Genomic DNA, 72,089 nt, shown 5'->3' with positions numbered 1-72,089 from the left:
TCATCAGATATATAAGAATGGAATTGAGCAAGTGTACTCCAATGAAGGTGAACAATATTAGAAGGATACTGGAAGAGGATGTAATGGCAAACCATGTTTATGGTGGCACGATGGCTCAGTGATTAGCACTGGTCCTTCATAGTGCCAGGGACCTTGGTTCGATTCCTGCCTTGGGTGACTGTCAGTGTGGAGTTTACACATTCTTCTCGTGGCTGTGTGAGTTTCCTCTGGGTGCTCAGGTTTCCTCCCACAGTCCAAAGGTGTGCAGATTAGGTGGATTGGCCATGCTAAGTTGCCCAGAGTGTCCAGGGATGTATAGGTTGCATGGGTTAGCCATGGGCAATGCAGGATTACAGGGATAGTGGGGCCTGGGTGGGATGCTGTTCGGAGGGGCAGTGTGACCTCAGTAGGCTGAATGGCTTGCTTCCACTCTGTAGGGATTCTATGATGATATCAAATGCTGCAGGCTGGACAGGAGGGAAAGGTTATCTTTGTGACAGTCACAACAGGATTATATTTGTGACTTTGATAGGGAAATAAACAGTAGATTACAAAACACTGGAACTGACTTTGTGTTGCATAAGATCAGAAGAAGGTAAGTCCAAATTGTTCAGTTTATTTTTGATAACTTGACATATAACAAATTTGTTCTTCTCAGAAATCTGCATATAGATGAAGTTCTTTGTATTATTTAATGTAAATACTGTTTGCTGACATCATTCTTTCTCTTTGATTTATTTATTTTTAGGATGTTGGTTTCCCCAGGATTAGCCATGCTATTTCTCCTGAGGTCTTCAAATGCTGAATTATGTCCAGAATTCTGCATGTGTGAATCTGCTTCTCAGGGTATGAAAATTAACTGCAGCTCCAGAGGTCTACAAGAATTACCATTTATTCCAGAAAATACAACAGAGCTTTATTTACACAACAACATACTAACTACAGTTGCTCCAGGAGCCTTTGACAAATTGCAGAATCTGAAGGCCATTAGCCTCCATAACAACATCTGGAACTGTGATTGCCATATTGCATACCTCAAACAGTGGCTGCAGAACCCACCAACAACAGTTCAATCTAATGTCACCTGTTCCACACCTATTTCTATTAGTAAGAAGCCTGTGGCAGAACTAAGAGGACACGAATATTCAAGGTGTCATTCCTATAATCAATATCAATGCCGTGATGTATACTTCAAAAGCATCGCTCTTTGTCTTCTCCTTCTGCTTCTCTTCCTTCTGATGTTGTATTCATTCAACAGTGTCAAATCAAAAATTTACATGTTTGCTCCAAATTTTGCACATAAAGAATCTGATCTTACTCCTTTAATAGAGCAAAGAATGGCAACAAGATGTGAACAGAATAAGAGGAATTGGGAGATGTCAGAACTTTGAGTCTGGTATTGAATGGTCAAATGATGAGTTAATAGACAAACCTTTTGTCTGAGACAGTATGGAAATTTTGCAAGATATTATGTAAACTGCATGCAAAGCATAACATTAAATTACACTGAGACAATTGTGACATATGTGCTGATATCTTAATCTGAAATCTGCATATTTTCTTTTAGACAAATATTGTGCTGTGATGGATAATGTCATAGAGTCATAGAGATGTACAGCATGGAAGCAGACCCTCCTATCCAACTCATCCATGCTGACCAGATATCCCAACCCAATCCAGTCCTACCTGCCCACACCCGGCCCATATCCCCCTAAAGCCTTCCTATTCATTTACCCATCTAGATGCCTTTTAAATGTTCAATTGTACGAGCTTGCACCACTTCCTCTGGCAGCTCATTCCACACACACACCACCCTTAAGTCTCTTTTATATCTTTCCCCTCTCACCCTAAACCCATGCTTTCTAGTTCTGGACTCCCTTACCCCAGGGAAATGCCCTTGTCTGTTTACCCTATCTATGGCCCTCATGATTTTATAAACCTCTATAAGGTCACCCCTCAACCTCTGACGTTCCAGGGAAAACAGCCCTAGCCTATTCAACGTCTTGCTATAGCTCAAATCATCCAACCCTGGCAACATCCTTGTTAATCTTTTCTGAACCCTTTCAAATTTCACAACATCTTTCTAATAGGAAGGAGACCAAAATTACAAGCAATATTCCAAAAGTGGCCTAACCAATGTCCTGTACAGCCGCAACATGACCTCCCAACTCCTATACTCAATACTCTGACCAATAAAGAAAAGCATACCAAACGCCTTCTTCACTATCCTATCAAACTGCGACTCTACTTTCAAGAAGCTATGAACCTGCACTCCAAGGCCTCTTTGGTCAGCAACACTCCCTAGGACCTTACCATTAAGTATATAAGTCCTGCTAAGATTTGCTTTCTCAAAATCATCAACTCGCATTTATCTAAATTAAACTCTACCTGCCACTCCTCAGCCCATTGGCTCATCTAATCAAAATACCGGTGTATTCCAAGGTAAGCTTCTTTGCTGTCCAACTTTGGTGTCATCTGCAGACTTACTTACTATACCTCTTATGCTCACATCCAAATCATTTATATAAATGATGAAAAGTAGAGGACCCAGCACCGATTCTTGTGGCACTCCACTAGTCACAGGTCTCCAGTCTGAAAAACAACCCTCCACCACCACCCTCTGTCTTCTCCATTTGAGCCAGTTTTGTATCCAAATGGCTAGTTCTCTCTGTATTCCATGAGATCTAACATTGCTAACCAGTCTCCCATGGGGCACCTTGTCGAACGCCTTACTAAAGTCCATATAGATCACATCTACCGCTTTGCCCTCATCAATCCTCTTTGTTACTTCTTCAACAAACTCAGTCAAGTTTGTGAGACATGATTTCCCATGCACAAAGCCATGTTGAGTATCCCTAATCAGTCCTTGCCTTTCCAAATACATGTACATTCTGTCTCTCAAGATTCCCTCCAACAACTTGCCCACCACCGACGTCAGGCTCACTGATCAATAATTCCCTGGCTTGTCCTTACCACCTTTCTTAAATAGTGGCACCACATTAGCCAACCTCCAGTCTTCCGGCACCTCACCTGTGACTATCGATGATATAAATATCTCAGCAAAAGGCCCAGTAATCACTTCCCTATGGTACACTTGATCAAGTCCTGAGGATTATCCACATCCAGCACTTCCTCCTCTGTAATATGGACATTTTTCAAGATGTCACCATCTATTTCCCTGCATTCTATACCTTCCATGTCCTTTTCCACAGAAAACACTCCCTGCTCCTGAGCTAGAATCTTCACGTACACATACCACTTTGGGACTTGATGGTCATGACAGATGTAATCATAATGCAGCCAAACCAATTGTTATTCAGCCTGCAAATCTTTCCAGTATGCCTTTGGTGTGAGGTAAGTGCAGGAGAGTCTCCTGGTCAGCCAACATCTTTCAAGTGGCATCTGTAGTCCAGTAGCCTCCTCATGAGCAAGATTTTGACATCTCCACGTCAACCATCCTCTGTGATTCAAGGGACTAGTAATAAGAAGAATAGCTTTTGTTCATTTTTTGGGACGTAAGCATGTAGGAGAAAGTGGGGGCTGCAGATGCTGGAGAATCAAAATCAAGAGGTGTGGCGCTGGAAAAGCACAGCAGTCAGGCAGCATCCGAGGAGCAGGAGAGTCCACATTTTGGGCATAAGACCTTCATCACGACTGTAGAGGGGAAGGGGGCTGAGAGATAAATGGGGTGGAGTTTGGTCTTGAGGGAATATAAGTGGAATGGCAATAGATGAATGCAGGTGGGGAGGGTGCAGCAGATAGGTGGGAAGGAAGATGGACAGGTAGGACAGGTCAAGGGGGCAGTGCTGAGTTGTACGGTTGGATCTGGGATGAGTTAGGGATAGGAGAGCTTTGGAAACTGGCAAAGTCAATGTTGATGCCATGTGGTTGGTGGGTCCCGAGGTGGAAGATGAGGTGTTCTTCATCCAATTGGTGGTTGGCTTTGATTTGGCAATGGGGAAGGTCCAGGATTTGCATGTTCTCAGCGAAGTGTGAGGGGGAGTTGAAGTGGTTGGCCACAGGACATTGGGGTTGTCAGGTGCGTGCGTGCCAGAAATGTTCCCTGAATCACTCTGCAAGTTAGCATACTGTCTCCCCGATATAGAGGAGACCACATCGAGAGCAATGGATGCAGTAAACAAGGTGGGTGGAATTGCAGGAAACAATCCTTTGGGGCTTTGGATGGCAGTGAGGGATGAGGTGTGAGTGCAGGTTTTACACCTCGTGTGGCAGCAGGAGCAAGGTGTACAGGGTGGGTTGGTGGGGGTTGTGGACCTAATGAGGGAGTCACGGATGGAACAGTCTCTGCAGAACATGGATAGGGGTGAAGAAGAGTTGGAGACTTTAGCCCAATTAATCAAGGATCACAAACACACAGATTGGATCGAAAACTGACAAGGATTTATTTAATAAACAGTGATATCGCAGAAGAGACTTAACCCCACTGAAACAGTCACTGACAGGCTGTTCAAAAGGAACCATAGCTTCTTCTCCAAACAGAGAATACAGTGGAGTTTTATACCCTTACAACAATGAAGGGTGAGTTATGAGACAATGGTGTGAGTTGTACAACAAAGAGAAATAAAGTTCATTCATTGAAAAGATTAAAGTGTCTGGTGTCTGACAATGAGTTTCTTAATTGACTCGGGAGATTCCGATCCTTTTCTGGAGTAGGTGTTAGTGGGTTTCATCCTTGTATCACTGTGTTCGTATTGTTGAAGGGGCAAGTGGAGTACTTTTGGTGCCTCCTATGAAGGCTTGACTCCGAGTGGGAGCAGCTGTGCTCTAAGGACATCAGAGGTGCTGGGCTACTGTGGAGTGGGAGGCTCATTATCAGTTAATCTGAAGATGTATATTCTAGTCTGGGCTGGATGAGTCATATCCTGAGGTATGTGTGATTTCTGGGGCGGTTGGTTTGGCCAATTTGAGGCAATGTGGGTAGGCTCAGTAGCTATGTGCAGCCATTTTGTGTTGTCTAGGAGAAAGTGAGGACCTCAGATGCTGAAGATCAGAGTCAAGAGTGTGGTGCTAGAAAAGCACAGTAGGTCAGGCAGCATCTGAGGAGCAGGAGAATCGATGTTTTGGACATACACCCTTCAACAGGAATTGGATGCTGCCTGGCCTGCTGTGCTTTTCCAGAACCACACTCTCAATTTTGTGTTGTCTATTTTGTGGCCACGTCATGGGGAGGCTGGTGTCCGTATTTTTTTCTCACAGGAGGGAAATATATTTTCAGTGGTGGCATCTGACTGTAGGTGGCGAAAATGGTGGAGAGTAATGCACCGTATCTGGAAATTGGTGGTGGAGTAGAAGGTGAGGACTGGTGGGATGTGGGGTGGTCTATCCTTATTAAGGTTGGAGGGGTGGGGTTCAAGGGCGGAGGTGCGGGAGTTGCGTTGGAGTGTATTGTTGATCATGTGAGAAGAAAAATTGCAGCCCTTGAAATAGAAGGACATGATTAGATTTGATTCCCTATAGTGTGGGGACAGGCCCTTCGGCCCAACAAGTCCACACTGACCCTCCAAAGAGTAACCCACCCAGACCCATTCCCCTATATTTACCCCTGGCTAATGCACCTAACACTACGGGCAATTTAGCATGGCCAATTCACCTAACCTGCACATCTTTGGACTGCAGGAGGAAACCACAGCACCCAGAGGAAACCCATGCAGACATGGGGAGAATATGCAAACTCTGCACAGACAGTTGCTCAAGGCGGGAATCGAACCCGGGTCCTGCTACTGTGAGGCAGCAGTGCTAACCACTGAGCCACCGTGCTGCCATCTGGGATGTCCTGGAGTGGAATTGTTGCTCCTGGGAGCAGATATGGCAGTGTTGAAGGAATTGGGAGTATGGGATCGTGTTTTACAGGAGTGGGAAGGCTAGCATTTATTGCCTTTTCCCAATTCCATAAGAAGGTGAGTTACTTTCTTGAACTGTTGCAGCCATTTTGCTGTGTATATACCCACACTAGTGTTACAGAGCTCACGGATTTTAACTCAGCAGCAGCAAAGGAATGACAATATAGTTCCAAGTCAGGGATGTGTGTGAATTGGAGGAGATCTTTCAGATAGTGGTATTCCCATACCTTTACTTTGCTTGTTCTTCTAAGTGGGAGAGATCATACGATTTGAAGCTGCTGTGAAAGGAAGCTTGGAGATTTGTTGCAGTGCATTCTTGTTAGACGCTACATACGGCTACCACTGTGCACCAGTGATGGACCCAGCAAGCTAATCAAGTGGTGGTAGAGTGTCAATCAAATGAATTTCTTTCTTGAGGCACAATGTTAAGCTTCCTTCGTGTTATTGAGTCATACAGCACAGAAACAGACCCTTCAGTCCAAACAGTTCATGCCAAACATAAACCCAAACTAAAGTAATCTCACCTGCCTGCTTCTGGCCTGTATCCCTCCAAAGTTTTCCTATTCATGTATTCATCCAAATGTCTTAAATGTTGTAACTGGACCCATATCCACCACTTCCTCAGCAAGTTCATTCTTCCTGAAACACCCCGTTTTAAAAATTTTCCCCTCATGTCTTTTTTAAAACTCTCTCCTCTCATCTTAAAATGTGCCCTCTAGTCTTGAAATCACTCATCCTAGGGAAAAGACACCTATCATTAACTCTATCTATACCCCTCATTAACTTGACTCATCCTGACACGTGAAGAGTATTCCATCACATTCTTGAATTTTACCTTGCATTTAGTGATTAGGATTTGGGAACCATGGATAAGCTATTCCCTGCAGAATTCCCAGCCTTTGTCCTGCTATTTAAATCATAGAATGGCTAGACAAGTTTACATTCCGGTTAATGGTTCACCCTGGGATGTTGATGTTAGGGGATCAACAATGGCAATGCCTCTAATCATCAAGGGGAGGCGGTAAGATTCTCTCTTATTAGAGATAGTCACTGCCTAATACTTGTGTGGTGAGAATGTTACTTGTCATTTATCAGCTTAAACCTGGTGGATTGTCCAGTCTTGCTGCATGTGGGCACAGACTGCTTCAGTATCTTCTATTGCAAACTCTATATGATTATCAGAAAATATCCCTGCTTTTGACTTCTTGTCTCTGTGATTAGAAATCTGGGTCAAGTCAAATATTTGTATGATTGACAGATAGAAAGCTAATTGTAATTGGTCAGGAATAACTTTAAACTAGATCAATAATGTTGAGATAAAGATATTTGTTTATGGGTATTGTATAGGCAAATTCACATAGACTAACCTATAATATGAATATTGCTTTAATGAGCAGTTCCAGTTGTCATGTTGTTTCCTTTTATCCCACTCACTGAAGTGTATATGGTTTCTTGTTACCCTACACATTAGAACTTGCAACAATTCCACAACTTGCTTTCTCAATACTATTTCACAGTTGAAAGGCTGAGAGTTGAGAAATTGGAGGAAAATATAGGAAAATGCAAACATCAAATCCATAATGATATTCAGAAAGAAAGAAGTATTTGATTTTTACTGCATCCAAAGTTAATTCAGATGATAGAAATAAAAAAAATCTAAGTAATTGTTGCTTCAATTTGACATTTAATTGTAACAGCAGATTTGCATTTCCACCAATGCATTTTTTGCAAGATTTGAGCTATTTTGCATGTTGTTTTAAAATCACAAGTAATGGTCTTTAAATAGATACAATGGCAAAAGTATTTAGATAATGAAAGAAAATAGACATGCAAAGGAAAGAGAAAATAATAAAACAAAATCCAGAAAGAGGTTTAATGATAATGAATTTACTTTATAAAAAAAAAGCTGGGCTGCATTTGATGTGCTCAACCATTGCATTAATTATTAAATGAAATTATTTTAGGAGTGGAGCACTGAAAGGTGATAGGAAATCTCTTTTTTAAAAATGCATCTGTGTAATATTTCAAGAGAAGACTTTTGTTCAAAGATATTCATATTACTGTAAACATCAATTCTATGCCACCAGTAGTTGCCCAGATGGACATAACAACAGAAAACTATACCTACTGCTGGAATTTTAGTGCAATCTGGAGTGACCCTTTTTCAGAACTGATTGGTTTACAGTATATGGTGAAGAAGAGGTTGGAAAGAGGGGAGGAGTAAACAATAAACAAAACAAAGGAGCAGTAGATACTGGAAATCAGAAACAAAAACAGAGGGTTCTGAAGAAGGGTCACTGGATCTGAAACATTAACTCTGCTTTCTCTCCACAGATGCTGCCAAACCAGCTGAGCTTTTCCAAAAATTTCTGCTTTTGTGAGGAGTAAACAATAGGTGGAGACAAGAGCCCAAGGAGAGAGAAAAACAGTTGGTTGGACAAAGAAGTATGTAAAGGTTAGCTTAGGAGAATGAATAGCTGGTAATGGGACTACTAGTAGCTGACAATGGATTTTGTGTGGGAACAGTCCCATCTGGTGACAAGGCTTGGTGTGTGGGTTTTGGGGTAAGGATGTGGGAGAAGGTGCTTAGGCCCTAAAATCATTGAACTCAATATTGATCAGCTAATACAGTAGGTCAGGTAGCATCCAAGGAGCAGGAGAATCGATGTTTCGGGCATGAGCCCTTCTTCATTCCTGATTCTCCTGCTCCTTGGATGCTGCCTGACCTACAGTGCTTTTCCAGCAATACATTTTCAGCTCTGATCTCCAGCATCTGCAGTCCTCACTTTCTCCCAGCTAATACAGTAGACTAGATTGAGTGAAATGCAGGTATTTCCCTGCTTCGGTGGTATGATACAAACATAATGCCAAAAAATGTAATTTGGAGCACTATTGCTTCTAAATATTCTACGGGTTGTTTGTACTTTAGATTAGATTTTACACCCTAGTGCCTCAGGTTATTCTCAGTAGTGATACTTAACACCGGAACAGTATAAAAACAAAGTGAAAATATCAGCCTAAATTCCATTCTTGTCTACTCTATCTCCCAGTGGAAGTAGGCTAGAATAAACCTACTGGCATGTCATGGGGCACCATAACCATTGCCTAACCATATTTTGCCGATGACTAGGAGGAAGTGAGGACTGCAAGATGCTGGAGAGTCAGAGTCGAAAAGTGTGGCGTTGGAAAAGCACAACAGGTCAGGCAGCATCTGAGGAAAAGGAGAGTCAATGTTTTGGGTGTAAGCCCTTCAACAAGAATGTGGGTGGCTATCTGACCTTGGATTAAACAAGGATTTGACGTGTTCAAGTAATGTTCTTTAATGAGGTCTTTTCCTGCTACTATGTTGCTAACGAATAGAGTCTCCTGCCACTGACAAGGTCAGCAGGTTAACCCTGGCTCAAGATGGGGGTTTGATAGGGGGCTACTCTCCTGGTTATGCTTAAAGAAGCCCTCTCCGGTCTCTTGATCAAAACACTTTCACCCCTGGCTGAGGTCTATCGGGGCCTCATTTGAAGCCAAAGTCAACTTGGCTTTGTGCTTTGAAAATTGTGTCTCACAAACTTGAGTTTTTTGAAGACGTCATCAAAAAGATAAATGAGGGCAGAATGGTAGGCATTGTCTACATTGACTTTAGTAAAGCCTTTTACAAGGTTCCGTATGGTAGACTGGTTAGTAACGTTAGATCACATGGGATTCAGGGAAGTTACAAATTGGATACAAAATTGGATTGATGGTAGGAGACAGAGTGTAGTGGTGAAGGGTTGTTTTTCATATTGGAGGCCTGTGAACAGCAATGTGTTGCTAAAGTGAATTGCTAAGGTATTTATTGAGTGTCAGAGAGATCAAAACTAGAGAGCATATTTTTAACGTGAGGGGGTAAGATTTAAAAGAGACTTGAGGGACAACCTTTTCACACTGATGGTGGTTCATATGTGGAATGAACTGCGAGAGATGCAGATACAGTTACAACATTTAGAAGACATTGGGACAGGTGCATGAACAGGAAAGCTTTAGAGAGATATGGGCCAAATGCAGGCAAATGGGACTAGTTTAGTTTGGCATGGACAAGTTGGACCAAACGGTCTGTTTCTATGCTGTATGATTCTGACTCACCAGCAACTGCACTCAATGGCCTTGTGCTTAAACTGAAGACCTGCTCACTAATTGGGGAGCAGCTGTTGGAGATGACATCCTGTCTCAGAGAGGTGGCAGCTACAACCTCTGGCAACTAATTTCTTGCACCACATTCAAAGTAAGTGGAGTTGGACTTGCTCATAACCTTTCAGCCACTGCATTGGGCCACTGTCATTCTAACATGATATGTCACAATTGGCAAATGATTTTCAAATTCTTCAATGTGGACTATTGGATTCTAACCAATTCATTGCTTTTTATTCCTTGATAGCTGGAGCTGACTATTTTGAAATCATCATGCATTGAATCCTTAAATCAAAACTACAATTCATAGATATCTGTGGTGGAGGATGTGGCACAATCATTAATTGTGATTATAAATCAAGCCTGAGGAAATTAAACAGCTAAATATATGTTCTTTCTAGAATTAGTCAATAACCTTCCACAGGTTTTGGAGAGTTATTATGGGATAGAATGCCTCAGCTTCATTTTAGCAAGTGACCGTGTGAGTGTTTTAGTCATTATGGAAGAGTCAGGTTTCAATGCCGTACTGTATTAGTTCTTTCAGTGTTGACAGAGATAGCACAGAGTCGACTCAAACGCACCTGTTCCCTTAGAACCTGGGTCCATGAAAAAATTACCATAGTGCTTCAGAAATAAAGAGACTAACAGGAACTTTGTTATTCCAGTGCTTATTCAACTGCTAAAAAAAGAACAACACTCACAGGCTGAAACCTATACTCACATTACACTAAAGAGCCTTATATTCATATTCAGTCAAGATAACTATCTGAATAAAGTCTCGATCACCTTATTCACTGTAGGTGGCCCAATGTAAATGATTGAACTTCTCATTGATTGAATATGGTCAGAGATTTACATCAGATTGTTCTGTACCAGCCTCACTTACCAACGAAGATTTACACCAAGATCTAGAGTTAGGGTTACTCCATGCAAGGGTCCAACAAAGTCAGTAAATAATTCATACTATTTGCCATTTGGTATACCATCAGTCTTCTGAAAATAAAAGGTGGATTTTATGTTTATGTGGGGCCATTCTTTGCCAAGACACCTCAACAGCTCCTCTGTTCACCATATAACCTTACAGCCTCTGTGAAGTAACAAGGACAATTAAAAGATAGCATTTTAGTCTTTTTCTTACACTTTTTATTCAAACCAATAACAGCCAAGCATGTTCTAATAGTCTTTTGCCCCTGACTAGTGTCTTAAATGAGATAGTATTGGCATGATGATCACCAGACTTATTGACTGCTGCTCCAATCATATGAAACTTCAGTCTGAAAACCACTAATAAATGTGCAGCTGAATATGAGCAGTACTGCTGTGTGGTGGTTTTGTAAGGGGGAACCAAAAAAAAAGAAAACATATCTATAACCAGGAGATTAGAATCTCCTCAATTCAGAGAACTGACTCTGAGCTGGCTAGCCACAGCTAGTGAAGAAAAGAAAAAAATATTCAGTATATAAAACCAGGAGATTAGAAACTCCTCAAGACAAAAAAGAAATAAATGTGCAGCTGACACCAAAACAGATTAGGATGCCTCTAAATGGGTGGGCGTGACCAACCTTCCCAACCTGTAGGTTCAACTAGAAGGGCTGACCACCCTTCTCTAGGTAACTGGCTTCCTGCCAACTGGCAGCATTTGACCACAAGACATTTTAATCCATGTGTTTGATAGATAGAAGCCAAAACTACCAAGTCACACACCTCCAAGACAAACTCCTACTCACCACAGAGAACTGTAAAATTCACCCCTCAGGGGCTGCATTTTCTTACTCCACATATGGCCAGATCTTCTGTTCAATGGAATGGAGATCATTACGCACTTGGCTTTTTGTGCCATTCCAGTTGTAAGTTTGGGGCTAGATTTTCTGAGGAATGACAATTTCACAGAGACTTTTACAAAAGCAGATAACTATGCAGTTCTGAAAGAAAATTCCACTTAGGGCTCACTCAGAAATGTGAAGCCATACTTACATACCAACAGTTCTTTCATAGAGTAGAACTGTCAAAGAGGAAAGGCAAATCATACTCCATTTTCACAGCAGTCAGCTCCTCTATCCTAAAATGTAAAAGTCTTGATGGCCACTTGGCAGCTGCCCTCAAACTGTAGGTTCATAATGTAAGAGCAATATTAGGGTGCTGGGAAAATAGGGTACCAGATGTGTAAGGGGTAGGGCACCAGGGCTAGAATGCCAGATGCATTGGACATGTCAGCTTAGTAGGGGTGTGAGGTAAGTAGGGCGCCAGAAGCATAGGTTGTCAGCTGGCACAAGCAGTAGGGTGCCAGAGGTGAGATGGCAGATGAGAAGGGGTGTGGTGCGCCAGGTAAGTAGAATGCCAAGACATAAGGTGGACAAACGGTGATACAGTGTTTCATATTGGTCAGCATAGGTGTGAGAAATCAGGTCCAGTAGGAGTTGGGGAGAGTAGCCTCAGGTCTGAGTGGTTGGTTACAATGTCAGAGGGTCAGGTCAGGTCCAATGGCAGAGGTTTACTCAGAGAAAGTGAGGACTGCAAATGCTGGAGATCAGAGCTTAAAAATGTGTTGCTGGAAAAGCGCAGCAGGTCAGGTAGCATCAAAGGAACAGGAGAATCGACGTTTCGGGCATAAGCCTTTCTTCAGGAAGGGTTTACTCGGGTCTGGTGGGGATGGGCTGATGGGACGGAGAGGTTGGGGTGAGGTGGTGTTGAGCTGCAACTCAAGTTTGGGGCTGTTGGGTCAGAGCTGGTGGAGAAGGATGTGGACGACTGCAAATTCCGGGAGTTTTCAGGTCAGAGTATGGGTGCTATAAGAGATCTGGGAGAGATGTAAGTTTTGATGTGTGACTTAAGTATGGGGTCAGACTATGAGGAGTGAGACTATGTATTCAACAGTTGAACTTTTCCTGAATAGCTAATTTACTTATTTTCATTGAAACCCTCCTAAGTTTCTAAATTAAATGGAGTCTTTCAGAAGGTTCTAGGCATAGGGGAATTGCCCAGAAGAAAATTCAATTTCTGAGGCAATTCCTTTGGAATATGTTATGATAGGTACTCCACAGGGTGCAAAGTGAACAATTTCATACTTTCCAACTTTATACTTTGTTTGCAAGATCTTTGGCCATTCACTTAATTTATCTATGTCCCTTTCTAGCCTCCTCATGTCCTCTTCACAACTTACCTTCCTACCTGTCTTTGTTTCATCTGCAAAGTTAGCAACCATTCCATCCATCTTTGAGTCTTTCATCCAAGTCATTTACATAAATTGTAAAAGGTTGAGCCTTCAGCATTGATCCCTGTGGTACATCAGTTGTTACATCTTGCAAATCAGAAATTTGAACCGATACCCTGCTTCTTGTAAGACAGCCAAACTTTCATTCATGCCAATATACTATCTCATACACTGGATTGCTTTTATTTTCTGCAATAACTTTTTAAAGATGAACCTTATTCAATGCCCTTTATTGAATATTGAACTGGAAATATCAGGACAATGCTTCCTCCAATTCCCCTTTATCCCCAGCAAATGTTACTATCCCACAAAAGTCCAATAAATTGGTTGTGTGATTTCTCTTTTACAAGTCTACCTTAAGCTTTTCTAAGTACAATGTTATGACTTTAATAATAGGTTCTAACATCTTCCCTATGTCAGATGTTAAGATAACTGACCTGTAGTTTCCTCCTTTGAATAAATGAGTTACATTCACAATTTTCCATTTGAATGGAAACATTCTGTCAACCAAGGAATTTTGGAAAATTAAAACTAATGAATGAAATATCTCATCAACCACTTTTAAACCCCTGGAATGAAGTCCATTAGGGACCCAGGCACTTGTCATCTCACAGCTCCATCAATTTACTCAGTATGTTACTCCTGATGATTGTAATTTTATTTTTACTCTGCCCTCACTTCCATTCTTTGATGCAAAGTTCCTGTTCAATTCATTTGTCATCTCCTTAGTTTCCATCCTTAATTCCCCAGGCTTGCTCTCAAAAGGACTAGCATTCTCTTTCTTAACTGTTTTTCTCCTTAAACATCTCTGAAAATTCTTATTATTTGTTTTATATTTCTTATTAGATTTCTCTTGTACTGTATTTTTCCCTCTTTCTTCATCTTTTAGTCATTTTTGCTGTTCTTTATTTTCTATCCAATTTTGACTTGCCACTCATCTTTGCGCAATAATGTGCTTTCCTTTTATATTTGATACTATATTTAACTTTTTCAGTTAACTGCAGTTATCCCCTTGAAATTTTTCTTACTCAATGGAATGTGTTCATTCAGTGCATTCTGGAATATCCCCTTAAATGTCTGCTACTGCTTCTGTATTTATCTACTGCTCAAGTTCATTGGCCAGTTCTCATAAGCCAAGTCTGCTTTCATGCTCTCATAATTGTCCTTACTTAAATTGAAAATATTAGTCTTGGAGCCTTCCTGTCTCCCTCAAACTGAATGCAAAATTCAATCATTTTATTGTTGTTGTGATGTAGAGGTGCCTTATCTATGAAATTATAAATTTATCTTGCCATGCTACACAATACCTAGTCTTGTACATCATGGATCATCGGAGGCTGAGGGATGACCTTATAGAGGTTTATAAAATCATGAGGGGCATGGATAGGATAAATAGACAAAGTATTTTCCCTGGGGTTGGGGAGTCCAGAACTAGAGGGCATAGGTTTAGGGTGAGAGGGGAAAGTTGCATCCTAAGAGGCAACTTTTTTCACTCAGAGAGTGGTATGTGTATGGAATGAGCTGCCAGAGGAAGTGGTGGAGGCTTGTACAATTGCAACATTTAAAAAGCATCTGCATGGGTATATGAATAGGAAGGTTTTGGAGGGATATGAGCCAGGTGCTGGCAGGTGGAACTAGATTGGGTTGGGATATCTGGTTGGGACGGACTGAAGGGTCCGTTTCCGTGCTGTACATCTCTATGACTCTATCTGGTCAGCTCCAGAAGGTACAGTTCTAAGAAACTATCCTGAAAACTTTCTATGGTCTACTCATCTAGGTTGATTTTTCCAGTCTAAATGTAAATTAAAGAGCCTCCTGATTATCACTATAACTTTCTCAAGAGCTCCTATTATTTCTGAAGAAGGATCACTGGACCCGAAATATTGCTAATTCTGATTCCTCTCCTCAAATGCTGCCAGACCTGTTGAGTTTTCCCCCTTTTTTCTGTTTTTATTTCTGATTTCTAGCATCTGCAGTTCTTTTGGTTTCCTATTATTTCTTCCCTTATACTCCATCCTATTTAGGGGTCAATTAGTTCAGTTGGCTGGATGGCTGTTTTGCAGTATAATGTGATACCAACAGCATAGGTTTAATTCCTGCACAGACTCATGTTACCGTGAAGGTCCCTCCTTCCCAACTGCTTGCATTTCCTGATATGTGGTGACCCTCAGGTTAAGCCATTGCCAGTCATCTTTCTCTCTCAAATGAGAGGGTGGAACTTTGGCAGTTTTACTTTTACTGTTAGGGGGCCTTTACTCCTTTCCCATGAATGACTTCTTGTCTGTATCATTTCTCATCTTCACCCAAACCACTTCTACGTCTTTGATACCCAAACTTAGGCCATCCTTTGCTATGCACTAATACATCATTAATAGCAGAGCTACCCCTTCACCTTTTCCTCACTTCCTTTTCTTCCCAAGTGTACCGTAATCACCATACAGGTGCCCATTCTTTAAGGACCACACTACTTTCCGCATTCTTTTCCAACTAAACCCCTATGCCAACAAATACAAACAGCAGTAAAGCAGCATAATAACCATTTAAACAAGTTGTGTGAGTGGGCAAATGGATGGGGGATGAAGTATAATGTGGATACATTTGAGGTTATGCACTGTCCACTTTGGTAGCAAAAATAAATAGATAATTATCTGAATGGTGAAAAATTGAAAGATAATTATCTGAATGGTGAAAAATTGAAAGATATACAGGATAAAACATTTATAAAACAAGAACTGAGCTGAGGAGAAATTGCTTCACTCAGAGATTGGTGATCCTGTGGAATTGTCTGCCACAGGAAGCGATTGAGGCCAAAACATTGATTTTTTCAAGAAGGAGTTAGATGTAGTTCTTCAGGCTAAAAGGATCAAATGATATGGGGTGAAAGAGGGAGCAGAGTCCTGAGAAGGATGGCCAGCCATGATCATACTGAATCATTGACTGGGCTCCAACAGCTGAATGGCTTAACTCTGTTCCAATTTTCTATGTTTCTAACATCCAGTATAAAGTCTTGCTATCTATATGTTGAACAACATATAACAATATCATATAAATCTGATAATCAGTGTATTTAAAGTAAAATTGCTACTATTTCACGTACTCATCTAAGCTTCAGCCAAGCTTTCTATATTCTCATCAGTAAAATGTCTTTTCTCCACCTTCCAAAACTGATACTCATTGTGATCAGTCGCTCTCCCACCATGAGCAGAATTCAAAATGTGTCATCAGAAGTAAAAAGTGACGTTGACACAAGGAGGTAGATGATTAGTAAGTAGCTGTTGGGTGTGTGTATATATATATATATATATATATATAATACTTTCTACTCTATCATTTATAACAAAAAGTCTGCTAAGTTAAAGCATGGCAGGGCTGCTTAGTCATGTGGAATACACTTCCTGTGACATGTGACTAATCATGAGTGCTTTCTGTGGTTCAGATGACCATGTGTACAGGAAGTATTTACAGCTGCAGAAACTTGAGCTCTGGGGTTTGAAACTCAAGTGATGCCTGGACACACTGTAGCTCATCCACAAGGCTGAGAACTACATGGTAGCACACATCGGGAGATCGTCACATCACCGGTTAAGGATGTTCAGTAAAAACAGGGAACAGTTTAGGGGGAACAGACAATAATCCATAACAAGAGTGCCCAGAGTCCATCTCCCTCCCAGTGTATTCACCAGGGAATGGACACTTTGATGCAGCTCATATGTCTTTGGTGCAAGATGTGAGTTGGTGAAAATGCTCACAGTATTGTAACTGCTTTAATGCTAACACTGGTTGAGGATGAAGTTTTCGCAAATCCTTTAGTTTTCACAGTGAAGAAAATGTCAGAACCATGTTTGAAAGAAAAAGTGAACATTTTATTGCATAGATAAATCAAATAAAAAAAACTAATTAATCATTGAGGAATGCAAAATACACCATCAGGTACTGACAGCAAACTTTGCAAATTAAACATTAACAAGAACAGAAAAACTCTCAGCCAAGCTCAGTTATCCTGGAAATAGATGGCTAAAAGTTTGTCTCTGGCCTTCCTGGGTGGATGGACCACTGTCCTGTCTTTGTTGCTTCTCCTCACCCTTCCTAGGATCGTGACCCTCATTTTCCTCATCAGAGATTTCCTTTGGCTCTAGCAACTCCTTGGTAACCAGCACACCTTCCCTGGAGTGAATCAGAATGGAAAGAGCATGCAGCACATCATTAAGATGTAGGTCACCCTGTCTTGGATGTACTGCACGGCACCAAATGATCTATTCAGGTATCAGAACTTTGCCTTCAGGTAGGTTATGATCTGTTCTACAATGGCCCTGATGAAAGTGAGGGCAACATTTGTGTCTCTTCTCTGCATCAGTCTCAGGGTTTCTCAGCAGTGTCATTATCCAGGTGTGGAGGGGCTATCCCTTGTCACCTAGCAACCGTGCTGGTATGGGCTGATTGCCTTTTTAAAAAAGCTGGTAACTATGAATGGTTTAAATATAAAGCTTGTGACAGGTCCCTGGACATCTAATACAGACCTACATTATCTACCTGTAGTGTCAGAAATGATTTGAACATTATAAGGGAGTGTTGGAGAGCTCTTGTGATGTTTGTGTTAGTGTCCCTGCCTCTGAACCAGGGGGCCTGGGTTCAAGCCCCATCTCTCCCATAAAAATGCTGAACATATTGATTAAGATAAGTATAAGACAGTAATAATGAAGACTGCTGGTTTATGATAGGGTGTTCTGGTTATTCTGTAGGTGTAAACAATTGCAAGCTGAACTTGCACGAAACAGTGAGAATCCCTGTATCAAGGGAGAAAGATAAACTGGCAGCTGTAGGGAAGTGAACATTAGTGACTCCAGATGCACTTATGAGCTGAGGATTGTGAAATGCCACAGAGGTCCCAAATAGCTCCCAAAAAGTCCGCTGGCAAAGAAATTAAGGACAGCTGTTACTTTTGGGCTAAGGGGATGGGATTGCCACCCTGTCCATGTGTTGGGGAAATTTGCCCAATAGGTTAGAGATCTCAAAACACAGCTCGAAGTGAAATTGACTGTTTATTGCAAGCAATATCGCTGGAGGAGAAATTGACTAGGCTGACACAGAACTGACAGTTTGCACAGGTAGGTCAGATTTCTCCTCCCAGAGCCGAGGATGAGACCAGTTTTATAGTAATGCTGCACAATGACACTGATTAAGAAATGGGAAACTACAATGTTTCTGGAAATAGAGTAATTTAGTTGCAAGGATGCTAATTGGAAAACAGTTTATCGGATGAATGTCCTGTTCCTTCACACAATGCAACATCCTGACAGTATCATGGTTCCATTCATTTTCACAGGTAGGTGTTAATGTCTCTTCTGAAGTGGTGAGGTGCTTCCATTGTCCTGTTCCTGGAGCATGTCCTTGCTGGTGCCTGTATTCTGTCCTGCTCTTTATGTGGCTTGGGTATTGCTGGGTTGTGAAACTGCCCTTGGGGCTTTGAGATATCTGTGGTGCTCTGTCATATCCATGGAAGCTTAAAGTGTATTGCCTTGTCTGCGTGCTGTATGATTCAGCTTGTGAGCTGCTTGGGAATACTGGGTGTTCTGATACAGTTTGGCCAATTTTGCTTTTGTGGACCTATCATGGGTTAGCAAATCTTTTCCCACTTGACAGCCGGTCTTCATCCACCAGCTGGCACACATATGACATGATGCCTCAGGACATCCTGCCTTGAATGGCTCTCACACCACTGTAGATAATTACACCTGAATCTCTAGAACCTGTTTCACATAAGAGTTCTCCTTTGACATTGAGGTTCTTATTCTGCTCCTCCTGCTGATGTGTGGCAGTGTATCACAGTTACTGTTATTGCTGTAGTACTGTTTGTTGTTTTTTGTGGCTATAAGAACTATTCGTTTGACCTCTACCATGCTTACTTCCAGAGGATCTGTGTGAATAGGAAGTGAAAGTACATTGTCTTGATAAAGGAGTGCTTTAGCCCTGACATCCTTTCGCATGAAGCTCCAGGTTATGTCCTCACAAATCTTTGTCCTAACTGGGCCAACACTCAAAGCAGATATGTTCCATGTGACTCGACATTGCTGTGGTTCCTAGAAGGACAGCTCCTTGTTGCCAGCATCACAGGAGCTTGAAGGCATCTATTAGTTACTGTTGGATTACCTTCTAACCTGACAATATCCCTTCCCACACACATTTGTCATCTTCACCTCATGTAAACTGGAACAAGAATTTGTCAATATGCCCTTGGCATAAAGAAACAACCAAGAAGTTTCCAGCCACACCTTCCCACACCACCCTAAACCTGCTAATGGCACCCTCTCCTAGGAATGTTTGTCTTTTGTGTGAGGACATAATTGATACAATATGATGGCTTTCAGGCCACAAAACTGTATACCTTGGTCACTTGGGAAGACAAAGTCTTTAGTGAACGTGCATTGCTCTGATGTTGAGCTGAGAGTTCAAAAAATATCATCAGGCTGCAATGCATTTGTACTCAGAATAAGATTCATAAGATTAGTCAGAATCAGATGAGTGTGAGGTAATCTTTGCCAGTTATACCCCTTTCTACTTTATTTAATAAAACCAATGAATCAAATTAAAGTAGAAATGGAATTGGCCCCTTTGACCCTAAGGGGGACAGCAGAAGTCAAAAGTTCAAAATGAATTTACAAAGTTTAAATTAAAATGTTATTTCTGGGGAGATAATATTATACCCCAGGGCCCTGGTGAGACCACAACTGGAGTATTGTGTGCAGTTCTGGTCTCCAAATTTGAGGAAAGACATTCTGGCTATTGAGGGAGTGCAGCGTAGGTTCAAGAGGTCAATTCCTGGAATGGCAGAACTACTTTACGCTGAAAGACTGGAGCGACTGGGTTTGTATACCCTTGAGTTTAGAAGACTGAGAGGGGATCTGATGAGACATATAAGATTATTAAAGGATTGGACACTCTGGAGGCAGGAAAAGTGTTTCCGCTGATGGGGGAGTGCCGAACCAGAGGACACAGCTTAAAAATACAGGGTAGACCATTTAGGACAGAGATGAGGAGAAACTTCTTCACCCAGAGAGTGGTGGCTGTGTGGAATGCTCTGCCTCAGAGGGCAGTGGAGGCCCAGTCTCTGGATTCATTTAAGAAAGAGTTGGATAGAGCTCTCAAGGGCAGTGGAATCAAGAGTTATGGAGATAAGGCAGGAACAGGATACTGATTAGGAATGATCAGCCATGATCATATTGAATGGTGGCGCAGGCTCGAAGGGCAGAATGGCCTACTCCTGCACCTATTGTCTATTGTCTATTGTCTACCCCACAATGTTCACTATCTGAGGAAGGCTGATGTATAATGACAGACAATAAGATATAGGAACAGAATTAGACCACTCATTCAATCAATCTTCTCCACTATTGCTGATATGTTTCTCACCCTTGTTCTCCTTCTTTCTCCCTGTAACCCTTGATCCCTTTACTTATTAAAATCGTATCTATCTCTGTCTTAAATACAATCAAAGAACTTAGCATCCACAGGTTTCTGTGGCGACGAGTTCCACTGATTCACCATCTGCTGGCTGAAAAAAATTCCTCCACCTCTCAGTTCCAGAGGTCCCTCCACTTGGATGCTGTGCCCTCAGGTCCAAGTCTCTGCTACTATGGAAACATCTTCTCCATGTCCACTCTATCCAGTCCTCTCAATACTTTGTGAATTTTAAGAACATTCTGCCCTTGTCCTTCAAAACTCCATTGAATACAGACCCAGAGTTTTCAACCTCTCCTCATACGACAAGCCCTTCATCCCCAGGATTATTCCAACACCAGTACATCCTTCATTAGATATGGGGCACAAAACAGTTCACAACATTCTGAATGTAGTCTGACCTGTGCCTTATACAGCCTCAGCATCCCTGTTCTTGTATTCTAGCCCTCTTGAAATGAATGTAAAAATTGCATTTGCCCTCCTAACTGCAAACGGAACCTCCATGTTAATCTTAAGAGTATCCTGAATTAGAACTCCTAAGTCACTTTGTACTTCAGATTTCCAAAGCTGTTCCCCATTTAGAAAATTGTCTATGCCTCTATTCTTCCTAGCAAAGTACAAAGCCTCACACTTTCCCACATTATAGTCCATCTGCCACTTCTTCACCCCATCTTCTAGCCTGTCCAAGTCCTTCTGCAGTCCTATCTTCTCAACACGACCTGTCCCTCCACCTATCATTGTGTCATCTGCAAACTTAACATTAATGCTCTCAGTTCCTTCATCCAGATTGCTAATGTATAAAGTGAATAGTTGTGGTCTCAACACTGACCTCTGCAGAACTTCACTACTCACTGGCTGCCATCTTGAAAGAGACACCTTTATCCCTACTCTCTGCCTTCTGCTAGTTAGCCAATTTCTATCCATGCCAATACCTTACAACATGGGCTCATCTCATTCAGCAGCCTCCTGTGTGGCATCTTGCCAAAGGCCTTCTGCATGCTTCTTTTCCAGGGACACCTGGACATGTTGGTCTAGGAGATGTTACTTCTTATGGTCTTCTGGTTTTATAGAATACAGATGTATGTCATTATAAAATCACTAGACCCCTGGACTACCCCGTTGGGTGACTTCACATTCCAGCTCTGAATCCTGTCCTCTTTTCAAAGAAAACTGTTATTTATTCCTCCCATTTTAGGTGCTGCTTTGTCGCCATCAAAAGCTTTATGTGCAGTTGATTTTCAGATTAATATAGTGAGCAGAAATTTATTGGGAAGGGGAACTTTATTCCAGCAAGATTTGTAATTAATGAGATGCACATGGAAAGAGGATATAATTGTGAAAAATTAGCCCTACAGTGAGAATTTATTTTTGGATTAACTCTTTGCAATATTTTCACCATTTCAGGAACTGGAATATCACAACCAAATCATTTGTTTAGTTTCTCTCCATTTTCTTGTTCTGCCTTATAATTTTTCTGGTCTCTATTTGTAATGCACCCACATTTGTCTTTGTTAATCTTGTCCTTTTCACATGCTGACAGGAATTTTTACATTCCATTTTAATGTTTGTTGCCAGTTTATTTGCATGTGCTATTTTCCTTTGCTTTCTCAGTTTCTTTTTTAATATATTTGTATTGAAAAATAGATTTTTTTAATATTACAACAGATACAAAACAATACAATTCAAAACAATACAAAGAAAGAACGCCAAAAAAATGTAAAAAACCCAAATCGCCCTCATGTACAAATGTGTAAATATGTATAAAAAGATATGAAGAAACCCAACTATCTATTAAACTAAATAAATAATAACTAACAACAAAATAATAAATAATAATAATACAGCTTAGCAAAACAAACATTAACTCTCCAATGTCGAGAGCATTAATTTTCACATATTCATACGTTCGCAGTTCCCCCTCTCTGGATATTGGACTCGTAAAGAACAATTGTTATGGCTATATAAAAGCCCTTATTAGTGAGGCAGACAAATCTGTGTCCAGGTATTCCAAAAAGGGCCGCGATGTCTTATGGAAATTCTTAGTTTTGTGGTGTACCATACTTGTAAGAAGATCCAAGGGGATATGCTCCATAACAATTTTACGCCAACCTGACAAGCCTGGGGATTTTCAGACACCCAGCGTAAGAAGATATTCTTTCTTGTGCAGAAAGTGAGGATGTTGAAAAGTTTTTTCGTATGCGCATCCACAGGGAACACACTGGGCAGGCCAAGATGAAGAGAGATCGGGTCCTTCTCCACCCATACACCCAAAACCCCCTCCACTGCACCTGCCACAGTGCTCCAGTATGTTTGAAGCCTACCACAGGACCAGAGACAATGGTTAAGAGTGCCCGTACCAACCTTACACGTGGGGCATGTTGAAGATACCCCTGGTTTAAATTTTGACAAACAATCCGGAGTCAAGTGGACCCTGTGGAGGATCTTCAACTGTAAAGCATGGAACCTATGCAAATTGATATCTTCCTTGTGTTTTCCCAAATATCTTCCCATGCCTCCCCTGCAAAGCAGATTGAATTAATCAGAGGGGCCACCCCCCAGTTGATGATATAACTCTTAGCATCGACCTACCTCCTATCTATGTTGGATTTGTAGGGATCAGTAAAAAATTTAGTCTTTTTTGAATAATAACTTGAAAAAAACAAAAGAGATCCCTGCTTGATAGAATGTATTTCCATGCTAACTGATCAAAAGACATCATTACACCTCCCTCAAATAAATCACCCATGAAAGACACACCCCTAGCTGCCCAGTGTTTGAATCCTGAATCCATCATCCCAGGTTGAAAACCCGGCATACTCACTACAGGTGTAAGAAAAGACGTTTTGCCAATATTGCCTTCCATCTGCCGAATTGTCCTCCATGCATAAACAGTATTGGTAACTATTGGGTTATGGCAATAATCCTTAACTGTCTTCATTTTGTCCAAAAACAGCAAGCTAGTACGGAGGCACTTCGCCTGAGAGGTTTCGATATCTAACCATATTGAAAGAGGGTTCTCACAAGCCCAGTCACTCAAGTAAGATAAAAGCAAGCTTAGTTGATAGTTTTTAATGTTTGGGACATCCACTCCTTTGAAGCAATTGCTTACGATGCCAAATAAAGGAGCTGAACCAGCCGTTCAGTCTCCTGAGTGTTTGCTTATTGTTAATCGGGGGAGCATCCATATAGGGTACAACAAACGGGGGAGAATATTCATCTTAATAAGTACTATCTGACCTAACCATGAGACCGGAAGCACCTCCCATCTTCGAAGATCTTGTTTGATTTTGTCTTGTAATTGAACACAATTAGTTTTAAACAACTGGTCAAGAATTGGAGTGATGAATATGCCCAAATATATAAAACCCCCCCTGTGACCACTTAATTGGGAATTGAGATTCTCCCTCAAGACCTAGCACCTTCATAAGACCACCCATAAACATAGGAGAAAGTGAGGTCTGCAGATGCTGGAGATCAGAGCTGGAAATGTGTTGCTGGAAAAGCGCAGCAGGTCAGGCAGCATCCAGGGAACAGGAGAATCGACGTTTCGGGCATAAGCCCTTCTTCAGGAATGAGGAAAGTTTGTCCAGCAGGCTAAGATAAAAGGTAGGGAGGAGGGACTTGAGGGAGGGGCGTCGGAAATGTGATAGGTGGAAAGAGGTCAAGGTGAGGGTGATAGGTCAGACTGGGGTGGGGGCGGAGAGGTCGGGAAGAAGATCTCAGGTTAGGAAGGCGGTGCTGAATTTGATGGATTTGACTGAGACAGGGTGGGGGGAGGGGAAATGAGGAAACTGGTTAAATCCGAGTTCATCCCTTGTGGTTGGAGGGTTCCTAGCCGGAAGATGAGGCGTTCTTCCTCCAACTGTCGTTTTGTTGTGGTCTGACGATGGAGGAGTCCAAAGACCTGCATATCCTTGGTGGAGTGGGAGGGGGTTTTGAAATGTTGAGCTACAGGGTGGTTGGGGAATGAAGGTGCCAGCCCTGCCGTGTTTTCACTATCCCTCCAGACCTACCCCTCTCTGAGGATGAAAGATCAGTCCTCAGCAGAGGCCTCACCTTCATTCCCCTATGCTCCCGGATTAATGAATTCAACACGCGGCGTGACATCGAACAATTCTTCCGCCGCCTTCGCCTCCGTGCCCACTTCTTTAACCAAGACTCCCGCCCACCCTCTGACGACCCCTTCTCCCGCCTCCAACACACCCCATCCACCTGGACACCCCGTGCTGGCCTCCTACCTGCCCTCGACCTCTTCATAGCCAACTGCCGCCGTGATATTAACCGCCACCTGAACTCCCCCACCCCACTCACCCACTCCAACCTCTCACCCTCGGAACGCGCAGCCCTCCACTCACTCCGTTGCAACCCCAACCTCACTATCAAACTAGCAGACAAGGGAGGCGCGGTAGTAGTTTGGCGCACCGACCTCTTCACCACTGAGGCCAAACGCCAGCTCGCAGATACCTCCTCCTATTGCCCCCTTGACCATGACCCCACCACCAAACCATCATCTCCCAGACCATCCATAACCTCATCACCTCGGGGGATCTCCCATCCACCGCCTTCAACCTCATAGTCCCACAACCCCGCACCTCCGCTTCTACCTCCTGCCCAAAATCCACAAACCTGACTGCCCCGGCCGACCCATTGTCTCCGCCTGCTCCTGCCCCACCGAACTCATCTCTGCGTACCTTGACACCGTCCTGTCCCCTTAGTCCAAGAACTCCCCACCTACGTTCGGGACACCACCCATGCCCTCCACCTGCTCCATGATTTTCGCTTCCCCAGTCCCCAACGCCTTATTTTCACCATGGACATCCAGTCCCTGTACACCTCCATCCCCCATCACGAAGGACTCAAAGCCCTCCGCTTCTTTCTTTCCCGCCATACCGACCAGTACCCTTCCACTGACACCCTCCTTCGACTGACTGAACTGGTCCTCACCCTGAACAACTTCTCTTTCCAATCCTCCCACTTCCTCCAAACGAAAGGAGTAGCCATGGGCACCCGCATGGGCCCCAGCTATGCCTGCCTCTTCGTAGGATATGTGGAACAATCCATCTTCCGCAACTACACTGGCCCCACCCCCCACCTTTTCCTCCGCTACATCGATGACTGGACCGGCGCCGCCTTGTGCTCCCACGAGGAGGTTGAACAGTTCATCCACTTCACCAACACCTTCCACCCCGACCTCAAATTCACCTGGACAGTCTCAGATTCCTCCCTCCCCTTCCTCGACCTTTCTATTTCTATCTCAGGCGACCGAATCAACACGGACATCGACTACAAACCGACCGACTCCCACAGCTACCTGGACTACACCTCCTCCCATCCTGCCCCCTGTAAAAACGCCATCCCATTCTCCCAATTCCTTCGACTCCACCGCATCTGCTCCCAGGAGGACCAGTTCCAAAAACGCACAACCCAGATGGCCTCCTTCTTCAAGGACCGCAATTTCCCCCCCGACGTGGTCGACGATGCCCTCCACCGCATCTCTTCCACTTCCCGCTCCTCTGCCCTTGAACCCCGCCCCTCCAACCGCCACCAGGACAGAACCCCACTGGTCTTCACCTACCACCCCACCAATCTCCATGTACAGCGCATCATCCGCCGTCATTTCCGCTACCTCCAAACGGACCCCACCACCAAGGATATATTTCCCTCCCCTCCCCTATCAGCATTCCGTAAAGACCACTCCCTCCGTGACTCCCTCGTCAGATCCACACCCCCCACCAACCCAACCTCCACTCCCGGCACCTTCCCCTGCAACCGCAGGAGGTGCAAGACTTGCGCCCACACCTCCCCCCCTCACCTCCCTCCAAGGCCCCAAAGGAAACTTCCATATCCGCCACAGATTCACCTGCACCTCCACACATATCATCTATTGCATCCTCTGCACCCGATGTGGCCTCCTCTATATTGGGGAGACAGGCCGGCTACTTGCGGAGCGTTTCAGAGAACACCTCTGGGACACCCGGACCAACCAACCTAACCACCCTGTAGCTCAACATTTCAATTCCCCCTCCCACTCCACCAAGGATATGCAGGTCTTTGGACTCCTTCATCGTCAGACCACAACAAAACGACGGTTGGAGGAAGAACGCCTCATCTTCCGGCTAGGAACCCTCCAACCACAAGGGATGAACTCGGATTTCACCAGTTTCCTCATTTCCCCTCCCCCCACCCTGTCTCAGTCAAATCCATCAAATTCAGCACCGCCTTCCTAACCTGAGATCTTCTTCCCGACTTCTCCGTCCCCACCCCAGTCTGACCTATCACCCTCACCTTGACCTCTTTCCACCTATCACATTTCCGACACCCCTCCCCCAAGTCCCTCCTCCCTACCTTTTATCTTAGCCTGCTGGACAAACTTTCCTCATTCCTGAAAAAGGGCTTATGCCTGAAACGTCGATTCTCCTGTTCCCTGGATGCTGCCTGACCTGCTGCGCTTTTCCAGCAACACATTTCCAGCACCCATAAACATAGCCTCTGATTTTGCAATATTAATCTTATACCCTGAAGAGGTGCCAAAAGAGCTGATGCATTTTATCAGGTGAGGCACCGAAACTGCTGGGTTTGACAAAAAAATGATGACATCGCCGACGTAGAATGAAATCTTATGTAATTTTGACCCTACTTCTGGAGCCAATATATTGGGATCCCTACAAGTGGCCCCCGCCAATCACCAATGTAAAAAGCAATGACGAAAGGGGACAGCCCTGTTGGTTGCCCCTAAAAATGCTAACATTGCTTGATCATTGGTGATGACCGCAGTGAGAGGGTCACTGTGGAGAACCTGGACACATCTTACAACTGCTTCGCCCATGCCAAACTGCTCCAGAGTGCAAAAAAGGTACGGCCACTCAACTCGGTCAAATGCCTTCCCTGCATTTATAGAAATCACCAATCCTTATAATGACTGTTGTTGACATGCTTGAATTACATTAATCAGCCTCCTAACATTATTGGAGGATCTGCAGCCCTTTATGAAGCCCGTCTGGTCCTCTTTAACAATAAAAGGTAACACAGTCTCCAGCCTTAAAGCAAGAGTTTTGGAGAGGATTTTAAAGTCCACATTTAAGAGTGAAATGGCCCTGTAAGAAGCACAGTCCTCCATGACCTTCCCTTTTTTAACCATAAGTGAAATATTGGCCTCTCTTAGAGATGACGGGAGACAATCAATACTGTACGAGTCATTGAACATTTTGAGCATCGGGCCTGACAATATGCTTATAAATTCCTTATCGAATTTTCTGGAAAGTCCATCTAGACCGGGTGCCTTTCCACTCTGAAGCTGCTTCACAGCCTCCTGCACATCTTGCTCTGATAAGGGGGCATTGAAAAAAGACTCTTGTTTGGGGGTCACATCCAGGAGCTCCAGATCCTTGAAAAAGAAGTCCATCTTGGCCTGCCCCTCCTCACAACCCTCAGATTGGTATAATTCAGAGTAAAATCTCTGGAATGCCACATTAACCTTTTTAGAATCACGTTAGGTTCCCAGACCCTTCCCTAATCGACATAATGGCTTGAGGGGCACTCGTTTTCCTGGCGAAATATGCTAGGTACTTGCCCGGCTTGTCATCATGCTCATATAATCTTTGTTTTGCGAAAGTAACTCCTTCTTTGCTGTCTGCATGAGCACTGTATTCAATGCAGACCGCAGTGCTGTAATCCTCTGTAGCGTGGCCAACGAGCGCCTGTCAAAGTAAGCCTTCTTGGCTGCCTTCAACCATGCTTCGAGGAGACACTATTGTTCACCCTTTTGCCACTTCCTACTGGCTAAGTAGGAAATAACTAACCCCCTGGCATAGGCTTTAGCAGGATGGACAGGCTACTAACAGAGCCTGAATTAATGTCTCGGAATGCCCTAAATTCCTTAGAGAAGTACTGCACAAACTTATTATCCATAAGGATAAAGGGAATCCATTCACCAGTGCCTTGGGCCCACTGCAGCGTCATTAAGCTTAACCAACAGGTACACTGGAGCGTGATCGGTGATGGTAATATTACCAATCATACAAGATGCCATCAAGTACAGGGTTGCCATGGGGGTCAGAAATAAATCAATTCTGGTGTGACATCTGTGTGGATTGGAAAAAATTTAAAATCTCTGCCTCCAGACATCCACCAACCCTAACTCCACTAACTGTTTAGTTTGTAAGAGGGTATCAGGGGTCTTTGGGCAACCTGCTTACTGTAGGATCCATGAGACAATTAAAATCTCCCTCAGTCATCTCTTGATGCCGTCATAGGATTTTCTTTTCCAGATCACCGCCGCTGAGAAGTCCTGTAAGAACATGATCTTCGAGCCCTCATAAACTAGGGCCTTTGGATCCTTCCTCTGGATTCTGGAAGTTTCCACAATTTTCTCCTTATCTCTATAGTGATGAAACTGCATCAAGATAGGATGAGGATGCTGGTCCAGACCTGACCTCCGTGCTCTGACCCGGTGAGCCCTCTCAATCTTCAAGCTTCTCATTCCAGCCTCAAAGTTAAGGAATTTTGGCGTCTAGTCCTCAATAAATTCCACCGGCCACTCACCTCCTTTACCCTCTGACAGAACAACGATCGAATATTTTTTCTCCTGCCCCTATTCTCAAGGTCATCTACCTGGTCAGGCAAATTATGGACCTGTGTCTCCAGGACCTGGATCCTATCCTTGGAGGAACCGTTATCAGCTTCCACCACTGCGACTCTGTGTTCTACCTCATCCGTCCCTTTCTCCAGGTCTCCCAGCTGCTGTTCATGCTTCTGCAGCATGATAGAGATCGGGGCCAGCTTCTCCTCTAACTGCTTCCCCAACATCTCATGAGATTTCCTGAGCTCCTTCACCAAGACCTGGTAAGCAATCGAGTCCGAGGGTTCTGCAGGCTGGGCCATGGGCCTGGCTCGGATGTAACTCTTCCCTTCTTTGGCATCCCTGAACAACGAAAACCAAGGTAAGTTGCTCTCCAACAGTTTCCTGGAACTCAATGACCTTTCCAGAGTCCCAGGATATCACAGTGGTCCGGGTAGGACAGGTCAGGACTTCATTCCGCTTGCAATGCGGTGCGGATCTCTGCAACGCGATCTTCCTAGATCACCGCCATCTTGGATTCCCCCCTTTCTCAGGCTCTTGATCCTACACTGTTACTTCTAGTGCCTAGATGGTCAATCTGTTTAATTTTCTTTTTTTCACGCTTTTTAGCAGTTTGATATAACTTATTGGTCTGCTGAACTGTTTAAGAATCAAACACATTGTTATGCATCAAATAATGACAGATTTCCATCAGTTAGTGAGAAGCTGAAATACATACACATATATTAGGGAACCTGATGGGTTTTTCCAACAATTGTCAATAATTTCTTGCTCATCAATTAGACTGGCTTTTATCTCTACATTTATTAGTTAAATTTCAATTCCACCAGCCTCCATAATGGGATTTGAACTCATCTCCCTGAGTATTACTCTGGCCCTTTGGATTCCAGGTCCAGTGACATTACCCCTATCACTGAGACATTGGGAAGTGTTGATGTCCACTAGGACCTGGGTATCCTTGCACTTGAGTCACTGAAAACTAACATGGAAGTTCAGCAGACAAGTAGGAAGGCAAATGGTATTTTGGCTTTTATTAGAAGAGGAGCAAAGATGTCTTGCTGCAATTTTATAGATTCTCACTAGGACTACACATGGAATATTGGTCCAGTTTTGATCCTGATTACCTGAGGACGGATATACTTTTAATACAGTCAGTGAAATGAAGGTTTACCAGACTAATTTCTGAGATAATGTTATTGTCCTATGAGGAGAGATTGGACCTATATTGTCTAGAGTTTAGAATAATTTAAGTTGATTTCATTAAAATAGACAGCATTCTTAGAAAGCTTGACAGGGTAGATGAAGGAAGATGTATCTCTGGAGGATGATGTGGTTTGGGGGAAGGGTAGCAGCATAGAGAGGTGCATAATAGGGTGTTATTCTAGAACTGGGGACTCAGGATTGAGTTAGAGAGACATGTCTTCACTTTAAGGATGCTGAATCTGCATTCTCTTCATCAGAAGACTATAGATATTCAGTCTTTGAGTATCTTCAGGACAAAGTTGGATAGCTTTACAGGTATTAAAGATATCAGGGGTTGAGGGTTAGTGTGAGAAATTAATGTTGAGGTCGAAGTTAGTGGGCTGAATTTTAATTCCAGAGTCAGGACCCCAGCAGCAAGAAAATTTCCAGGTCCCAACCTATCAAATATCAAATGGTACAGTATTTGAAATAGAAGGTTTACGGGAAGGCCTGCTGGCTTGTTTTATCCAATTAGGCAGATTCATTGAGGAGATGGAATCTAGGCATGACAGGTTTGGTGTAAGGGGCACTTGTCAGCTATGACTGGATTCTGGCATTGTGAGAGATGGTCAAGGATGGAATTAATTGGAACAGCAGAATGGCATGCACTTGTAGAATAGCAGTCCTATGATTTGCCAAATCCTCCCTGTAGGGGTTGTCAGAGGTGACAGCAGCCTGAAGAATGTTCCTGGAGAGTGGCAGGAAGGGCTCAGATAGACTGACAAAGCAGATATTTTTAGAGGTGGGTCAGGAAGTAAGTCACTACAGTGCCATCAGCAGGATGTGAGTGCATCGCGAGAAGTATTTCAACAACAATTTGATGTCTGGCAAGGTGATGGGCCTCCAGTTCTGAAGTCAATGACATATAGGAAAACAGGAGCAGGAATAGGCCATTCAGTCCCTCAAGCCTGCTCCACCATTCTAGGTCATAGCTGATCATCAACCTCAAAATCATATTCTCATGCTAACATCATATCTCTAGGTATTGCTGTAGTTGATTATTTCATGAAATAATCTCAAAACAGGTCAACACTCATTTATTGAGCCAATGCTGAGTGAGTCCATCCCAGAAAGGATTCTGAGGTAACACTACATCTCAACCAGGATTCATCAGATATTTATACATTGTAGGCTGAAAGATAGTACATTACGCAAATTCCAAAATGATCTGTTTTAGACAAACACCTTGTTTTTCACACATTCTAAAACACATCTCTAACCCCTCATCTTCCCAGCTGCCATTCTATCCTCTCTGAAATCAGTGCTTCATTCTCATACTTCACTACACCCCAATTGCTTTGTTTTTCTCTGTGTAGTATGGAATCATCCTCACATTTAAGACCTCAGGGTGCATGTTGGTTCAGTCACATTGCATTTTCACAGAAACTGTCTATCTGCTACCAGTATCTGTGTGTATTTGTACAGTTTAAATAATTTTCATTTTATCTTGACTACTTTCTTGAATAAGAGCAAATAAAAATGAATCTTAAAAGATTATTATTTATAATGTTAACTAAAACTCCCTGTCTCAATCTAATCTCAGCTGGAACTTCATGTGCATTTACATGTTAACTCATGTCATACCCAACTTTCTCCCTCACAATATCATGCGTAACTAGAAATATATATTCTCTATCTTGAGCTTACTCACTAACTGAACTTCCGTAGCAGTCTGGGCTCCAGGATTCCAAAAAACTTTACCACCTTCTAAATGAAGAGGTGCCTTCTCATCTCAGTGCTATATAACATATATTTTGTCCTGAGTCCTTGTCACTGGTTCTAGACTGCACAGCCGAGAAACACCCTTTCTGCAGGATGTTGAGGAGGGGTTGTCTACGAGTCAGTATGGGGAGATGTCAGAAGCAGGAAGGGAACAGCAACTTTATTGGGAGTGTTCTGTAGACACCCCCAATTGCAACAGAGTCATGGAGGAGCAGATTGGAAAGATGCAGAAGTAACAGAGTTGTTGTCATGGATGATTTCAACTTCCCTAATATTGATTAGAACCTCCTTAGTGGAAATATTTAGAAGGAGTAGATTTTGTCACGTGTGTCCAAGGAAGGATTCCTGACTCAATATGTAGATAGGCCAACTAGAAAGGAGGCCATATTGGATTTGGTGCTTGGCAACGAACCAGGTCAGGTGTCAAATCTCTCAGTGAGAGCGCATTTCAGTAATAGTGATCACAACTTCCTGACCTTTATTATAATCATGGAGGGATAGGAACAGATGGCATGAGAAATTATTTCATTGGGGGAGGGGAAATTACAATGCTATTATGCAGGAATTGTGGAGCATAAATTGGGAACAGATATTCTCAGGGAAATGCACAACAGAAATGTGGAGGTTGTTTAGGGAGTACTTGCTGTGAGTGCTGGATAGGATTGTTCCACTGAGGCAAGGAAGGGATGGTAGGGTGATGGAACCTTGGATGACAAGAGGTGTGGAACATCTAGTCAAGAGGAAGAAGGAAGCTTACTTAATGTTGAGGAAGCAATGATCAGACAGGGATCTAGATGGTTACAAGCTAGCCAGGAAGAAACTGAAGAATGGACTTAAGAGACCTAGAACAGGGCATGAAAAAGCCTTGGTGCATAGGATTAAGGATAATCCCAACCCATTCTATGCTTGTGTGAGAAACAAGAGGATGGCCAGAATGAGGGTAGGGCCAATCAGGGATAGTGGAGGGAACTTGTGCCTGGAATCGGAGGATGTGGGGAGTCCTTAATGAATACTTTGCTTCAGTATTCACTATTGAGAGGGACCTTGTTGTTTGTGAGGACAGTGTAAAACAGGCTGATATGCTCAAACAGGTTAATGTCAAAAGACGATGAGCTGGAAATTTTGAAAAACATAATGATACGTCCCCTGGGCCAGATGGGATAGACTCAATGTTACTATGAGAAACTAGGGAAGAGCTTGCTGAGCCTTTGGTGAAGATCTTTGTGTCCTCACTGTCCACTGGTGTAGTACCAAATGATTGGAGGGTGGCTAATGTTATTGCCTTGTTCAAGAGAGGAATAGGGATAGCCCTAGGAATTACAGTCCAGTCAGTCTTACATTGATGGTGGGCAAATTATTGGAGAGGACTCTGAGAGACATGATTTATGATTATTTAGAAAAGCATTTGATAAGGTTCCTTTTGGTGGGCTCATTCATAAAGTAAGGAGGAATGGGATACAGGGAAATTTGGCTGTCTGGATACAGAATTGTCTGGCACATAGAAGATAGAGGTTGGTAGTAAATGGAAAGTATTCAGCCTGGAGCTTGGTAACCAGTGGCGTTCCACAGGGATCGGTTCTGGGACCTTTGCCCTTTGTGATTTTTATAAATAAATTGGGTGAGGAAGTGGAAGTGTCGGTTAATAAGTTTGCCAATTGCATGAAGGTTGGTGGAGTTGTGGATAGTGTGGAGGACTGTTGTAGGTTGAAATGGAACATTGACAGGATGCAGAACTGGACCGAGAAGTGGCAGGTGGAGTTCAACCTGGAAAAGTGTGATGTGATTTATTTTGGACGGCCAAATTTGAATGCAGATTACAAGATTAAAGGCAGGATTCTTGGCAGTGTGGAGGAAGAGGGATCTTGGGGTCCACGTTCATAGATCACTCAAGATTGCACACAAGCTTGTTAAGAAGCCATATGATGTGTTGGTTTTCATGAGTATGGAGACTGAGTTTAAGAGCCGTGAAGTTATGCTGCAGCTCTATAAAGGCCTGGTTAGACCAGACTTGGAATATTCTGTTCAGTTCTAGTTGCCTCATTAAAGGAAGGACATGGAAGCTTTAGAGAGAGTGCAGAGGAGATTTACCAGGATGCTACCTGGACTGGAGAGCATGTCTTATGAAGAAAGGTTGAGGAGCTAGGGCTTTTCTCATTGGAGTGAAGAAGAATGATAGGTGGCATGATAGAAGTGTACAAGATGATGAGGCATAGATAGGTAAATAGCCAGAGACTTTTTCCAAGAGCAGAAATGGCTATCACGAGGGGCATAATTTTAAAGTGATTAGAGGAAGGTTTAGGGAAATGTCAGAGGTAGCTTCTTTACACAGAGAATGGTGGGTGCGTGGAGAGACAGTTACATTACAGACATCTTGGATAGGCACATGGATGATGGTAAAATGAAGGGTACATAGGTTAATTTGATCTTGGAGTAAGATAAAAGGTCGGCACAACATCAAGGGCCCAAGGGCCTGTACTGTGCTGTAGTGTTCTATGTTCTATATTCTATGCTGTTGGACTGATATGTTATTTGGGCATTGTCTAGAAATCTAAAACCGCTATGCAATGATCTCTTTGTGGTTCGTTATCTCTCTCAGTTGATTATCAACCACTTTTAAGATGTTTGCCTAAACTATGAAGAAGTTATTATCATTAAGGGACATGGGAACATGTCAAGAAACCATCAAGACAGCCCCAACTTTCCTGATGACATGTCTTTAACTGTGCCGCTGCCTTGGGATGAAATTCAACTCAATGGTTCAGGTCCAACCTTTCAATCGGACAATCTAATTTCTTTGTAATGAAATGCAAACGGATGTAGCAACTGCTCAGCAGGTCTGGCAGCAACTCTGAAAGGAGCAATGTTTAAGTTTTATATGAATTTGTTTTATTACCGGTTTTAATTTTTTCAAAAATTAAGCTTCCTGTGCATTTCAACAATCAATTTCACAATTTATGCATCAGTTTTATTTGTCAATTTAATTCTTAGAAGTAATGGTATGCACAGTCCTGAATACCAGAAATATATATTGATTAGAGCGGGCTATGTTTTCTGCATGGATGGATACAGATATCCGAAGCAGATTCAAGCAATTTGGTCAAACACGAGCAACAGCAATAACAACAAGCAGTTTGGCGGATGCCATGAAACTTTGGAGTTCTCTCTCTAGAAGAGCTGTGGAGGCTCAGTCATTGTGTCTGTTCAAGACAGACATCAATAGATTTCTAGATATTAAAGACACCAAGAGACCTGGGGAAAATGACTTTGAGGTTGAATATGTACCATGATTGAGTTGAATGGTGGAGCAGGCTTGAGGGGGCAAGCAGCCTACTCCTGCTCCTCAGTGCTGAAGAAGGGCAACAAGGTGACTCAGTGGTTAGCATTGCTGCTTCACAATTCCAGACTCGGGCAACTGTCTGTGTGGAGTTTACACATTCTCCCCATGTATGTGTGGCTTTCCTCCAGGTTTCTCCCACAATCCAAAAATGTGCACGTCTGGTGAACGGCCATGCTAAATTGTGTTAGGTGCATTAGTCAGGGTAAAGATAGGGTAAGGGATTGGGTCTGAAGTGGGTTACTCTTCGGAGGGTCTTCTTGGGCCGAAGGGCCTGTTTCCCTACTGTAGAAATTCTAATCTAATCTTAGGGTTACATCCGTAACGTCGACTTCTCTACTTCCTGAAGCTGTCGAGCTTGCTGTGTTCTTCCAGCCTCCTGCTTGTCTACCTATTTCCTATGTTCTTCGCTCTGAAGAAGACGGTGAATTCGCTCGCAGTTTGGACATGATCGAAGACCGAGGTGCCCCGCAACAGGTAGGTTAGACACGTGCGCCTCGGCGCTGGGTCCTGCCGGCGCGTTTGGGGCAGCCACGTGCAAGTGCCCTATCGGTTGCATGGGGTTTGCGCTCAGGCAGTGCGGCGGGCAGGAGGCGGAGGCGGGGAAGGGTCCTTGCGGTGGATCTCTCCGGAACGTTTTCCGTCGGTTCCGGGCTTTCCACATCCACGTCATGTTCGTCGGCGTGCGGGCTCTGGCCGATTACGCTGGTCGTCGCTGTCCTCCGGAGCCCGCCGCTCGCTCACGCGCCGGAAAGTCTTCGTGCGTCGGCGAGCCGGGCAACTGAGAAGATGTCGGGGCCTGTGGATCCGGACGAGCCTTACGATTTCCTCTTCAAGATCGTTCTGATTGGAGACGCCGGCGTCGGCAAGACCTGCGTCGTGCAGCGGTTCAAGTCGGGCATTTTCGTGGAGAAGCAAGGCAACACGATCGGGGTGGACTTTACAATGAAAACCTTAGAAATTCAAGGCAAGCGGGTGAAAGTAAGTTCGGAGCCCGGCATCTGCTCCCGGCCGTCGGTCTGTTCTAGCCTCTCCTGCTGCAGCCTTTGATGCTGGTGCATCGCCAGTTGGTTATGATGCACTGGCAGCAGGTGCGAGCTCACTCACTCACTCACTCACTCTTCCCAAGACCCAGGGCTTGGCAGGGGATTTCCTATCATTGCCTTTCCTTTTTAATCCATTTGGACTTTGCCTACTGTTCAACACACACGCACAATCTTTTCACTTGTCCGACGAGTCTTGTCAACACCCAACTAAACAGAAGCTCTCACGTACTGCACCCAAACCCCAACATGTCAAGGATGAGTCAGTTTGGACTTTGAGGTTGTTGACAAAGTAAAAGTCTCCCTTAATAAAAGTAAAATGCAATGGATGTTGGAGATCTGATTCATTTTTTATTTAGAAAAGGATTCTGAAGAAACGTCAAACTTAACTCGAAAAGTTAAGTCTGTTTCTCGATGTTGCCAGAACTGCTGAGTGTTTTTTCCTGCACTTTTGAGTTTAAATTTCTTTGGCTTGTTTGTGCCACCTTTAAACTTGTGCCTCAAGAGAGGAATTGAAACGTTTTACGTTAGGCTATGAAGCACCCAAAGTGGCAGGAAAAGAAATGGTTTTATTTTGCAGCTAATCTTAAACAGGAAGTAGAAACTTGGCAGATTGCCATATTACAGAATATAGACCTTAAGGTTTTGCGGTTGTTCACATTTATTATTACATCACTCAGACGTTCATTGGTGAAGGCTCACCTGCTGTCCTTAAAAAAAACCTACAGCCCCTTAAGCAGAAGGAAAACTAACAAGTGAAATTTAGTCAGTTGCATACTGATATAATACTCATAGGTTAATGAATAAATGATTCACATTACAAAGAACAAACTGTCTCTCACGAGAGGAACATGTGTTTTGAAACAACTTATTTTACGCATGCAAACAGGTATTTATTGCAAATATGTCTTTTCAGATTGGCTTTGAAAATAAATTGTGATATAGATATGTGTTTTTTTTACACTCGTCAAAACTGTCAAGGAGGGGTGGAGGTGGTTAGGTAATCTGTTTTCACATCTCTTTGAGCAATGCTGTTCTTTTTAACCTTTTTTGTTTTTTAAAATCAGTGTTTTTTTTAGTCATTCAGTTATGCTGTTTTATCTTGAATTGGAAATAGTTGCAGTATAAAGTTCATCTTGGGCATCAAAACAAAGTGTATCATAAACTAATGTGAATTACGGCTTTGAAATCATTTCAGTTGATGTGCTGCAGTACACTGACAACTGTATGAACTCCCATTCTATGATATTTGAGCTATCTCTGACTTGACAGTTTCAGTTATTGATGTCTTCAGGTTTGCAACCTAATGACCAGCATTTGCATGATACAGCAACTTGTATTTATTTGATGCAAGAGGAAAAGTCAATGTGGTGATGAACTGAGAACCAGTATAGGTTAATGGGCAAATGGGTGATGCTATGAGATCGACTTTCACCAATGAAACAGGTGGCAGAATATTGGATGAGGTAATCTTTATGGAGGGTGGAAGACAGAAGACCAGTCAGGTGTGCATTGAAGTAGTCTTAACCATTCACTGGACAAAAAAAAGGCTAGCAAAAACCATATCCGGTGAAAGGAAAAGAAACTAGTTCAAATTCTCGAATCCTTAATTACACTTAGAATTATAATCCCTACATTGTGGAAGCAGGCCCTTCAGCCCAACAAGTCCATACCAATCCTCCGAAGAGTAACCCACCAACACCCGTTTCCCTATCCTATATTTACCCTTGACTAATGCACTTAGCCTACATATCCCTGAACACTGACAATTTAGATGGCCGGTTCACCTAACCTGCACATCTTTGGATTGTTGAAGGAAACCGGTGCACACCCACGCAGACACGAAGAACGTGCAAACTGCACACAGACAGTCGTCCGAGGCTGGAATCGAACCTGGGTCCCTGGCGTGGTGAGGCAGCAGTGCTAACCACTGAGCCACTGTGTCACCCTAAATTTGTGTTTCAACAACCTTTAACATGATCTAAAGAATGTAACTGGGTGTGTATTCTGCTTTGTGGTCAGACAAATCACTAAACCATTGTTGAACAATGTTCTTGTTTCCTTTTTTCTATTTTTATTTTTATTTTCTTGTTACAGTTGCAGATATGGGACACAGCTGGACAAGAACGTTTTAGGACAATTACACAGAGTTATTATCGAAGTGCTAATGGTGCGATTGTTGCTTATGACATTAGCAAAAGGGGATCTTTTGAATCTGTGCCTCGGTGGATAGAAGATGTGAAGAAGTATGCGGGTTCAAACATTGTGCAATTATTAATTGGTAGGTTTGCTTACAGGAAGTTTGAATTAAATGTGGATTGGTGTATAATGATGCTAATACCTGTTACCTTGGCCAGGCATAGATAGTATCATCAAAAGCGACAGCAATAATACAGAAGCATTTCTCCACAACTGTTTGTTGTGTTCAGAGTGTTTCTATTTTGTGAAAGTGTATAATTGTATCTCTTGCACCTTTTAACTGTTAGTTATTCTAAATGGTGCTTGGTGAGATGAGTATATGAGGAGACCATGTGTTCAGTTTCTTGCTTTAAGGATGGAAGTGGCCTGTTGCTGCCTCAGCCATGCAAGTACAGCCAATCTTGGTTATGCTAGTTTAGCTATTTGGTCCTTCACTCACTTTTCTACAGATGTGTTGGGCTTGAGCAACCACCTTTTGCCAAATGACAATAAATAAATGAATGAGTGAGTGATTTAAGGAGGTGAGAAAGAAAAGAATAATCCTAACTGTGAGATTGGGAAAACAATAAACCTCTCCTCCCTTCCTCCTTCTATTTCCTCTAGTGAACCTGTGCTTTCCTGCTATTGAAATTAGCCACTGCTAACTATTTGCATACATCTGAAACAATTAAAATCAGGTACATTATCTTTAAAAGTGATGGAAAGGAGGATATCCTAATGCCCACTGCTTAAATGTGTGAATCTGTGTTGAAGCTAGTTATTATGTTTCTTTATCCTTTTAAAAGGTTAAGCAAGAACTCACCTGCAATGCTGAGTGCCCTGAAGAAAAATGGGGATGTAGCATACATTTGTAAAGTGCATTTGGAATGGGCAGAATTTTTGTTAATTTCCATCTTTGCTACAGTAATAAGTTAAATGATGTGCTATTGAGATGTGTTATAAGGCAACATTTTGAAAGGAAGCAAAATGTTAGCAATACTTAACTAAGCAAAATAAAAACAGAACTGCAGAGGCTGGAAATCAGAAACAAAAATAGAAATTACTGAACAGCTCAGCATGTTTGGTGACATCTGAGGAGAGAAATCAGAGTTAATGTTTCAGGTTGAGTGACCCTTTCTCAGAATAGTTCTGTTGCCAGATCTACTCAGCTTTTTCACTTAACTAAGCAACCTGCCCGAGACTAACAATCTTTATTGAATTATCTTACATGTTCTGAGCACCCAATATTTACCTTTTCAATTGCTCACGTTTTGCAATCCCATGCACTCAGTCACCATTAGCTCTGAAATGAACCACAGTTTATTGCAGGCCCTTCTATAGCCTTGTCTTCCAATCTACCTCATTAAATTTCCTGTGGTGTTAGTACCAACATAGTTCCTTTGACATAGGAGAACCAGTGGATGTGATCTGTTTGGATTTCCAGAAAGCCTTTGACAAGATGCCACACAGGAGGCTGCTAAAAAAGATAAAATCCCAGAGATCCAAGATGGCGGGGATCTGAAAGGTCTGCCCTGCTGAGCTCTGCACCACAACTCAGGCAAAATAGTGCTTTTGCCATGCCCTCCCCACCTAAGTTATTTTGGAAAAATTCGAAAGGTAAACAGTTGTGGAATTGTTATAGATTTTTTTAAGCAAGTGAAGATGGCAAAAGGTAAAGGTTCAATTAAGTCGCAACACACTGGACATTTGCCGACGGCATCGGGCACGCCTGTGACCATGACTACAGCCACAGCTACAGCCTCCTCTGCAACTTCGTTGGAATCACTTACCCAACAGACCTTGGCTGCAGAGTTTGTGAAGTTCCGGGAAATGATCGAGGTGTCAATCAAGGAGAGTCTCACTAGGCTGGAACTGATCTTGACCATGCTGCACAAACTCGAGCAGAAGCTGGAAGGTGTCACAAAGCGAATGGAGGAGGTCTGACAGTGGACTGCAGCTTAGAGACAGTGATTGATCCCTTGATGGAATGGATCTAGGCTCTCGAGAAACAGGTCCAGGCCTTAACTGAGCAGGTCGACGACCTTGAAAAGAGAGGTCGGAGGATGAATATTCGGATCGTCGGATTGCTGGAGGGGGTGGAACTCGCGCAGCCAGCAAGTTTTTTTGAAGACTGGCTGCCGAGATTTCTTGGTTGGGAGGCCAGGTGAAGGTTGACAGAGCTCACTGGGTTGCGGTGTGCAGTCCCAGTTCAGACCAGCACCCCTGCTCAGTCCTAGTGCAATTTCCATGCTACAGGGACAAGCAGCAAATTATAGAAGCTTCCAGAATGCAGGGGAAGGATCAGCAGGCCTCGATTTACAAAGGATCCAGGATTATGTTCTTCAAGGACTTTTCTGGGGCATGATTCGTAAGAGGAAGTACTTTGACTAGATTAAGAGGAACCTTGATTTTCAGTATTCTGTAAGATATCCAGCAGTGCTTCATTTTACTCATCTGAAGAATCAAGTGAGCGTACAGAAAAAGCGAAAACCATTCTGAATACTTTAATATGGACTGGATAATCTAAAGGATATGGACAGTAATGTTTTCTCTCTTCGTTTTTCTTTATACTTCTTTCCTTTTCTTCAATTGTTGTTGGTTTTTTTCCAAAGTTAATTGGGGTTAATGTATAGTTGGGGAAGGGTAGAATGCTCACTTTTAACTTTGTTTTTTCTTCCCTTTTGCTTGAGTTTGGTGTGCAGCTCAAGCTGGAAGGAGTCATTGAGGTGTATGTGAGATGTATAAGCGCCCCTATGGGCAGGGAGTAGAGTACCCCATTAAGTGCCTTTCGTATTTTGTATTTGATTTAGTTTGTTGGTTTTTTTTGTAGACATAGTTTTTGAAAGTGCTGCTAGTTGGTTAGGTTCAGTTTGTGTAGTTTTTATGCTCCATGAGTCTTTTACCATTTATACTCAGCGATTTGTAAGTAGAATTCTTCCTTTTGGGAGTTCAAAGGTTGTTGTAGAGGGTCATGGCTAACTGTGTTCTCAGATGGTGTACCTGGAACATTAGGGGGAGTCACTCGCTGGTCAAGAGGAAAAAGGTACTTCCGAGTCTTAGAAAGGAGGGGGTTGATTTTTCCCTATTGCAGGAAACTCACCTTGATGATAAGGAACATCTGAAATTTCATTAGAGTGGGTTTGATTGGGTGTTTTTCTCGTTCTTCGATACTAAGAGTAGGGGAGTGGCCATACTTGTTTGGAAGAATCTCCCATTTAAGATACATCTCACATGAATATGAGCAGTCTGTAATTTTTAAAGCCTCAAAATACAGTGAAGGTTATGGTATTTTGAATGTTTGTTGTCCCCACGCACCCTCTTAAATTCCTGATAGATGCATTCTCCAAATTGATTGCCCTAGTGTTGTGGCCTATTATAATGGGGGGGATTTTAACTGTTTTATGGATCCTACAGTAGATAGAATGCCCAAAGGCCCCCCAAAACACACTCTGCAGTCTAAGCAACTAGTTGATTTGTGTGTGCAATTGAGGCTGGTGGATGTTTGGAGGTTCCTCCACCCTGTGGGTAGAGACTTTATGCTTTTTTTAAAATCTGCACAAATGTCAGTACTAGGATTGATCTTTTCCGAGCCCCAGTGATATTTTTGGTTTCGGTGATGTCCTGCACAATTGGGAATATTACCATTTCTGATCACGCAGCAGTATACTTAGAGGTCAAGATTAAGGGCAATGTGACAGGGTCACGGCACTGGCAAATAGATCCCTTTATTCTCAGGGACATTAACTTCACTGAGTATTTCTGTAATGAATTTAAAGCATTCTAGGCCATCAGTTCGGATACGGCTAGTAACCCGTCTATTCTCTGGGACACTGCTAAGGCTTATGCTAAGGGGATAATTATCTCCTACTCTGCCAGTCGGAAACAACAGAAGGGAGAGCAGCAGTGCCTATGGCATATTTTGATAGGCCATCGGTGGCTAAGTTGCAGTGGGTCACAGCTCTTCGGTCCACCTTGAATTCCAAGTTCACACATAGAGAGGAAGGAACTTTTTTTCGTGATAGAAAGGTTGTTTGAGCATGGTGATAGGCTGGACAAATATCTGACATGGCTGGAAATGTGTTGCTGGAAAAGCGCAGCAGGTCAGGCAGCATCCAGGGAACAGGAGAATCGACGTTTCGGGCATAAGCCCTTCTTCAGGAATGAGGAAAGTTTGTCCAGCAGGCTAAGATAAAAGGTAGGGAGGAGGGACTTGGGGGAGGGGCGTCGGAAATGTGATAGGTGGAAAGTGGTCAAGGTGAGGGTGATAGGTCAGACTGGGGTGGGGCGGAGAGGTCGGGAAGAAGATTGCAGGTTAGGAAGGCGGTGCTGAATTTGATGGATTTGACGGAGACAGGGTGGGGGGAGGGGAAATGAGGAAACTGGTGAAATCCGAGTTCATCCCTTGTGGTTGGAGGGTTCATAGGCGGAAGATGAGGCGTTCTTCCTCCAACCGTCGTTTTGTTGTGGTCTGACGATGGAGGAGTCCAAAGACCTGCATATCCTTGGTGGAGTGGGAGGGGGAGTTGAAGTGTTGAGCCACAGGGTGGTTGGGTTGGTTGGTCCGGGCGTCCCAGAGGTGTTCTCTGAAACGCTCCGCAAGTAGCCGGCCTGTCTCCCCAATATAGAGGAGGCCACATCGGGTGCAGAGGATGCAATAGATGATGTGTGTGGAGGTGCAGGTGAATCTGTGGCGGATATGGAAGTTTCCTTTGGGGCCTTGGAGGGAGGTGAGGGGGGATGCAGGTCTTTGGACTCCTCCATCGTCAGACCACAACAAAACGATGGTTGGAGGAAGAACGCCTCATCTTCCGCCTAGGAACCCTCCAACCACAAGGGATGAACTCGGATTTCACCAGTTTCCTCATTTCCCCTCCCCCCACCCTGTCTCAGTCAAATCCATCGAATTCAGCACCGCCTTCCTAACCTGCAATCTTCTTCCCGACCTCTCCGCCCCCACCCCAGTCTGACCTATCACCCTCACCTTGACCTCTTTCCACCTATCACATTTCCGACGCCCCTCCCCCAAGTCCCTCCTCCCTACCTTTTATCTTAGCCTGCTGGACAAACTTTCCTCATTCCTGAAGAAGGGCTTATGCCCGAAACGTCGATTCTCCTGTTCCCTGGATGCTGCCTGACCTGCTGCGCTTTTCCAGCAACACATTTCCAGCTCTGATCTCCAGCATCTGCAGACCTCACTTTCTCCTCAAATATCTGACATATCTGGCCAGGAAAAAGAATGCCTCCCAATCTATTACTTCCTTCAGGGAAGGGACTGGGATTCTTACCTGTGATTCTAAAAATATCAATGCTGCATTTTGGAGATTTTACTGCTAATTATACCGGTTGGAATGCTGTGAGGACAGATGGACTAAGCTGGAGTACATTTTTTAAGAACCTGGATCTTGCAGGCGAGACCTCCGAACAGGCGTCTCTCCTTAATGCCCCTTTAACAGTACAGGAGGTACAGAAGGCGGGGAAGCAGCTCCAGAGTGGAAAGACGCCTGGCCCTGATGGTCTTCCTAATGAATTCTACAAAGAATTATTAAATATATTGTCAGGACCGATGCTGGACATGTACAATTACTCGTACAGTCATGATTGCCTCCCACCGTCCTTAAGAGAGGCTAATATCTCTCTGCTCCTTCAGGAAAAGAAGACCCCCGAGGACTGTGCTGCTTATAGGCCCATCTCGCTTCTAAATTCTGATTTTAAAATTTTGTCCAAGACTCTTGCATTAAGGCTTGATATGGTGTTGCCTGGAAAGGGTGGCACGGTAGCTCAGTGGTTAGCACTGCTGCCTCACAGCGCCAGGTTTGATTCCAGCCTTGGGCGACTGTCAGTGTGAAGTCTGCACATTCTTCCTGTGTCTGCATGGGTTTCCTCCAGGTGCTCCAGTTTCCTCCCACAGTCCAAAGATGTGCAAGTTAAGTGAATTGGCCGTTCCAAATTGCCTATAGTGTTTGATGCATTAGTCAGAGGGAAATGGGTCTGGATGGGTTACTCTTAGGAGGGTCGGTGTGGACTTGTTGGGCCAAAGGGCCTGATTCCACACTGTAGGGAATCTAATCTAATCTATTGTCAAAGAGGACCAGACGGGTTTTATAAAGGGCCACAGATCCTCCAACAATGTTGGGAGGTTACTTAGTGTGGTCCAAGCGTGTCAGCTGAGATCGGTTCAGGGATTAGTGATCTCTTTAGATGCAGAGAAGGCATTTGATTGGTTGGAGTGGTTGTATCTTTTTGACATCTTGGAACGGTTTGATCTAGGTGTAAGCTTCGGCAGGTAGGTAGGGGTCCTTCATAGTGATCCTCTGGCTGCGGTTCTCACCAATGGTTTAAGATCCAGTAATTTTAGTATCTGTAGGGAGAGTCGGCAAGATTGTCCCATCTCACCTTTACTTTACATGTTGGTGGTTGAACCGCTGACAGACGCTATCTGTAGGAATCCTAACATAGTTGCCCCAGAAGTGAGATCAAAGGCACATAAGATCACATTACATGCGGATGACATTCTCATCTTTTTGTCGAACCTGGTAGTTTCTGTACCCCATTTGATACAATGTATTAATTTATTTAGCTCCTCTTGGCTATAAGATTAATCTTTCAAAATTGGAAGTTTTGCTGATGAGGGGCCTTGGGGGAATATCTGACATTGATGAGTCAAGGTTTCCCTTTAAGTGGTCATGGGAGCTTTATTTAGGTATTTTTGTTACTCCTGTCTTCAATCTGTTATTTAAGGCTAATTTTGTTCATTTGCTTGACAAGATTAAACAAGATCTTCAAAGAGGGAAGGTCCTTCCAATATACTGGTTAGGTTGAGTAGCCCTTTTTAAAATGAATGTCCTTCCTCATTTGTTGTACCCAATGTGAATGCTTCCTTTGATTTTTCTCAGGCAAACATTTCAGAGACTTAATGGCTGGTTTAGCTCTTCTATCTGGCACCACAGGTGGCCCCTTACTAAGCTCACCAAATTGCAATTGCCCCATGGGCTGGGAGGGGTGGACCTCCCAGATATTAAAAGATATCAGTTGAGCTCCCTTTTATCATTTGTGAATGACTAGACTTGTGAGGACCCAGCGTCAATATGGTTGGATATTGAGGCCTCCCAGGCAAAGCGTCCTCTTTCTTGTGTTCTTAGATAAAATGAGGACAGTTGTGGAATACTGTTGTAATCCAATAATCATTAATGTTGTCAAAGTGTGGAGGGCAATGTGGTAGAGTGAGGGTAATATATCTGAAATTTCTTTTCTTACCCCTATAGTTGGTATGCTGGGGTTCTGGCCAGAGATAATGGACCCTGAGTTTAAACTCTGGGCAGCTAGGGGCGTTTCCTATTGGCGTGACTTATTTAAGGGTGAAACGATGATGTCCTTTGTCCAAATAAGCCACACGTATGGATTATCTAGCCAAGACCTTCCTCGTGCTTTCCAGAATAAGGATTTTGTTCAAAAAGGAATTACGCTTTTGACCGACTCCTACAGATCCAATACAATTCATGCCAAGAGCACTCTCAGTACTCTTTATCATCTATTGGGAGTTGTTCCTTGGATGATATTGGGCGACCATGTGAGATCGTGGAGGGAGAGTTAGGAGTTGAGATTTCCTCTGAGACATGGGAGGATGTTTGTGAAAATGCGAGAAAGATCTTGATCTGTAATAAGACCCATGCCACGCAGTTGAAGATTCTTCATAGGGTCCATCTGGCCCAAGATCATGTCTCGAAATTTAAGGTGGGAGTATCCTCTGTGTGCCCTAAGTGTAAAATAAGTACTGGTACTCTCACTCCCTGTCTGTGGTCCTGCCACAGGCATCATATATACTGAAGTGCTGTGGCACGAGTAACAGAGAATCTTGGAGACTGACGTTAAGATGTCCCGATCTCTCTTCTGGGCCTGCTGAATTTATCAGCTATAGACACTCATGGGAGGAAAATTTTTAATATCCTTACTTTCTGCATGAGGAAAAACATTTTGATGCGTTGGGTGTCTGAAAACCCCCTAGGCTGTCGGGTTGGCATAAGGATTCTGGGTAATCCAAGATGGAAGACAGGAAAAATTTCTGGCTGTAACAGCTGCTCCTTTTTTCGAGGTGTTTTAGGTGCTGGAAGTGATTTCCTCAAATTCCAGGAGCAGTAATCACTGTTTTCTATACTGTTGCATTGTTTTGGAACTTTGGGGGAAAAAAATGTCAAAACAACAGCAGTTTTAAAAAGAAGAACAGACAAAAGGAAACACATGGTGAGGTCAGTGCAGGAGAGAGAGAGAGAGAGAGAGAGAGATAGAGGAAGAGAAAGAAAAAGAAACTGACACCAGAGTGAACCTGCACATTACTGCTTTTGCTGTTGAATTCATGTATCGCTGGACATCAGTGCGTCTGGGAAAATTAACAAACAGTGAAATTCACAACTGATCTTGGAGGAACTGTTTGGGCGAAGGGGCGAAGTTCACAGCACAGAATCAGATAAGTTAATTGTTTTAAGTGGCCTACAGAACGTCTGCAGTAGTGAATAAAGTGGTTTCTTTCTTGATTATATGTTTTTAAGATATGTCTCTTGATTAAACTTAAAATATAAGCTGTAACTATTAATCTAACCTGGGGCAGTGCTTTGTAGAGGAATAAGACGGTGTTATTTTCTGGGTCTGTAGATTGTGAAGGAGCAAAAATGGCCTTTAATAGAGTGATATGTGCTTCTTGTCAGATGTAGGAGTTTAAAGAGAGTTTAAGGGTTACTGAGGATTATATCTGCAATAAGTGCTGTTGGTTGCGAATCTTATCAGATAGAATGGATCAGTTGGAGAGACAGTTAGAAGCAATGAGGAACTTGCAACAGCAACAGTATGTGATGGATGGCAGTTATAGGAAAGGGGGCAAGTCTCCGATACAGTCACATAGATAGGTTAACTCCAGGAAGGGTAAGAAAGGTAGGCACCTAGTGCAGGTGTGTTCTGTGGCTATCCCCATTTCAAACAAGTATGCTGTTTTAGAAAATGTAGGGGGTGATGGATTCTCAGGGAATGTAGCATGAACAGCCAAGTTTCTGGTATTGAGGTTGGCTGTAATGCAACGAGGGCTATGTCAGGTTCCAAGAGATTAGTTGTGTTAGGGGAGTCTCTAGTCCGAGGTACAGACAGACATTTCTGTGGCCAGCAGTGAAAAATCAGAATGGTGTGTTGCTTCCCTGGTGCCAGGATCAAGGATGTCTCAGAGAGAGTGCAGAATGTCCTCGAGGGGGAGAGGGGCCAGCAAGAGGTCATTGTCCACATTGGAACCAACAACATAGGAAGGGAAAAGGTGGGAAGCGAGAGAAGTGATTGCTGGGCCTCTTGCTGACATATTTGTATTATCGATAGTTACAGGTGAGGTGCTGGAAGACTGGAGGTTGGCCAGCGTGGTGCCACTGTTTAAGAATGGTGGTAAGGACAAGCCAGGGAACTATAGACCAGTGGTGGGCAAGTTGTTGGAGGGAATCCTGAGGGACAGGATGTACATGTATTTGGATAGGCAAGGACTGATTAGGGATAGTCAACATGGCTTTGTGCGTGGGAAATCATGTCTCACAAAGTTTTTTGAAGTAACAAAGAGGATTGATGAGGGCAGAGGGTTAGATGTGATCTATATGGACTTCAGTAAGGCATTCGACAAGGTTCCCCATGGGAGACTGGTTAGCAAGGTTAGATCTCTCTGAATACAGGAAGAACTAGCCATTAGGATACAGAACTGGCTCAAAGGTAGAAGACAGAGGATGGTGGTGGAGGGTTGTTTTTCAGACTGGACGCCTGTGACCAGTAGAGTGCCACAAGGATCGGTGCTGGGTCCTCTACGTTTTGTCATTTACATAAGAGCATAAGTTAATAAGTTTGCAGATGACACCAAAATTGGAGGTGTAATGGATAGCAAAGAAGGTTACTCAGATTACAACAGGATCTTGACCAGATGGGCCAATGGGCTGAGAACTGGCAGATGGAGTTTAATTCAGATAAATGCGAGGTGCTGCATTTTGGGAAAGCAAATCTTAGCAGGACTTATACACTTAATGGTAAGGTCCTAGGGAGTGTTGCTGAACAAAGAGACCTTGGAGTGCAGGTTCATAACTCCTTGAAAGTGGAGTTGCAGGTAGATAGGATAGTGAAGAAGGCGTTTGGTATGCTTTCTTTCATTGGTCAGAGTATTGAGTACAGGAGTTGGCAGGTCATGTTGTGGCTGTACAGGACACTGGTTAGGCCACTGTTGGAATATTGCATGCAATTCTAGTTTCCTTCCTATTGGAAAGATGTTGTGAAACTTGAAAGGGTTCCGAAAAGATTTACAAGGATGTTGCCAGGGTTGGAGGATTTGAGCTATAGGGAGAGGCTGAACAGGCTGGGGCTGTTTTCCCTGGAGCGTCGGAGGCTGAGGGGTGACCTTACAGAGGTTTACAAAATTGAGGGGCGTGGATAGGGTAAATGGACAAAGTCTTTTCCCTGGGGTCAGGGAGTCCAGAACTAGAGGGCATAGGTTTAGGGTGAGGTGGGAAAGATATAAAAGAGACCTAAGGGGCAACCTTTTCACGCAGAGGGTGGTACGTGTATGGAATGAGCTGCCAGAGGAAGTGGTGGAGGCTAGTACAATTGCAACATTTAAGAGGCATCTGGATGGGTATTTGAATAGGAAGGGTTTGGAGGAATATGGGCCAGGTGCTGGCAGGTGGGACTAGATTGGGTTGGTATATCTGGTCAGCATGGACAGGTTGGACCGAAGGGTCTATTTCCATGCTGTACATCTCTATGACTCTAAGTTAATCATAGAACATTTCCCCCAGGCTTTCTCACAAATATGGTGCACCAAAAAACTGAACGTTTCTATAAGACATGGCAGCTCTTTTTGGATTGCTTAGATGCAGATTTGTCTGCCATTTTAATTAGGGTTTTTGTGTAGCCAGAACTATCTGATTTAGCAAGCTTGGTACTCCAAGGGGAAAAATTCAGAATAAATGTAATGTTTCGCTTCACTGATCGGTGATATTTATTTATTTTATTTACTTATTCTACTGGGATGTTTATCTTGAATGCTGATAATTGTGTTTTTTAAAAAAAAATTTTATATAGTAGTGTTGTTGGTTTATTGTTGTAATTTTATAAAAAATTAGTCATTTTTTTTCCTCAAAAATATTTTTTAAAACATCCCATGGTATTAGTGGAAAGGTACTTGTGTGGACATAGGATTGGCAAGCAGCAGGGATTGTGGTTAAAGGGGTCTTTTTCAGGATGGCAGCCAGTGATTAGTGGAGTTCGAAAGGGACCATAACCATTCATGCTCTACATCAGGACATCATTGCTAAGTTTGTAGATAACACTAAGATAGTATTGAATAGATGGGAGGCTGCAGTAGGACTTGGACATGTTAGGAGAATGAGCAGAGAAATGAAAGATGGAATACAGTGTGAAAAAGTGTGAGGCAATGCAATTTGGTAGGAAGAATACAGGCGTAGTCTAATGTCCAAACTTGGGAAAGGCTTTGGAAATCTGAAGCACAAAGGACTTGGGAGTTTTAGTTCAGGACTCTCAAGGTTAATGTGCAGTTAGGAAGGCAAATGCAATGTTATCTTAAAACATACAGAATACTGACAGGCCTGGATAGAGTGGATGTGGAGAAGGTGTTTCAGCTAGTAGGACCCGAGTGCATAGCCTCAGAGTGAATGGATGACCCTTTAGAATTGAGATGTGGAAGAATTTATTCAGTCAGAGGGCAGTTAACCTGTGGAATTTATTGCCATAGAAGGCTGTGGAGGCCAAGTGCATTTAAGAAAATTCCCTGATTAGCAAAGGGATCAAGGGTTACGGGGAGAAGGCAGGAGAATAGGGGTGAGGAGCATTTCAGCCAAGATCGAATGGTAGAGCAGATTTAGTGGGTGGAATAACTTAATTTTGCTCCTATATCTTATGGTCTTGATTGAATAGTGGTCTTTCAGTCATTCTGAAATATCCATTGATTTCTAATCAGTTTCTTATGTTTTCAGATGGAGAACACCTTGAACATAGAACAATGCAGCACAGTACAGGCCCTTCGGCCCTCTATGTTGTGCCGGCCTTTTATTCTACTGTAAGATTAGACTAACCTACATACCCTTTATTGTGCCATTTTCCATGTGCCTATCCAATAATCGCTTAACTGTTCCTAATGTATCTGACTCTACCACCACTGCTAGCAGTGCGTTCCACACACCCACCACTCTGTGTAAAGAACCTACCTCTGACATCTCCCCTAAACCTTTCTCCAATCACCTTAAAATTGTGCCTCCTCGTGAGCCATTTCCACCATGGAAAAAGTCTCTGGCTATCCAAACTATCTATGCCTGTCAACATCATGTACACAATTATCAAGTCACCTCTCATCCTTCTTCACTCCAATGAGAAAAACACTAGCCCCCTCAACCTTTCTTCATAAGACACGCCCTCCAGTCCAGGCAGCATCCTGGTAAATCTCATATGCACCCTCTCTAAAGCTTTCACATCATTCCTGTAATGAGGCGACCAGAACTGAACACAATATTCCAAGTGTGGTCTAACCAGGGCTCTATAGAGCTGCAGCATAACCTTGTAGCTCTTAAACTCAATTCCTTTGTTAATGAAAGCCATACACCAAACGCCTTCTTAACAACCTTATCAAACTGGATGGCAACTTTAAGGGATCAATGAACATGGACCCCAAGATCCTTTTGTTCCTCCACACTGCCAAGAATCCTGTATTCTGCACTCAGATTTGACTTTCCAACTTCTCCAGGTTGAACTCCATCTGCCACTTATCAGTCCAGTTCTGCATCCTGTCAATGTCCCGTTACAAACTACAACAGCCCTCCACACTGTTCACAACTCCACCAACCTTTGTGCCATTGACAAACTTACCAACCCACCCTTCCACTTCCTCGTCCAAGTCATTTATAAAAATCACAAAGAGCAGACGTTCCAGAACAGATCCCTGCCGAACACCACTTGTCACCAAGCTCCAGGCTGAATACTTTTCATCTACTGCCACTTTTGGTCTTCTATGGGCCAGCAATTCTGTATCAGACAGATAGAGTTCCCTGTATTCCATGCCTCCTTACTTTCTGAATGAGCCTACCATGGGGAACCTTATTAAATATCTTGCTAAAATCCATATACACCATATGCACTGTTCTACCTTCACCAATGTGTTTTGTCACTTCCTCAAAGAATTCAATAAGCTTTGTGAGGCATGACCTGCCCCTCTCAAAGCTATGCTGACTATCTCTAATCAAACTGGTTTTTGCAAGTAATCATAAATCCTGTCTCTCAGAATCCACCAATATTAGTTGCCCATCACTGACATAAGATTGACTGGTCTGTAATTCCCAGGTTTATCCCTATTCCCTTTCTTAAAAAAGGGTATAATATTTGCCACCTCAAATTATCTCTTCAGTGGATAGAGTGGACGCAAAGATCATTGCCAAAGGCACAGCAATCTCTTCCCTCGCTTCCTGTAGTATCCTGGATTGTATCCCACCTGGCCCAGGGGATCTATCTATCCTTATGTTTTTCAAAATTTTCAGCACATTCTCCGTCCTCACATCAACCTGTTCTAGCATCTCAGTCTGTTTCATGAAGTCCTAACAAATGAAAAGGTTCCTTTAGCTAGTGAATATTGAAGCAAAGTATTCATTAAGGACCACCCCTACTTCCTCCAACTCCAGGCGCAAGTTCCCTCCACTATCCCTGATCGGTCCTACCCTCACTCTGGCCACCCTCTTGTTCTTCACATTAGTATAAAATGCCTTAGGGATTTTGTTAATCCTACCGGCTAAAGCTTTTTCATGCCCTTTTCTGGGTCTCCTAAGTCCATTGTTCAGTTCCTTCCTGGCTACCTTGTAACCCTCTAAAGCCCTGTCTGGTCCTTGCCTCCTCAATCTTAAGTAAGCTTCCTTCTTCCTCTTGACTAGATGTTCCACATCCCTTGTCATCCAAGGTTCTTTCCACCTACCATCCCTTCCTTGCCTCAGTGGGACAAACCTGTCCAGCACTAACAGCAGGTCCTTCCAGAACAGCCTCCACATTTCTGTTGTACATTTCCTTAAGAACATGTGTTCCCAATTTAGGTGCCCCAGTTCCTGCCTAATAGCATTGTAATACCCTCTTCCCCAATTAAATACTTTCCCCACCCTCTTCTCAATGGTTAAAAATCACACAACAGGTTTAATTGGAAGCACACTAGCTTTTGGAGTGTCACTTCTTCATAAGGTGATTAAGGATCACCTGATGAAAGAGTGACGCTCCAAAAGCTAGTGTGCTTCCAATTAAACCTGTTGGACTATAACCTGGTGTTGTGAGATTTTTAACTTTGTACACCCCAGTCCAACACCGGCATCTCCAAATCACTCTTCTCCATGAGTATACTAAAGGTCTTGGTAAAATTCAATAGTAAACATTATGAACACAAATTGATAAAGATCAGAAATATCCTGATACATTGAGAGTTTTTCATGAGTATTTGCCTGAAATTATTAGTATTGCTGTGCCCAGTTTCATATTCCTGTCTCTAGAATCAGGTAAAAGTTAACATGGTCCTCTGCTCAGCATTCCTACAAACAAGATGATTAAATTCTTTGTTCATTAGACAGTACATTTTCTCTTGTAGAGCACAGAATGTATGCAGATTTCTTTTTTGGAATTAGTTGGTTTGCTTTCCATATGTATAGTTAGGAACAGTTGACTTACTAGTAAATTGGCTTTGAGTGATTATGCAGAATTAGTGATGGTCAACAAGCAATTTATTTTTCACTGGCCCAATTTTAAAGTCAACAGAGAAGAAATTATCAAATGGCTGCCAATTTATAGTTGCCTATTTTTCTCTGCTGCCCAAGACCAATTTCACCAGTGCTAACCACTGAGCCACCATTGCTGCCCTATGACCTCCCAACTCCAGTACTCAATACTCTGACCAATAAAATAAAGATTACCAAACACCGCCTTCACTATCCTATCTACCTGCGACTCTATTTTCAAGGAGCTATGAACCTGCACTCCAAGGTCTCTTTGTTCAGCAATACTCCCTAGGATCTTATGATTAAGTGCTAAGATTTGCTTTCCCAAAATGCAGCATCTCATTTATCTAAATTAAACTCCATCTGCCACTCCATTAGGTCATCTGATTAACATCTTGTTATAATCCTAGGTAACTTTCTTTGCTATCCACTACACCTCCAAATTTTGGTGTCATCTGCAAACTTACGAACGCGACCTCTTAAGATCACATCCACATCATTTATATAAATGACAAAAAGTAGTGAACCCAACACCGATCCTTGTGGCACACCACTGGTCACAGGCCTTCAATCTGAAAAATAACCCTCCTCCACCACCCTTTTTCTTGTACCTTTGAGCCAGTTCTGTATCCAAATGGCTAGTTCCTCCTGTATTCCATGAGATCTAACCTTGCTAACCAGTCTCCCATGGGGAATTCCTGAAATTCACCTTGAATGATTTTAATAGACAGAAAATCAAGTGATGTGCAGTTGTGATTTTTTTTAAAGAGATAGTACTCTATATAAGCCAGTAACGACACAGAATCAGTCCTATACAGTAGCGCCTCGACTTACGAACTTAATCCGTTCCGGGACCCGGTTCGCGAACCAAAAAGTTCGTGAACTGAATCAATTTTTCCCATTGTTCGGATAGCGTAAGAATGCTTGGACGTAGCAACGAACATTGTTCACAGCGTACGCGCCAAAGACGAACTGAATGAGATCACGTGGGGCCCGAGAGCTTTTGTGTTCAACAAGCGCGTAGCAAAGCAGAACAATGAAACCACGTGGTCGCACACAGGCTTTTTGCGTTCGTATCTTCGGTCGTACCTTGAATTTCGTACGTACGTTGAAGCAAAATTTTACGTACAATCCTGTTCGTAAACCGATTTGTTCGTGAATGGGGTCATTCGTATGTCGAGATGAGATTGTAATGAAACTAGTGGTGCTAGTTTAGATCACTTAATGGACTTCTCCTGTTTCTAAATGTTCTTGGGATAGAATAATTCTTGTGTGCCTGAGTAATGTTCCAATCCGTAATAGTTCACAGTTTAGGAGCAGGGCATCTTTTGTATTAGGGCTGCATTCCTGAAGGACTGCCCCTAGATTTTTGACTTGTTACTGTGTTTTGAATACACTCCAAGCCCAATGCATAAAAAGTACAAAAGGATACTTCCAAATCTCTCAACTCACTTTTCCCTTGCTGCAGTCATAGGGCAATCCAAGACAGTTGGTAGTAGGCTTTGTGATATGGTTTGCAGCTGCAAAACAAAGATTTATAATGATTTTAAGTTTAGCCATGATAGAAAATTAATTCCAATCATGTGTTTGAGTATCTGGATCTTTTAGCTGCTATTTTCCAGAATGATGACTGATTCATTGCATCTGACAGATGTCCAGTGTGGTCTTAGAGGCCTTCTTGTCTTTAAATCTGGACTACTTTATTAATTCCTTTGTAATAAAAAAAACTTCTAATTCTTTAAACACATACTTAAAATAACTTTTCCTTCATTTATTATGTTCGCACAACCTTGTGAAAAGAAATACTGTGAAATTCACAGAATCCCTACAGTGTAGAGCCAGGCCTGTCAGCCCAACAAGTCCACACTGACCCTCTGAAGAGTAACCCATCCAGACCCATTCCTCTACTTATTATCCTACATTTACCTCTGACTAATAGATCCCTGAGCACTATGGGCAATTTAGCATGGCCAGTTCACCTAACCTGCACATCTTTGGATTGTGGGAGGAAACCGGAGCACTAGGAGGAGACCCATGCAGACATGGGGAGAATGTGCAAACTCCACACAATCGCCCGAGGCTGAAATCAAACCTGGGTCCCTGGTGCTGTGAGGCAGCAGTGCTAACCACTGAGCCACCCTGCTGCCCCTAATAGTCTTCACAATCTCTTTTCTTTGATTTTTAGATTTGAATTTGTTTAAGGGGCTCCACATAATTACTGGAATGGCACAGCAGACTGAATGCTCTGAACTCAAATGAATAAGACCGAACCAGTTTACTATACTAAGAAATCAACTCCTTCATCCCAGAAATCAGCCTAGTGAATCTCTTTTGATCTGCGGCCACACCAATATTTCCTTAAATATAGCGACCTAAACTGTACACAGCTCCAAGTACAGTCTAATCAACATCCAGTACAGTTGTAACAAGATTTTCCTATTTTTAAACTTTAACTTCATAGCAACAAAGGCCAAAGTTGTTTTTGCCTTCGTAATTACTTGGGGCACTCACATGCTAAATCTTTGTTACACATACAAGAACACCCAGATCCTTCTGGACTGTACTTTTTATGGAGTCTCTCTCTGTTGAGGTATTACCTCAATGTGTGTCAGGGTTTATCTATTGACCTTCCCTTTAGTCTGTTTTCCCAGCCCATTATCACAGCTTTCTCCGTGCCTCTATAATCGCCTTCCTTTAAGTTGAGGGCACTGATTTGAGATTCAAGTTGCTCTCCCTCAAATTGGATTTGAAATTTTTCAATGTCATGATTGCTAACCCCCTAGAGGATCCTTAACTACAAGATCACTTATTAATCGTATCTCATATCACAACCCTTGATCTAAAATAACTTGATCCTGGGTAGGTTGTGCATCACACTGCTATACTAGCAATCCCTAAGAAACAAGATCTTACTGGAAAATGGGATTAGAATAGTTAGGTACTTGTTTTTGACCAAAGCAGATTTAATGGGCTGAAGGATCTTTTTCCAATGCTGTAGACCTCTAGTAAAATAAAGTCATTGTAGTCCCAGAGGGCCATTAAGCTGTTGTCTCAGTGGAGAGCAATGATTGGTGGTGAGTGCAACCTGAGAGTCAAGGTACCTCAGGTGGGGAATTGAATCTGCACTATTGGTATCACTCCCTATCAAAAACCAGCTGTCCAAATGAGCCCACAGTTTCTTACATTAGTTGAGATGGAAGAAATAAATTGCTTGAAGCTGTTTCTCTTGCAGTTGCAATCTTCAGAAATGCAAGGACAACTTTAAGTGAGATTTTACTAGACAATACAGCTTGCTTATTGGAGCCATTGTAGAGGCATTTAAGTCTTGTAATTTTTAAAAGTGTTATGTTGCAAGAGGTTAGTACTTTCAGCTGAATTAAAACAGAATTTATTCATTTAATATGCAAACTTTTAAGAATCATGCTTTGTAGCTGGAAGAATGTTTTCAAGGAAGAGATATAGTTCTTGGGATTAAAGGGATCAAAGGGTATGGGACCAAAGCAGGAAACGGTGCTGAGTAGGATGATCAGCCATGATCCTACTGAATGGTGGAGTAATCTCGAATGGCCTACTCCTGTTCCTAATTTCCATGTTTCTGTTGAGGCCTGATTGCTGCTTGAACTAGATGCCTGAAAGAGTCTATAGCCATAGCTTCCCTGCCCAACAAATCTTTTAGGAATGGAACACAGCTTTTTTTAAAAAATAAATTGTACAGTTCCCAATAGAGCTGAAGTGCCTTTCTGGGCCCAATAAGTCTTCCTTGGACTTCTCCAGCCCCGAGATTCCCCTCCCTAAATCTGATGTTCTTGCAAGATCTTGATATCAGAAATCCATTTCTTCATCTCATCAATCATGATGTGGGTAGACAGTATGCCCAAAAGACATGACCTTTAAAGTTGACTAAGCCTCCTCTGTAGTAATGCTTGTGGACAGACTGGCCATTCACAAGGTGATCTGATCTAATCTGGAAAATAAAGTCAACACAAATGTTTTCCTTTCAAGGCTGTTTAGAATTTGAAAGCTATTCTTCCAACAATCCCATTTTTCATGTGAGTGAAAATCCATATATTCCACTTCTCCTAAGTTTCTTCATTAACCAATATACATTGTTTGATCATACCAGTAAAAGAGGAAATTCAGTTTGATATATTGCAAGACTTTGTCTGCCCACATCAACACTGCTGTCCTAGTGGTCGACTTAAATTGCAGCTAAATATAGATTTAAGTCCAAATTTAGGAAAATGGTTATTGAAGTGAAGTTAAATCTAATGGTGTACTGATAAACCACTTGATGCAAAGATATTATACCATCAAAAACCATTCTAAAGAGTTAAATCAACGTGGTTCTTCAATTTAGAGAAAGTGTATGGAACAAAATTAGCTAACAGTTAAGGTTTATTGATTGAATTATTGGAAATAATAATTATTATTCATGAATAATTCAAGAATTATGTAAAATTTTCATGATTAAATAATTTAAATTCTTTGAGGATTTTTTTGAGATGTCCTTTCAGATTTGAAAAAATATTATTTACTAACATGAAGGAATCTAGATCTATAATAATGGATTGAAATTAGTAATCCAAGCCCAATATATGACTATATTTCTGAGTTCTTCTGTTGTTTTTATTTGCAGACAGCTATTTAATAAGGTAGACTGTAAGTAACTTGCACATTGGGTACTGCTGAGAAGGCATCCTTAACTGAATTATTGGACCTTACTTGGGTTTTACTGCCAGTGTTTGACCCATTTTGAATGAATCCCACCTTTCAGAAGAAATGTTTATCAGATGTATATCCGTTCAGTTTGACAAACAAAATCCCAAAGTAATTTTAAATAAGAGCTTGGGAATTCTTTATGATGTCCTGGAAGAAATAGTTATTCCTCAATTAACGTTATATAAAGGTTATTTGGTCATTGTCACATTGCTGTTTATAGGAACTTGCTGAATGGAATTGACTGTCACGTTCCCTGTATCGAAGAGAAACTCCACTCAACTACGCTGTTCTAGTCTCTGTGACATATCTTTTATCCCTGCATCCACTAAAAGTCCTAATGTCCTTCATACGTTGGAATGTTTAGAATTGTACAAAATAATTCAGCTGAAACCCAAACAATGTTAACAAAGATTTGGTACAGTTTCCTTACTTTTGTATTCTATCCCAATTTTATTTTAAAGCCAATGATCCTGCAAGAATTTTTCATTACTATAGCTACCCATCCTGCCATCTTCAAAAACTTGTTCACATACACTTCAGATCTCCCTGAACCCACTTTATTTATGTACCTAGATTATAGTACAATTATTTTGTCCACTAACATTTAGTCTTTTAATTATTATTGTAACTCTCTTTGTGAGATTGCATTAAGAATTAAGAATAGTTCAGTTTGTAAATATTTAGATCTAATTGATGCTGGTTTTACAGCCACATTTCAACCGTTTACATCAGCAAACAGAATTTAATTTTTAATCTTACACTGTTATGGTACGGAGAAATGTAGCTTGTCAGAATTGCATTTTTGTTATTGCACCCTGAGGTTGTGATTTTGCCCTGTGGAGTGTAACTGATGAGATTTGACATTTATTACAGTATAGCCTTGATAATTCAAACCCATTTTACTTAAAACTATACAGTGATTTAAATTAGGTAATACAAACAGCAAAAAATTACATGATCAAAATTGGATGTAAGCAATTTTGAATTTAAAGGAAGAGGCCAAATGCATCATTAGATTATCAACCTTTCTCATGTCTTGAATGATTTGTGATGGTTCAAAATAAGTCTTCTGGATACTCTCGAGCAGCAATTTTTTGGACTCATCCGTTTTAACTATTAGATATGAATAAAACAATTGTTTGACTGCCAGTGGACTGGCAAGGGAATGAACAAAATTGTACAGCATGTGAAATGGTTACTGAGTACCTTTATGTTCATGTAGTTCTGATGTAATTAACTTAGAGTGTGATATCCTCCTGAAACAGTCTTTAGGTCCCACACGTCCCTTTCTGATGTATCATTTCTCAAACAGCCGACATTTACTGCAGGTGTGGATGTGTAGATCACACTGGTGCCCATCTGCCCCCAAATACAACACATCACCTGTCCAGCTATCACTGTTTTAGTGAATTTAATTAATATGAAATAGTTTAAAAATGAATTTCTTAACTGTATTCTGCTGGAATAGGTATCTCATTCAAATTGCTTAACTAATCAAAAGAGCTGCAATAAATACTCACCAATCACCCACCTATTTTTCTCAAATGCCCTATTTTAGTTCTGCCAAGTAGAAAAAATTTGAAGGTGCTCTCTGCTGCCCAGCTAATGCAGGTTCACTCTTCTCTTTATGAAGCTGCTGTCGGTGTACTGTTTGAGAAGCTGCTGACCCCCATTATTTATGAAGGTGAAGCTGCTGACCCCATTATTTATGAAGGTGCTGTCCTTGTTTTCTCTTGCACGCTTTATGAAGCTGCTGTCCCCGGTGCCTGCTGTATCTGCTGGAGTTTAGAAAAGTATGTGATGACTTGATTATATTTTGAAGATGGGATTAGAAATAAATGTGACTGTTTTTAATAGGTGACCCTTTATTGTGAAACAAAGTCGATTTTGTTTCCCTGGGGTCATGAGTCTTTGGATGGATAAAATCTGGAGAACTCATGGTGGTTAGGGTTATGTCAAAACAAAGCTATCAAAATTGCTGAAGTTATTTTTCAACTCTCGGGCAAAGCATTTTGGATGACCATTTAAATGATTGTCAGCTTAACTGTTCTACAGACTATAGCCATCCTTGAAGAATACATAGAGGATATGATCCTTGCTACAGTAAAAATGGGATTTAAATCATCTGAGTTTGAATGGCCTTCCTGAGTTCAAATTTCCCTCATGTCCTGCCCCATTTCTCTGCTAACAAAAGTATATTTGTCATAAATGAGGCAGGATTTTTTGGACTAGGGGGGATAGGATAGTGTCGAGGTAGGTAGACTCATCTCCTCAGGAGATCACCCACCCACATCTTCCAACCTCATAGTCCGGGAACCCCGCACTGCCCGGTTCTACCACCTTCCCAAGATCCACAAGCCTGACCACCCTGGCTGACCCATTGTCTTAGCATGCTCCTGCCCCACTGAACTCATCTCTACCTACCTCGACACTGTCCTATCCCCCCTAGTCTAGGAACTCCCCACATACGTTCGAGACACCACCCACACCCTCCACCTCCTCCAAGACTTCTGTTTCCCCGGTCCCCAACGCCTCATCTTCACCATGGATATCCAATCCCTCTACACCTCCATCAGCCATGATCAGGGCCTCCAAGCCCTCCGTTTTTTCCTCTCCAGACGTCCCCAACAGTACCCTTCCACCAACACACTCATTCATTTGGCTGAACTGGTCCTCACCCTTAACAATTTCTCCTTTGAATCCTCCCACTTCCTCCAGACCAAAGGGGTAGCCATGGGCACACGTATGGGCCCCAGCTATACCTGTCTCTTTGTTAGCTACGTAGAGCAGTTGATCTTCCGTAATTACACCGGCACCACTCCCCACCTCTTCCTCCGCTACATTGATGACTGCATTGGCACCACCCCGTGCTCCCGGGAAGAGGCTGAGCAATTCATCAACTTCACCAACACATTCCACCCTGACCTTAAATTTATCTGGAGCATCTCTGACACCTCCCTCCCCTTCCTGGACCTCTCCATCTCCATTAATGACGACCGACTTGACACTGACATTTTTTACAAACCCACCGACTCCCACAGCTACCCGGATTACACCTCTTCCCACCCTATCTCTTGCAAAAATGCCATCCCGTATTCCCAATTCCTCCGCCTCCGCCGTATCTGCTCCCAGGAGGACCAGTTCCACCATAGAACGCACCAGATGGCTTCCTTCTTTAGAGACCGCAATTTCCCTTCCCACGTGGCTAAAGATGCCCTCAACACATCTCGTCCACATCCCAACCCTCCTACCGTAACAAGGGCAGAACGCCCCTGGTGCTCACCTTTCACCCTACCAACCTTCGCATAAACCAAATCATCCACCGACATTTCTGCCACCTCCAAAAAGACCCCACCACCAGGGATATATTTCCCTCCCCACCCCTTTCCGCCTTCCGCAAAGACCGTTCCATCTGTGACTACCTGGTCAGGTCCACGCCCCACTTACAACCCACCCTCCCATCCTGACACCTTCCCCTGCCACCGCAGGAACTGTAAAACCTGCGCCGACACCTCCTCCCTCACCTCTATCCAAGGCTCTAAAGGAGCCTTCCACATCCATCAAAGTTTTCCCTGCACATCCACTAATATCATTTATTGTATCCGTTGCTCCCGATTCAGTCTCCTCTACATTGGGGAGACTGGCCGCCTCCTAGCAGAGCGCTTTAGGGAACATCTCCGGGACACCAGCACCAATCAACCACACCGCCCCGTGGCCCAACATTTCAACTCCCCCTCCCACTCTGCCGAGGACATGGAGGTCCTGGACCTCCTTCACCGCCGCTCCCTCACCACCAGACGCCTGGAGGAAGAACGCCTCATCTTCTGCCTCGGAACACTTCAACCCCAGGGCATCAATGTGGACTTCAACAGTTTCCTCATTTCCCCTTCCCCCACCTCACCCTCGTTCCAAACTTCCAGCTCAGGACTGTCCCCATGACTTGTCCTACCTGCCTATCTCCTTTTCCACCTATCCACTCCACCCTCTCCTCCCTGACCTATCACCTTCATCCCCTCCCCCACTCGCCCATTGTACTCGATGCTACTTTCTCCCCACCCCCACCCTCCTCTAGCTTATCTCTCCACGCTTCAGGCTTTATTCCAAATCATCCACCGACATTTCTGCCACCTCCAAAAAGACCCCACCACCAGGGATATATTTCCCTCCCCACCCCTTTCCGCCTTCCGCAAAGACCGTTCCATCTGTGACTACCTGGTCAGGTCCACGCCCCACTTACATCCTGAGTCCAGTCCTGAGCTGGAAGTTTGGAACGAGGGTGAGGTGGGGGAAGGGGAAATGAGGAAACTGTTGAAGTCCACATTGATGCCCTGGGGTTGAAGTGTTCCGAGGCGGAAGATGAGGCGTTCTTCCTCCAGGCGTCTGGTGGTGAGGGAGCGGCGGTGAAGGAGGTCCAGGACCTCCATGTCCTCGGCAGAGTGGGAGGGGGAGTTGAAATGTTGGGCCACGGGGCGGTGTGGTTGATTGGTGCTGCCTTTATTCCTGACGAAGGGCTTTTGCCCAAAACGTCGATTTTGCTGTTCCTTGGATGCTGCCTGAATTGCTGTGCTCTTCCAGCACCACTAATCCAGAATACAGTTCTTCCTGTTCTTTCTTAATTTAGAACTGTGTTTTATCTAAATAGATGACCTTGTTGTCATTAAATATATTGGAATGAGATTTCTATTTTCTCTTAAAGTACCTTCTGGGATGAGTACCAGATAAAATTCCTGTTGATTTGTACCTCTCTCGACAATTATCCCTTCTCTGTTTTGATCTCAAGCCCAAACTCTTCGACCTTTATTTGTAGACGTTTGCATGGCCTGGTTGGAAATTTGGATGTTATTAGGGGTTCTCATCAGTGTACTGCGCATCTCACAATTTGAAATTATTTCTTATATGTCCTTTGAAATTCCCAAGCACCACACTGATGACTGACTATGAAGTCTGCATTTTGTTATGCTGATATGGTTCTGATGTTTTTCTGCAATGTCTTCTTGGATTGAGACTGGAATTACTGGTATGCCATTCACAATGGTAAAGTTTTCTGTGTTTGAAGAATCGTTTTATGACTGTAACTAGGTATTTGATAAGGTGAAATCAAAGAAGGTTAAAGGTCATGGTGTAGGGGGGACAGCATATTGGAATTGATGGAAGAATGGTTGGCTAACAGGGAACAGAGAGAAGGCATAAATAGGTCTTTTTTTGATTAACAGGATGTAATGAGTGGTGTGCCACAGAGATTGGTGCTGGGACATCGACTGTTCACAAATCATATAAATAACTGGATGATGGGAATGGAAGGTATGGTTGCCAACTTGGCGCAAAGATGGGCAGTTGTGAAGAAAACAAGGAGGCTATAAAAAGACATAGGTTAGGTGACTAGGTAAAGCAGTAACAAATGAGGTAGGTTAATATGAACGGATGTGAAATCGGCAATTTTGGAAGGAAGAATTTAAGTATATGCAAATGGAGAGCGATTGAGATGTAGGGGGATGTGTGTGTCTTTGTGCATGAGTCACCTCTTTGCAGGTTCAGCAAGTAATTAGAAAACTAATGCAATGTCATTTATTGAAAGAAATCAATTACTAAAATAGGGAAGTTATGGGCCAGTTATACAGGGCTCTGATGAGACCTCATTTAAGACCATAGACCATAAGACACAGGAGCAGAAATTAGGCCATTCAGCCCATAGACTCTGCTCCACCATTCAATCATGGCTGATAGGTTTTTCGACCCCATTTTCTCTCTTTCTCCCCGTAACCTTTGATCCCCTTGGCAATCAAGAATTTATCTATCTGTGTTTTAAATATAATCAAGGACCTGGCCTCCTCTGCCTTCTGTGGCAATGAATTTCACAGTTTCACCACTCTCTGGCTAAAGAAGTTTCTCCTTATCTCTGTTCTAAAAGGTCTTCTCTTCACTATAAGGCTGTCCCCTTGGGTCCTTGTCTCTCCTGTCAATGGAAACATCTTCCCAGTGTCCACTCTGTCCAGGCCGTACAGTACTCTGAAAGTTTCAGTCAGACTTTTTTTTTTCCCCCCCTGTCCTTCTAAACTCTGAGTATAGTCCCAGAGTCCTCAAACTTTCCTCATATGTTAAGCCTTTCATTCCTGGGATCGTTCTCTTGAACCTCCTCTGGACCTGCTCCATTGTATAATGTTTTTCTCCATTTTGTGTTTTAGGAATTGTATTGGAGGACTGTCAAGAGTATTGGTCATCTTACTTAAGAAAGGATGGATGGGTTGTTTTATGAAGAAAGGTTAGACAGGCTAGGCTTGTATCACCAAGAATTTAAATAAGTAGGAGGTAACTTGATGAATACTTATAAGATCCTGAGCAATCTTGACAGGATAGATGTGGAGAGGGTGTTTCCTTTACTGGCAAACCTAGAAGTAAGTTTCACTAATCAACAATCCGGGTCATCTGTATAAAACCGATGCAGTGAGCTTTTTTTTTCCTCTGAGGGTTGATAGTCTTTGGAATTCTTTCAGAACAGGTGATGGAAGCAAGAGTCAGGTCAGGTGTTTCTCACATGTTGATGAAAACTCGATGGGCCAAAGGACCTCTCTTTCTCAGTATGATTCTATAATTCAGAGTCCTTGAATATTTTTAAAGGTGAATTCTTGCTAAGCAAGGGTGACTGTGGATTTGAAGTTACTGTTAGATCAGCCATAATCTTACTGAATGGCGGAGCAGGCTGAATGGCCCACTTCCGTTCCTAATTCGTATGTTTGTATGTTCATACTACGCAATTAGAATGTTGTTCTGTTGATAAATTTGGATGCAGTCTTCATCGTGTATCTGTGCGAGACAGGCCTCTGAAGTTTGGTGCTGCTTACTATTGTGCTGCAGTATTCTAAGAGAATGATTCAATTTCATTGTAAAATTCATGTCTTACTGTGTTGGACTATCCACTATTGCTGTCGACAATGTATCTGTTGTTATTTGTAATTTACCCTGTACGTATACAATTTTATAAGAAAATCTCACCTCTTAATGGTTGAATTCTTTATCTCTTGAGATTGAGAACAATGTACTCTCTTCTGCTTAATAGAGAAAATTCTTGATTATGTAAGATACACAAAGTTTCCAGTATCTGTTTTCCTTTGTTCTGGACTGCTGCTTCTGACATTCTTTTAACTTTCCATTAGATTCCACCTGATATGTAAAAAGTAATTGTCTGCAACCAACAGAAAATGTTTTGCTAATGACATCTTTTTCGGGCAGTGTGTCTTCTGTCCAAATTGAAATTATTCGTATGTCCATGACACAAATGACTGTGATTCACAATGTATAATTCAGGTCTTTGATATCCCGCAGGAATGTTTTGGCATCTTTTCCACTACACTTTATGGATCGCTTGTTTTTAAAGACTATACCTTTTAGGTTTTTATAAAGGTTTAGATTTTTACTTTGGCATATTTTTGAGAGTGACTAATTTTCTTACATTGGAAACATTCTGTTTTATTTGTGGGACACTGACCTCAACGTGAGGCTTTTTCTTTTGCTACAATGGTTAGGATTTTATAGTACCTTGCTCTTCCAAATGGTACCTTCCAATGTATGATGTTTTTCACCATTTTGTGTTTTAGGAATTGTATTGATGCTGGATTTAGATTGTACAGTGGATTTTATCCACTGCTGTGGATTGTTGTTTTACTTTAGAACTTTTGTCTCAAGTTTTTTTTCCCCAGAGTGAGGTCGTCTTTTGACTGATTTTTTGCAACTATTCCAACGACAGTGCAGTTTCCAGTCATTTCTGTTTTCAAATCTCAGTGGCCACACCCCCAGATAATCTACATAATTTGTTGTTGAAATGTTCTTGTGATTCACCTTGTTGCTAACTTTTATTAAACCTGTCTTTTTCAAAATCTTATTTGTTCTGTGATTGGAGTAATTATTGAGGCTTTAGAAACTTCCTCTAATTTTTTTCTCAGTTCCTTGCCGTGTAGTCACATTATTGGCTCTATCTCAAACACAATAAAGAAGTGTGTAAACTTGTGCTTCAGATTTGTTATCTAATCTTGAAGTAATTCTGTATCTTAGGAATCACTTGCTCTACAATGACCAATCTTATTTCAGATTTGGTCTATTATTATGTTTAAAATTTCTTTGCAGAGAAACACCTGCATTCATTTTTGAGGACTTCCAAAAGAAGACTTCCAGCCCATCGTTTCAGCATCATCCTTCTGAGCATTTTGATTTAATGCCAAACATCTCCCTTTTTCCCACTACTCTACACATTGTTTCTTTCTAATAATGCACTTGAATGCCTCAGTTGACCCTGCCTCTACCGTGCTTCCAGGTAATACATTCCAAACCTCAACCTCTTGTTCAGTGAAAATATTTTTTCTTATCTTGTGTTTACTGCTTTTTCATAACACACTAAAACTATTCCCTCTGATTCTTGATCATTTTGCAAGCAGGAAATTTTTTCCTATCCACTCTATCTGTATCCCTCATGATTTTTGAAAATTTCTGTCAAATATCATCTTCGCTTTCTCCTCTCCAAATAGTCCCAGCTTCTTCAATCTGTCTTCATAATTGAAATTTCTTGCCCCTGCAACCATTCTTAAGTCTTCTGGCCTCTCTCCCACGCAGTCACTGCTTTCATATAGTGCAGAGCCCATAACTGGACACAGTATTCCAGCTAAGGTCTAACCAGTGTCCTGTGTAGGTTCAGCATAACCTCCCTGCTTTTGTACTGTATGTCCCTATTAACAAAGCCTAGAATGTGGTATGATCTTTTAACAGCTCTCTTTATCCTACCACCTTTAATAACTTATGCACATTGAAAACAGTGTAATAAGTACAAAGTACAAAGTCCATTGTTGTACTGACAGCATGGTGAAATGTATGAGTTGTTGTCTTTCAGCTGAGACATTAAACCAAAGCCAGCTACACTTTTGGATAGAAATTTTTCAAAGATGGGAAGTAGATTATTTTCAGTTAGTGATCTAGCCAATACATGTTTCTTGACCAGCATCACTGTTGCGTGGCAATTGGCAGTCATGTTTCATGCGTCTTAACTACACCACAAAAATATTTGGGATGTCCTGAGATTGTGAAAGATGCTACCCATGTACAAATTCTTTATTTGGAACAAAAGTCAGATACAAAATAAAACGTAAAAGATTTTAGCACAATAGCAAGATAAAATTTTGTACAGAGATTCCTGAGACTGAAATTCAGTGCCAGGATTCAGGCAAAAACTGCAAAGTAAAATTGGTTAGGTGGCTGAATGATTAAAAGATATGACATAAACAGGTAAATGTGTTTCGGATGTTTAGATCTCAAACTGGTTGCTCAGCTTTTGGATATTGTCTACATTTTTGATAAGTTTGAGTTTGAATATACTGCATCAGTAAATCGAACAGCTGCATGTCTATTTAGTGAATGTTAAATTTATGTTTACCATTGTAGGTAATAAGTCCGATAAGAATCATGTCCGGGAGGTTCAATATGAAGAAGCCAAAACTCTTGCAGTTCACTATGATATGGCATCTGTACTAGAGACGTCTGCCAAAGATTCCAGCAACGTGGAAGAAGCTTTTATAAAAATGGCCACAGAGCTAATGCTGAGACATGCTGGGCCTATGTTCACTGAAAAAGCAAGCGAAAGTATCAAATTAAACAGCAAAGATGTCGGTGAAGGATGGGGATGTAGTTGCTGACTTTGCAGGTTAATTTTATTAGCTTTTGCATCATCTCGTCTTAAGGTAGACTGATCAATCACAAATGTGGTTTAAGTCACTTGGCTTGGCCTAAGTTATGTTTGTGATGAGTTTGTGCACAGAATCTGTGCAGACTGTTGTGAACCGTATCCATTCCTCCAATTTGAAAATGATGACAGTAAACCTGTTCTTGCGGGTCATGAAATCTTGACATTCCAGGTTCCTTGACATTCCAATAAGAATCATAGTAGTCACATTGCCTTAACTACTGATATTGAAGAACTCTGTTTCTCTAACAACCCTTTTCTTATTAAATTTATGACTGAACAGAGTATTTTGCAGAGAAGACATGATCATTTCAAAAATGGAAGTAATAAGTTGAAATTGGGGATGATACGTAGGACTGCTTTTTTTGATTAAAAATGATTCTTATAGTAGGGAAGAGTGGAAGTAATGAATAATTAGCTAGTTTTCTTCTGCATATCCATGGTTGCCTTACAAATTAAATTCATGCATTCCAACCACTTTTTTTTTAGTCTCACTATATATTTTCAGAATCCTGGAGGTCCTACGTATTGCTCTTTAAAATCTGAGTTCATACGTTACTTTGGGGTATAGAGTATTTGACTTATTTCAATAGTTGATGATTTAAACTGAAACTTGAATCAAATGCATACATGTAGTAATTAATCTTGAAGGTGAATGTGCCGTATTGCTTTTCTGTAGTGGTCCACAACTGTTCCAGGTATAAGACAATTCTCACTGGTAATTGGTCAAAATGCTGACCGTTCAGAAAATACATTGGTTAGCCTAGCAACAGATAATTACAACTCTGGGGGTTGTTTGGTAATTTACAGCTAGGATCAATACCAGCCTTATTATTGATTCAAAGTACATAGCCTGTTTTGGTGAGAACAAAGCATCTGACAGCAAGCAGTACCATTGTGATATTTGCGCTGTATTTGCAAAATGCTGGCAGGGAAAATCTATCCTAGAAAATGCATTGTGCACTTTACTTTTTTAAAAGAAAAAGCAGGGTCCAGAATAACAACAGCATAAACTGGTTATGAAGTTGTTTCTCAGTAATAGTGATTATTGGAGAATAGACTGTATTACCTAACACGCTCCCAGAGCTAGCATTGATTTCATTGAAACCAACAGCACTACTTTGTGACATTATTCATTTTAGATCAACACCAACACTTCAATATTCAAACTAAAAAAATTGAATAAACCAGAACATTTTGGTCATTCTTATTTACAAGATGTAGGGTTGGATGTAGTTAACACAATGTTATTTTATGGAAGGGGACTAAAGAAAACGTTTGTGTTTTGGATGAAATAATGAATGAAGTGCATCTATTTTAATAACCAGGTAAGGGGATAGTGCCTACAGTATGTAAATCTGTACAGAAGACTTTTGCACATTTTGCTTTACTAAAATCTAGTGTATTAATTCCAGGTTGATTGTATATAGTCAGTTATTACTCCTATTTTTACTTGCGTACATGATTCAAAAAGGGTGATTGTGCAGTTGGTTAACGATGTCCTTTCAATTTCAGCCTAAACTACTAGCACAATGTCTTTCTGTCATTACTTTCTTTTAGTCATTTGGGAATGAGGACATCACTGGCTGGACTAGCATTTATTGCCCATCCCCAATGGATACAGTGGTGATTCTCTTGAAAATGCCCCAGCCTATTTTGTAGCCAACTCCTTGTTAAGGGGGTTAGTCAACAAACAAAATGATCGTTTATGGAAAGTGAAAATGTGAATCAAATATAGGTTACATTTCTAAAATAGTGGTGCTTATATTTGGGCAGAGTCCTCCTTAATAACATCTGGGGGCTAATACAAAATTAGGAGAGCTATCTCAAGCCTGACATAGTCATACTTATGGAATCATACTTTACAGAAAATGTCCCAGATATTAGCATTACTATCCCTGGGTATGTCCTGTCCACTCCTGCCCTGGGTGTCCTCAACATTAAGGACCCCATTCAGTCTCATGATGTTTAGTCAGACATGGACAAGGAAATCTCCTGATTTGCCATATGCAACCTGCCCATGGTTTATTAGATTAGATTAGATTAGATTCTCTACAGTGTGAAAACAGGCCCTTCGGCCCAACAAGTCCACACCGCCCCTCCGAAGAGTAACCCACCCAAACCCATTCCCCTATCCTATATTTACCCCTGACTAACGCACCTCACCGTGGGCAATTTAGCATGGAAATTCACCTGACCTGCATATCTTTGGCTTGTGGGAGGAAAGCGGAGCACCCGGAGGAAACCCATGCAGACACTGGGAGAATGTGCAAACTCCACACAGACAGGTGGGAATTGAACCCAGGTCCCTGGTGCTGTGAGGCAGCAGTGCTAACCACTGAGTTGATGAATCAGTGCTCCTGTATGCTGAACACCTCTTGTAGAAAACAAGAGTGCAGAATATTCTCTGAATGAGGACTTCGGTATTAACCACCAGGAGGGACTCAGCAACACAATTGCTTATTGAGCTGGTTGAGTCCTAAAGGACATAGCTATTAGATTGGGACTGTGGTAGCTGATGAGGGAGCTAACAAGAGGTAAAGGCATACATTTCCTCATCCTGAGCAATCTCCCAGCTACAGATTCACGTGTCCATGATAGTATCGGTAAGAGTAACCCCTGCATAATCCTTGTGAGGAAGAAAATCTTCCGTCATATCGATAATACCTTTAAAGCATGTTGGGTGGCTGAATGGATGATTTTAAACAAGCTAATCCGCTACTGGCATCATTACAGTCTTGGTTCAAAGATAGAAAAAAGAGCTGAATTCTAGAGGTGAGGTGAGAGTGACCTTGATGTCAAAGCATCAATTAACCGAGTGTAGCATCAAAGAGCCCTAGCAAAATTGGAGTTAATGCGTATGAGGGTGAAATCTCTCCACTGATTGGAATCACATTTTACAGAATTATTGGAGGTCAGTCATCTCAGCTGCAGGACATCTCAGGCCCTACCCTGAAGAACTCCTACTAAGAGTAGTGTCCTAGGTCCAACCATCTTCAGCTACTTCATCAATGACATCCCCTATCATAATATCATAAGTGAATGTTCACCAATAATAGCACAATATTCAGCACCATTGGTGAGGACTCCAGATACAAAAGCAGTTTGTGTCCAACTGCAGCAAGATCTGAACAATATCCAAGCATGAGCTGAAAAGTAGCAGTAACATTTGCATCACATAAATGTCAGGTAATCGCCATCTCCACTAAGAGAATTGAACTATTATCCCATGGCATTTAACAGTGTTACCACTTCTCCACTGTCAACTACCTGGGGATTACCATTGATCAAAAAGTGAACTAGCCATATAAATATGATGGCTACAAAAGTAAGTTACACTTAGGAATTCTGCAGTTGGTAATTCACAACCTGCCTCCCCAAAGCCTGAGCACCATTTGCAGATGAGTGCAGCTCCAACAACACTCAAGGACCTCACACCATCCAGGCCAAATCCACTCACTTTATTGTCCCCACATTCACAAATATCTACTCCTTCCACCACCCATGTTCACCAGCAGTGTACTATCTGCAGAAATTCACCAGGCTCCTTTTAAATAGCACTTTCCATGGCCACCATTGTCTAGAAAAGCAAGGGCAGAGATACATAGGATGACACCTGCAAGTTCCCCTCAAGGCCACTGACCATCCTGGCTCGGAAATATATTGTCATTCCTTCACTGTCGATAACCCTGGAATTCCTATCATAATGGCAAGATCAGGTGGGGGGGAGCAAAAGTACCTACACCAGATGAACAAGTGGCTCACTAGGGACAGGCATTAAATGCTGGCCATTTAGCGACACTCACATCCCATGAGTGAATTAGAAAAATAAAGTATTATTTCATCTGGTTTGACCTGACATTGCTTCATGGACTGACTTTAAGTCCAAAGAGGAGTGGTTAGGATTGTCACCACCACCACATGTTTTAAGTTGCTTTTTTAAAAAAAAAGTTTTAACTGCTCAGACTTATTTTGAATATTACTAGTTAGTTGCTTACTTCCATTGGCTCAAATGCAACAGTCAGACACGTGGTAGAGAGCAAAAGGCCTGGAGTTGTTCACCAGCAACAAGAGAATGTTGTTTATGGGTAAGTAATTGTTGGAGGAA

The 72,089-nt window shown here is 42.4% G+C and overlaps 2 protein-coding genes across 2 annotated transcripts in view; both read left to right on the top strand.

The window, feature by feature from the left end:
• The window catches only part of LOC122558972 (platelet glycoprotein IX-like), a 4,910-nt gene extending 3,389 nt beyond the window's left edge, over positions 1-1,521 (top strand). The window contains exon 2 of the mRNA XM_087994258.1: positions 749-1,521. Within this exon, the coding sequence (XP_087850384.1) occupies positions 750-1,391 (642 nt within the window). The 5' untranslated portion in view covers position 749 and the 3' untranslated portion in view covers positions 1,392-1,521. The remainder of the gene's footprint in view (positions 1-748) is intronic.
• A 34,569-nt stretch (positions 1,522-36,090) lies between these two features.
• On the top strand, positions 36,091-68,266 carry rab43 (RAB43, member RAS oncogene family). The gene is made up of 3 exons (XM_043707978.2): positions 36,091-36,545; positions 38,705-38,888; positions 67,684-68,266. Exons 1-3 carry the CDS (start codon positions 36,354-36,356, stop codon positions 67,932-67,934), a joined length of 627 nt encoding a protein of 208 aa, XP_043563913.1. The 5' UTR covers positions 36,091-36,353; the 3' UTR covers positions 67,935-68,266.
• The last annotated feature ends 3,823 nt before the right edge of the window (positions 68,267-72,089 follow it).

This window comes from Chiloscyllium plagiosum, unplaced genomic scaffold (assembly GCF_037043375.1).
Source record: "Chiloscyllium plagiosum isolate Xiang-an unplaced genomic scaffold, Cpla_swu_hap1 HiC_scaffold_14, whole genome shotgun sequence".
Taxonomy (NCBI): domain Eukaryota; kingdom Metazoa; phylum Chordata; class Chondrichthyes; order Orectolobiformes; family Hemiscylliidae; genus Chiloscyllium; species Chiloscyllium plagiosum.
Note: the sequence above shows the minus strand (reverse complement) of the source record. Positions and strands in the feature narration are given on the sequence as shown.

Excerpts from the sequence above, each read along its gene's own strand:
- rab43 (XM_043707978.2), top strand. The coding sequence starts at position 36,354 with ATGTCGGGGCCTGTGGATCCGGACGAGCCTTACGATTTCCTCTTCAAG. Across the intron at positions 36,546-38,704 it reads TTCAAGGCAAGCGGGTGAAA|TTGCAGATATGGGACACAGC; the intron begins GTAAGTTCGGAG and ends TTCTTGTTACAG. Across the intron at positions 38,889-67,683 it reads CATTGTGCAATTATTAATTG|GTAATAAGTCCGATAAGAAT; the intron begins GTAGGTTTGCTT and ends TTACCATTGTAG.